Source organism: Chiloscyllium punctatum, chromosome 6, assembly GCF_047496795.1.
Source record: "Chiloscyllium punctatum isolate Juve2018m chromosome 6, sChiPun1.3, whole genome shotgun sequence".
Lineage (NCBI taxonomy): Eukaryota > Metazoa > Chordata > Chondrichthyes > Orectolobiformes > Hemiscylliidae > Chiloscyllium > Chiloscyllium punctatum.
The window spans coordinates 33,939,965-34,012,053 of NC_092744.1; the positions used below are offsets into that span (position 1 = coordinate 33,939,965).

The following is a 72,089-nucleotide window of genomic DNA, read 5'->3' on the forward strand; positions in this document are numbered from 1 at the left end:
ACATAATTTAAACCGATTGACTGAATTTGAATATGTTTTTGTCTCATAGCAACCCAGCCAGTGCTAGCTGTTCTGACCAAGCGTTACATTGTTAGCATGTTCCGGACTCTCTATGCTTCCATAAGTCCTTGCTGGCTTTCAACTTTCTTAAAGGTGCAGTCCTCTTTACACCTTTACAACAAGAATACTGCTGTTGCATTATTGCACAGATATTGGAAAGGCACTATACCTTTAAGACAGCTAGATGCCATCAGGGCATGATGCTCTTTTATAAAAGTTCTCTTTTATAAGATTTCTGCACCTTTCTCTCTGAAAATGCAGTCAACTGACCTTGTTGAAATTCTTTCTTTGTTCTGTTTATATTGTTGTTACTTTCGTGGACAATGATGATGGGAGCCGTATTTCGCACTGAAAAATGCTTTCCAATTCTGAGCACATGTTCTGAACCCTGGCGACATGCAGACAGCACAGCTATCTGGACAGACTGTTTGTGGCAAAGAACAATACCAATCCATCTAACTAATGTCAAGATTAGAGTGGTGCTGGAAAAGCACAGCAGGTCAGGCAGCATCTGAGAAGCAAGAAAATCGACATTTCAGGCAAAAGCCCTTCATCAGGCACATTCGTGAATGTAGGGTTGGGGGGGTGCGGGTTGCTGAGAGATAAATAGAATCGTGGGGGTTGGGACAGGGGTGAAGGTGGGTGGGAAGGCAACAGGTTGATGAAGCTGGGGGTAATTGTGATAGGTTGGTGGTGAGGGTGGAGCAGATAGGTGGGAAGGAAGATGGACAGGTAGGACAGTTGAAGAGGGCAGTGCCAAGTTGGAGGGTTAGATCTGGGATGAGGTATGGGGAGGGGAGGTTTGAAAACTAGCGAAGTCAACATTGATACTGTGTGGTTGAAGGGTCCCTAAGTGGAAGATGGGGAATTCTTCCTCCAGTCATCGGATGGCTTTAATTTCGCAGTGTAGGAAACCCAGGACCCTCCCCACCGACCTATTGCAATCACACTACCTGCATCCCCCCTATTGCCTTCCCATCCATCTGACCCCAGCCCCATCCTTCTATCTATATCTCACCCCCTACCCCCCTCTCGTCCCCATCGCCGCTGCCCCCCACCCAGATTCCTGATGAAGAGCTTATGCCCAAAATGTCAATTCTCCTGTTCCTCGGATGTTGCCTGACATGCTGCGTTTTTCTAGCGCCCACCTTTCGACTCCCATTCCCACTGTTTTCCTGTTTTCTGGCACAAAGCTGAATTTCAGGACCTGTTTTATCGCACTTAAGTCTAGATACGTTTAAATGCCAAGTATATAAATGCATTTTATTTTCAAAAAATTATGTGTAGAAAGTTCTACGAACAACAAACAGCTTTAATCATAAACAAACTGATGCGAGCATATAACAAGAAAGAAACGGATGTCAGTTTCGTAATTAAAACCATTTGCTGGTCTCCATTGCAATACAGATTTAAAATATTTTTAATCACAAGAATTATGCAATCAACTACAAAAGATACTCAAAATTTAAATGTTAGGTAATATTTTAGCTTCTTTCTACAACAACCCGAACTCCTGGTTTCTCCATGCTCAGATTCTTTATTGTCATCTGTCCATTTGTGGTGAACTGGTTCAGCTCTAACCTATAGCAGAGAGAAATATTATGAGATACTGATCAGATACTGTACATATTGGAAATAAGATAACTTCTGTATCTACTCTTTAAGACTACATCCTATATTTCCCTATCTTTTTATTTGACAACATCTTGAACCAGTACAAGTGTTGAGTTGCAACAGAATTATGATATTAACTGGAAAATATCTTTCCGTGTGAATAGGTCTGCTTTGCTTTTCAAACACCTGAAACATTTTTCTTCAAAGGAGCATGACTTAAAATTATCAATGTGAGTAATGATTAGGTGGAATCATGTTTTCCTTCAGAAAAATATTGGGCCGAATTTTAATGACCAAAAACAGGTGAGTGTTGGTGGGTCATATGTTAAACGTTTATCAGAGCTCTAGGCCAATTCTAATCTACCTCAATCCTTCTGGAGATGATACAAGGGCTAAACAGGTTATCGACTTATTTAAATGATTAGGTTGGCAGTCCATGATTTAATACTGTTGTCAGGTTTTTTGGTGCATAACCTTGGGTAGCCTATCAACTGAAGGGTAGCGAAGGGTACTTCAGGGAAAAAGTAAATGTCTACAGCATTGCCCAGTGCCAGAGGGAGCAGAAACACTCCCCCTTCTGCCTTAATTTGACCAGTCACCCAAGCTGGCTCTTGTTGTTGGGAATCACATCACCCTGGATGTGATACCCACCCCACAGCATCAAGGATCATATATTTCTGAAGTCAGACAGCTACACCACCACCTTTCCCACTTCTAGTCATGTGTCAGACACCCCCTTCCCACCCAAGTTTGAACTTCTCCTGCAGAGCTGGGCTCTGCCCTACTAGCTCTTGCAATCTGCTCCTTGCACCACAGAATCCCTACAGTGCAGAAATAGGCATTTGGCCCATCATGTCTGCACCAACCGCCCAAACAGCATCCCACCCAAACCCACTTCCCTGTCTGGCCCTGTAATCCTGCACTTCCCGTGGCAAAACCACCTGGCCTGCACATCCCTGGACTCTGTGAACAATTTAGCACGGTCAGTTTACCTAGCCTGCACATCTTTGGACTGTCAGAAGAAACTGGAACACCGGTGAAAACCCACACAGACACAGGGAGAACATGCAAATTCCACACACAGTCACCCACTTTTTGAATCAAAACCCAGGTCCCTAACAATGTGAGCTAACCACTGAGTTATTGTCTTGTCCATACCAGTGCCTCCCTGCATACAGCTACATGTCCCACCCCATCCTACTAGGAACCAAGTCCATCCATTGTTTTTCAGTTGGCACCCAGTGAATGATAAGTGATTTTAGACACACATAAACCTCTGGCTTCCTGTCTGAAATTCCACAATCGCACAATGTGAATTATATGTTTTCTAGGCATATAGAAAAGGGATTAGGCCATTATGTTCCAAAAAAAAAGTCACTGGATTAGAAATGTAAACTGTGTTTCTCTCTCTAAAGATGTCACTAGACCTGCTGAGTCTCTCCAGCACTTTCTGTTCACATTAAAGACCATTCAGTTCCTCAAACTTTATCTTGCATCATACGCTGATTAATATCTTAACTTCATTTACCCATATTGCTTCCTTAGCTGCAAAGATCTCTACCAAACAAACGTTTAAAAAACTGAATAATGGTAGAAAACTGGAGGACAGCCAATATTATTTGTACATTTAAAAAGAATTCTAGGAAAGTTAATATAACGTCACTGGTAGGGAAGATAGTAGAACATTTCTTCAAAGATGTAATCGAAAACAAATACAGAAATCAAAATATTATAAATAAGAATCAGCATAGAATTTCAAATAGAAGTAATGTTTGATGGACTTTATTGAATTTTGTGATGAAATAACAGGAAGAATAGACAAGGTTCATGTGGAAAATGTAAACTACTTAAATTTCCAAAATATTTTTGAGAATGATATTGTTAATCAGCATAGATTTCAAAACAAAAAGTCATATTTGACAGATCTTGTTGAACTGGGTGAAGAAGTAATATAAAGATAAGATAAGGTTAATGTACTAAGCGTAAACCATATGCATTTTTAAAAGATCTTTGATTAGATCTGCATACTAGGATCATGACCAAAGTTGAGAATGTGGAATTATAGAACAAGGAGTGGAATGGGTAGCAAGGTGGCTACAAATGAGAAAAATGAGGGTAGAGGTCAAGGTCAGCTGAATAGTTAGCAAAAGTTATGAAATGGTCTACTGCTTTAGGCCCACTGTTTACAATTTAAATTCACATTTCTATTAAATTAACATTTCTAAATATGTTCTAAACATTTCTAAATACCAATTTGAAGATATTGATAATACTAAGAAGGTTATGATGAATACCAGAAGGTATTAACAACATTTCAAAATGGATGTTTAAATGATGTGTTAACCTCAGCTTTACCAAATATGAGTTGTCAAGTTTTGGAAGGACAATAAGGAAGTCACCATCGATAATAAGACTTTAAAAGGGAAACAGTTGCAGAGAAATCTAAATGTATAGGTACACAAATCACGAAAAATGGCAACACAGGTTAATAAGGTCATAAAATTTCAAATCATGCACTAGAGTTTGAAATTGAAAAGTAGTTTTTCATATTAAACATCAATAAAACCTTCATTAGACTGCACCTGGAGCATTGGGAACACTTTGGGCTCCATGTTATGAAAATAATACAGAAATATTGATGAAATGCAAATATATTTTACAAATTTGACGCCAGAGATGAATGAACATAATTATCAGGATAAACTGAAGAAGTTGCGCATTTTTCTCCATCAGAGCTCTTTTAAGAAGTGACCTGATGGCAGTGATCTCTACTGATCTGAAACAGTTCAATAGTGTTAACACGGAGAAAATTGACAATCTAGGGGGACAGAAAAATATGAAATCACTCCTGAAATTGGGAATTCAGGAGGAATTTCTTTACTTAAACAGTAGTCGTATATGAAACATACTACAACGTGGAGCAGCTGAAGGAAATGGTATAGATATATGTAAAAGGAATCTAGACAAGCACAAAGGAATCTAGGCAAGAGTATGCTGATAGTGTAATATGAGGAGGAGGCTCCTGTGGAGCAAAAACAGTATTTAGATTAAATGGTCTGTCTAATGGTTGTCAACTTGACAAACAAAATATATAAATTTCAGTTTTGACATTTTGAATTGACTTAGCAAAGCAGCTTTATTTTTGTGGGACGGGAGTTCCAGCTTCCCAAATTACATGAAGAGATGCTTTTTGACATTGACTTTAGTTCTGAGCTCAATCAGGGTTAATGTTTTGTTACTGTTTCTTGATCCTCCTTTTAGAGAAATTAGATTTCCCTTGGCTATCCTACCAAATCCTTTATTTATCTCTCTATGGTAAGGTTGCACCCACACCATCAAAGATAGAAATAATTCGCAGCATTTAATAAAGTCAGATATCATTTGAGCTAAAATATAAATACAAAGCAAAATGTAAGAAAAATTACAAGTCATTTAAACATTATTGATTTGCTGAATTGCTGTTTGTCATTTTTTTCCCACATGACAAATGATCTTCTGTTTAAATTATAAGTAGTTCGCAGCTTTGTAGATCATGAGGATTCAAACAAGTCCAGAACCCGGGGCCACACTCTAAAGATAAGGCGTAGACCATTTAGGACATCATGGCACCTCTGTGACACACTGGCATGCTGCTGGGAAGGCACAGATTGACATAGCAGGGTGCATGGCCAACTAGCATTGAACAGCTACAGCAGAGAAACTTTGCACATAGGGACGTGTATCCAGCTCACATTTGGGACCAACCTGCATCTCAGAGCTAATCATTTGCAGTCTCAGTGATTGTTTTCATAGAGCCTATACTGCATGCTCACGGTACCAATGCCATGCTTTAAATATGGTGTGGGTGGCAACAATCCCTAAAGACACAGAATAGTTAAGTACTTCCACTGCTTGCAATAGCATAAGAACAGCACTCCAAAGGTGTAGTGCATGTGTAGTGGAGAACTGTGTGGGATAACTCTCTAGAGCTCACAAAGAGAAACTCCACGAACTTCTTTGAAATTAAGACTTAGTCAATTATTGATGACATTCAACCCACCATTTCAGAGGTTACAAGAAAATTCCTATTTGTTGCATGGAAGTGAATGCCATGGACCACTGTCATAAACTGCTACTAGCCTACTGTCCCTCCAAAAAGACACTTACTTAAATTATTGATTAGAGGTGGATTTGAGATAAAATTAACCCTTCAAACCTGTTTCCTAGCTTCATCCTCACTCCAGGCCATTTTTCAGGAGGCAAGTAGAGGGTAGCTGATCAAGCTTATTAAGAATCTAACAGAAAGCAATGTAAGTTCCTGTCAGCCTCCAGATTCTCAAAGGTGGCAAAGAAAGTTTACTTACCTGGAAGCAGAGACCTGGTCTCAGTCCAGAGGACCACATTGCTGAAAATGTGTTGTTGGAAAAGCCCAGCAGGTCAGGTAGCATCCAAGGGAATGCCCTCCCCCAAGTCCCTCCTCCCTACCTTTTATCTTAGCCTGCATGGCACACTCTCCTCATTCCTGAAGAAGGGTTCATGCCCGAAATGTCGATTCTCCTGCTCCTTGGATGCTGCCTGACCTGTTGCGCTTTTCCAGCAACACATTTTCAGCTCTGATCTCCCAACATCTGCAGTCCTCACTTTCTCCCAGAGGACCACATTCCAGACTAGACTGAGTTTATTTTCACTGGAATGCGGGAGGTCGAGGGATGACCTAATAAGTGTAAATGGCATGGATAGAGTGGAACGTATGAGGCTTTTTACCAGGGTAGGGGTGTCAGTTACACAGGTTCAAGGTGTGAGGGGGGAAGCGATACACAAGGCAAGTTTTTCCCATAAAGGGTGGTGATTTCCTGGAATGCATTGCCCAAGGAGGTGGTGGAAGCAAATATAATAGCAGCCTTCAAGAAGCTCCTGTACGAATACATGAATAGAAAGGGAATAGAGGGATATAGATGCTGTGACTGAAAATAGTTTGTATGTAAGGGCAAAGTGTGGTGGCACAGGTTTGGAGGGCTGAAGGGCTTGTTCCTGTGTCATATTGTTCTTTGTTGTTTGCTCTTTGTTCAGACATGCCTGTAGGCCTTACCTATCCTGCCTTGGGGGCAAACCTGTGAGAGATAGCACCCTCTCCCCACACCACACAACATTTGGTGCATCCCCAACTCCCACGATGGTATGCAGCAGACAAGATGCCTTCTGGATTTAACAAACCTACTCCCTGCCTTAACCCACATGGAGTCATGGAGTGTTGGTAGTAAGGTATAGGATAATAAAACCTAATCCTACATGTTCAAAAGTCTTTTTATACACTCATTGAAATTTATCAAATAACACAGAATTTTATGTCAATTCTTTATAGGCAAATTGTATTCTGCAAAACAATTGATTCATCATGTTTTCCGAGATGCTAACAAGTAGCAGATTTGTTTGCACTGCAACGGGGCACTGCCGATTTTCATATTTTCTTTTCTTCTCCCACTGTATTTGTAACACATGACAGGATCCCAGCATAGTACTCATACAATTGGATAAATAATAAATGGATGAAAAACACATCCAGCAAAACCAAGGAACCCATTATTGGCTTTTGGCGGGATGTTACTCATGCCCCGCTACATTTTAACAGCACAGAGGTGGAACAAGCAGAGAGTGTCAAGCTCCTGGGAGTGGTTATGCACAACAAGCTTTTTTGGACTCTTCATGTGGATGCACTGGTTAAAAGACCTAACAACGTCTCTTCTTCCTCAGGCAGCTGAGGAAATTTGGCATGATGGCGAGTACCCTTGCCAACTTTTATATGTGCGCCATCGAGAGCATTCTATCTGGATGTATCACTACCTGGTATGGCAACTGTAGCATTCAAGTTCAGAGACAGTTACAGAGAGTGGTGAACTCGGCCCGGACAATCACAAAGACCAACCTCCCATCTATAGAATCCATATACCAGGCCCGCTGTCAAAGAAAGGCTGCCAGCATTCTCAAAGGTCCATCCCACCCTGGCAATGTTTTTCTACAACCTCTAACATCGGGGAGAAGGTACAGAAGCCTGAACACACACCCCAGCCAGTTTCGCAACAGTTTCTACCCTACTGTTGTTAGAATACTGAATGGACTCCCAAACTCTTAACATTCACCTGTGCCTGTGTTTGTGTTTTTGCCGCTGTTTGCCTATTATTTAACTATCCATGCTATTTAACTCTGTGATCTGCCTGCATTGTTTGCAAGACAAAGCTTTTCACTGTGCTTCAGTACGCATGACAATAAATTCAATTCAACTCACCTTAAACATTTCAGGTTACTACAGGTCAAAATGAGACTGCAGAAGATCTTTATGGAACTGTCTGTAAATAAGTTCTCACTTAAGTCAAGAGATGCTATTGTCTGCGATGTGCTGAGTGCAGTTATAAGCTTCTTACAACACGCGTCAGTGAGAGATGTTCTTCTTAATCTACAGAGATTGGAAATAGAGATTGGGGTTATTGTGAAAAAATATCATTGCATTGACTGTTTTTAAAGTGACTATAATGAACTTTGAGAAATTCCTTCTCCTATTTTTGCTTAATCTCTGAATATCTTCACTTCATGTCATTTAACAAAATCTGTGCATCACAAGCACAATTTGAGCCCAGATTTCTGGTAGGTGTGTGTATTCCTGCAAACTTTTCTTGGGTCCCATTCAGTTTTGCAAAATGCATTCAAGTTTATGGCTCTGATTGCAGTCCATTGCCATCACTTCAGTGTGTCAGTATTCCAGGGTTAACTGTTCCTCCCCTTGTCAGAATTGCTAGAAATGGAATATTAGCACAAAGTAGGTGGCCAGCTACATCAGTATCAGCACAACTGTCGGGTAGGGAAGGAGGGAGTTGTGGTAATAATCACCGAATAGCTACTGGGAGTTGCAACCAAATGAAGCTTTCACAGAATCGTTCAACCACACAGTTCCTGTATGATCCAGATCATGAAGTTCATTCAGGCCATCTTACCTATGATAGTGCTATCCAATTAGGTCCTCTCTCTTGGTCTGTCTCCCTAATCATCCAAATGTTTCATCTTCAAACATATCTCCAATTCACTTTTGGGAATTGCGGTTGTATGTTTTCACCACCCTTTCAAGCAATGTCTTCCAGCTAACAAAAAAATGCTGCTTGATAAAAGAAACCTTATCTCTACATTCTACTCCAATTAACATATGAATGAAATGAAATCCATATAGTCAGGTTGCTAAACATCCAGCTAACAGAAAAATGTCTTCTTACTCACTCTATTCATCTCACAATTTTGAATACATCCATTAAATTTTCTCGAAACAGTGCTAACTGTACTAAATTAAACACTTCTGAAACAAGAAGAGTCTCAGTTTCTCTATTCAGTTCAGCTGCAGTTCTTAATATTCAGGACCATTGCAGTAAATCTCTTCTGCACCCTCTCTAACTTATTGACATTCTTTCAGCTGCAGGAAGTAACTATCCTCCAGAAAGAAATTGAATGCAAGTGTAAGGAGCCCTTTTCCTCCCTCCTTTCCTGTGGTGTAAGCTTTTTTCATGTAGTTGTTCAATATATTAGCAACTCACAGGCATTCCACAGAAATAACTAATACCACTGTCTTGAATGAATTTCAATGGTAGAGTCAAAATGTTCATTAAAACCCTTTGCTACTTTAACAAAATAATTAATTTGTTTATTACAAATTCAATAATTCTTCAAAAATAATAATAGAATAGATAAATCTATATAAGTGTACCTGAGTTATTATCCCATAGTTGCATTTCAAGACCCATACATAGGTTTAGAGTTAATTGTAGAACTGGCTTTAGATGTTTATCTCTTAGTATGGCTGACTTTAAGGATACTTGATATGACAAGAGATGAATCTCCATGTGAATTCTTTCCAGACAGGGCTTGGGATACAACAACAATTTGTGTTTATTTAGTCAATTTACTGTAAGTAAAAACCCCAAGTTTCTTTCATGAAGCATTGTAAGTGAAAATATTATACTGAGTCACATTGGAAGATATTAAGGAATATGATCAAAATCCCCTAATCCAAGAAGTCTTAGATTTTAAGAACTATTGCTGGATTGTCATCCAGATGTGCAGGGTAATGGCCTGGAGAAATAGGTGCAAATTACTTTATATGGATCTGAAGGGGTGAATACTTGATTGAATATCGTAAGTATCATCAATTATAATGATCTTTTGAACAAAGTAAGGAAGGAGATGAAAGGAGACAGATCTAAGGCTGGTATGTTCTGAATTGTTTCTGTAGTAAGTGTAATTTGTAAATTTGTTGCAGTAATAAAATAAACATGACATTGTTTACTCAAAAAGACTAGTAGTTTGACCAGAAAGATGACTATTGTCATCCATGCTTCACTACTTCAGGCTTAATGGAACACACACACACACACACATCATGCTTAGCAGGGGTTTGGTTACGACAGGGGGAGTGATTGATACATGAGAAAATTTTACATCTAAGGATATGAAATTTACATCTTAAATGTAAGGGTAATTATAAGGATATAAAAGACAGCTATCTAAAGTGGATTAGGATAATGGGTTTAGAAGTATGATGGTAGAGAAGTGGTAACAGACGGTTAAGGAGGTAGTCTATAACTCTCAACAAAGGAATGTCCATTAAACCAAAAAGATTCAGCCAGAAAGATATGCCATCTGTAGCTGTTTGAGGAAGTTAAAGGTGATATCAAATTGAAAGAAAAAATTTCAATGTTGAAAAGATTAGTGGTGATGTAGAAGATGAGGAAGGTTTCAGAAACCAGCAAAGGATTATTTAAAAAAGGGAAGAATTTGGAGAATTTGAGAAAATTAGCAAGCAAAGACAGTAAAAGCCGTATATAATGTATATAAAAAGAAAGAGAAGGTGAAGTAAGCATTAGTCTCTTAGAGAAGAGACTGGGGAATTAAGAATGGAAACAAAGAATTGGCAGAGACTTTGAACTTTCATTATAGTAAAGTCAAAAAGCATCGCAAAAATGTTGAAAATCAAGAGGTAAAGTGGAGGCAGGAACTTAAAAACAATAAGACTATTGTGAGAGAAAAACTGACAGGAATTAAAATGGGAGATTAGTCGATAAGTCCTTGGGACCTGATGCCTGCAAACCTTTGGTTTTAGTTCCCGGATTTGATCCAGTGATACTGAAGGAATGGTCATAAATTTCCAAGTCTGGATAGTGAGTGGTTTTGAAGAGAATCTGCATGTTCCCATATATCTGCTTTCATTGTACTTCTAGATGGTTGTGGGTTTGGAAAGTGCTGTCTAGGGAGCCTTGATGAATTTGTGCGATACATTTTATGGATAATACACAGTGATGCTGCTAAGTGTTGGTGGTGGTTGGAGAGAATGTTTGTGGATGTGGTGCCAGATAAGTGGTCTGTTTTATTCTGGATTGTGTCAAGTTTCTTAAGTATTGTTGAAACTGCACACATCCAGGCAAGTGGGGAATATTCCATCATACCCCTGACTTCTTCCTCATAGATGTGAGACAGGGTTTGGGGAGTCAGAAGGTGACTTATTTGCTCCAAGTTTACTGGCCTCCAACCTGCTGTTGTGGTCATAGTCCTTATTTGACTAATCTAATTCAGTTAATGTTCAATGGTATCACACAGGATGATATTAGGGGATTCAGTGATTTTGATGTCACTGAATGTCAAGGGTTGATGGCAAGATTCTCTCTTTTTTGGAGATGATCATTGCCTCGTACTTGTGTGACATAAGTGTTACTTGCCACTTTCAGCTCAACCCTGAATGTTGTCTTAGTCTGACTGTATTTTGGCATGGTTGCTTCAGTACCAGAAGAGTCGCAAATGGTGATGAACATTGTGCAATTATTGGCGAACATTCCTAATTCTGACTTTATGATAGAGGGAAGGTCATTGGTGAAGCAGCTGAAGATGTTTGACCAAGCTCATTACCCTGAGGAACTCTGCAGAGATGTTCTGGATTTGGGATGACTGACCTCCAACAACCACGACTGCTTGCCCCCTGATACCCACTGATTTCATTTTACTGGGACTCCTTGAAGCCACATTCAGTTAAATGTAGCTTTGATGTCCAGGGCTATCAGTCTCACCTCATCTCTGGAACTCAGCTCTTTTGGCTATGTTTGAACCAAGGCCATAATGAGACAGGAGCTGAGTGACCCTGGTAGAACGTAAACTGAGCATCACTGAGCAGGTTATTGCTGAACAGGTGCTGCTTGATAGCACTACTGGTATCACCTTCCATCATTTTACTTATAATGAAAAGTAGACTGATGGGACAGTGATTGGCCAGGTTGGATGTATTCTGCTTTTTTATGTTGACGATGTACCTGGGCAATTTCCCACATTGTCAGGTTGGGATGTCAGTGTTATAACTGTACTGGAACAACTCAGCTAGGAGTACAGAAAATTCTGGAGCATAAGTCATCAGTTCTATGGCTGGAATGATCTGTGTGCCAAGGATTGTCTTGTTTAATGGCAGAAATCTATGAAGGAGAGTGAATGTCAACCTTGAATCAAGGAATTTCAAGTATGAGGAATGGCCAGGCGTGGGAAAGATTTGAAAGCAGCATGGGGGTTTTAAGATCTAGGCATTGTTTAAATGAGTTCCAAAGTTAGCAAATTGGATGGTGAATGATAATTAAATGACTGACATAATGTTTACAGAGAGTTGTATGCGTGAGGACATTCAGGAGTACACTAATGGAGTTAAATTTAAAAATATAAAAAAGCCATGGATGAGGCCATCACTAAGAGACAGGGGTTAAGATGAGTAATGTTGCAGAGGTGAAGATGGTTGTTCATGGTGGCAGTGCGGACAGAATGCTTGTCTGGTTGGATGTGTTTTTGAGGTCAAATGTGACATCAAGGTTGTGAACAGTCTGGTTTAGTCACACTCAGCTGCCAGGAGGAGGAAAGGAATCAAAGGAGAGGACGCAGCGTTTTTGGTAGAACCGAAAACAATGATTTCATTCTTCCTCTTATTTAGAACTTGGAATTCAGTGGGTAAGAATGCTGCTATTTTGTGAAAAATCTGGAACTGTTTTTCGAAATTTATCGGCATCCTAGTTATGTTATTAATTCAGCTCCACAACGATTCCTACCCACATTCAACTGTATTTTAAAGCAATATAAAGAAAAATAAAGAGCTAATTGATCCTAGCAATGCAATGCACTTTGTTAGCGGTTTTAAGTGATAATACAAACATTATTTAATCCGTGCTCTTTTTAGAACGGTGGTTAGTAATATTGAGGGTGAAACCTATGCGTTGGACATTATACACCCTGACCTCTCCCTGTGTAATGAGGTCAGCCAGGTGGACCTCATAGAATATGAGTTCCCTGATTGAGGCTATTAGCCTGGTCCAATCAGGCCCCTTGGCTGACATATATAAACAGGAATGTCACCCTGGGCGGGTACCGGGGCGGGCTGTCCTAGAGGTGGTCGAAAGGTGTGCCAGGGCGGACTGAGAACTAGAAGGGGCATGGGGTGGACCGAGAGCTGGAAGGTGCATCGGGGCGGGCTGCCTTAGAGTGGCCGGAAGGTGGGAGGGACAGGGGCATGCTGGGTCTGTATTGTCTGCACTTTCTTATGTAACTGGATTGTTTCATGCACAAATGTCATTGTTGATGTCTTTTCATGTTTGAAACTGGGATTTGAGGCTTGTCCTCATTTCCCTGTAAACTGGTTGAATGGTCGGGTTTGGGGCTTGGCTTTGCTGCTCCTCTCCTTTGTAAAATTGCTGCTGTATACAACTGTAAGTGTTAACTGTTTTTCTGTAAACTCTTTTGTAATTGTTTAATAAAATAAAAAAAATAAACAGGAATGTCAGAGGTTATGCTCGCAATGAGAGCTGGCTGTGACAAGTATTTTATAAATAAAGGGTGACTTGGTGATAGGATACCAAGGCTCTGTCGAGTTATTTCACCACCATTTTTAAAAAGACCATATGATCACAAAATCTGGTTTCAGAAAGAAGCCATTCAGCGCATCACTGATCTCATAATCTTCAAGTGTTCTTTGCTGCCTTTCCCATTACCGTTGATTCCCTTACTGATTAAAAATGTCTATCTCAGCCTTATTTATAATTAATGACTCAACCTCTATAGTTCTCATGGTAAAGAATTTCACAAATTCACTCCCCTCGAAGAGATGAAAATCAATCTCATCTCTATCTTAAATGGTCAACCACTTCCTCTGAAATTATTCCCTCTGGTCTTAGATGCCCCACACAGAGTCATAGAGATGTAAACCACGGAAACAGACTCTTCAGTCCAACTCATCTATGCCAACAAGATATCCTAACCTAATCTAGTCCCATTTGCCAGCACTTGGCCCATATCCCTTTAAACCCTTCATATTCATACACGCAACCAGATGCCTTTTAAATACTGTAATTGTACCAGCTGTACCACTTCTGCTGGAACCTCATTCCATTCATGCACCACTCTCTGCATGAAAAACTTGCCACTTAGGTCCCTTTTATATCTTATCCCTCTCACCCTTAACCTATGCCCTTTAGTTCTGGGCTCCCTTATCCCAGGAAAAATACTTTGTCTGTTTAACCTATCCATGCTCCTCATGATTTTATAAACCTCTATAAGGTCACCCCTCCGCCTCTGCACTCCAGGGAAAACAGTCCCAGCCTATTCAGCCTCTCCCTATAGCTCAAACCCTCCAACCCTAGCAACATCCTTGTAAATCTTTTCTGAACCTTTTCAAGTTTCACAACATCCTTCCAGTAGGAAGGAGACCAGAATTGCACACAATATTCCAACAATGGCCTGACCAATGTCCTGTACATGACCTCCCAACTCCTATATTCAATACTCTGACCAATAAAGGAAAGCATACCAAACACCTTCTTCACTATCATATCTACCTGCAACTCTACTTACAAGGAGCTATGAACCTGCACTCCAAGGTCCCTTTGTTCAGCAACACTCCCAGGACCTTACCATAAAGTGTATACTTCTGCTCTGATTTGTTTTTCCAAAATGCAGCACCTTGTATTCTACCCTGTCAAATCCCTAAGGATCTCTTTCTTTGAAACTCCAGAAATTAAATGGGAAATTAAACTTGTTGACAAATCAATTGCAAATATTACAATCCTTATGCCAAAATGCAATTGGCATGCATAGGTAGGCAGGATTTGAAAGACATTTCTACACCCCTAAGTAAAACCTGAGAAAGAAGGGTGCAATTATCTTTTAAAGGGGTATGCTATGTATTATGAGGGCACACACCTGACCAAGATATTATCCACCCTTCCCTTAGGCACACCTTACCTGGCCCTGTATATCCTAGTCAGTAACAGATGGAATTGTCAGATCACAAACCAAAGCATTTCAGGATCATTTTGTTTTCATAACTAAATTTGGAACAAGATCTTTTGTAGACCAAGGTAGCTCTTTTAACCCAACCTATCTAGTGGAAATTGGGTTGGGTATGCAATTACAATCATACAGATTCACAAATTCACCACTCTGAACTGAAAAAGGAACAGGGAGGCCAGCACAAGGCTGATCGATCCCACTTTACAAACATCATATTGGTGTCCAAAAGTATAACTGGGTTCTCCTGATAATCTTAACTGAATGGCATGAGCAAAGTTTCCATCTGTCATCACTCAGAGTGGATTTGGTACAGATGGGATCCAGAACATGATATAATTCTTCATTAAGGTAGACAGTTAAACAGCTGAATCTGAAATTATGGTACTGTATCTAAATAAAGGTAAACTGTGGGTTGTGAAAAGGAGGTAAGGAGGTTTCATGGTGCTTTAGATAAGTTGAGTGAACAGGTGAATACATGGCAAATTCAGTACAACAAACAGAGGCAACAAGGCTTCAAGAAGGGGAAATCATGCCTGACAAATTTACTAGGACATATTCTGGAAAAATATTATCCCTGGAGGAACAACGGAGTTATAATAAAACTCGCTAAAGCCATAAAATCAAATTTTTTTGTGTAACAAAACAAATCAAACAATATGGACCATTCATTAAAGTTCCAAATTTAAACTGTCATAATAAGAATAAAATATTTTATAAATGATGTTTGACAATCAAACGTTTGAGATGTGCACTTACCCTAGAGTTTCCAGTTTGCAGCATGGTTCCTTCAGTGCAGTAGACAGTGCACACACTCCAGAATCACCCAATTTGTTCATGCTCAGATCCAGCTCTCTCAGTGTCTGGTTTGTGACTAGCACAGAGGCAAGTTTCTCACAACAAGTAGGTGTTAGTTTTGTATCAGTCAGCCTTCAGAAATACATATTAGTGCAGATACAAACATTGGGGGAAATATTCACTTTTTTAACATCAACAATTCATTCATTTTTCAGACAAGTTGTTATTCTTGGGCATTTTCATAAACTCTATCACTTACCCATTAATCTCAGCCCCTTTGTATAGACACTCATTTAGGCAGAACCTAATTGTGTAATTATCATAAGGCCTGTAGGATGAAGGCTTTGTAAATTGAGGATGAAAATGTAAAAACAAGAAACCATTATAAAACGCGAGTTCAACTTTGACTTAAGAATCTTTAGCGAAGTTGTGAAGACTTTAGAATGAGTGGAGAAAAGATTAATAAGAATAGCCACAGGGATGAAGGAGCTCAATTATTCTGAATTGTTTGGATAAGCCGAAGATGTTCAACTTAGAGAGGATAAAGGGGAAAATTGTTGGAGCTGTTCAAAATCATGAGGAATTGAACAGATTGGATAGTAAAATTGTTGACATTGTCAGAACCATAGAATGCCCAATTCATGATGACCAGCAAAAAGTGCAACCACAACAAAAATAAACATTTTCATGTAGCCAGTGTTTAGGATCTGGAATGCTTTCCTGAAGAAGGGCTTATGCCCAAAACATCGATTCTCCTGCTCCTTGGATGCTGCCTGACCTGCTGCGCTTTTCCAACAACACATTTTTCAGCTCTGATCTCCAGCATCTGCAGTCCTCACTTTCTCCTACCTGGAATGCTTTGCCTAAGAGTGTGGTAGAGGCAGGATCAATTGTGGCTTTCAATAAGCACTTGAAGAGAAAGAAAATCTTTCAGTAGTTCAAGGTGAAGGAGTGCAGTTATGTGAGAGGTGACTAGCTAAACTGATTCTAACTCAATGGACAAAATGACCTATTCTGTAACCACAGGCAGATATTTACTGTAGGCAGATAGTTTGGCTATGTCCTAAAACCAGCCTGTCCCATTGCCATAACATGCTGTGGCCAACCTGAGTGGCCAGCAGCTCAAACAGTCCTGGCAGTTCCAGTCCCAGGAGGAAGGCTTCAATGGATTCGGGGCCTAGGTAAGTAAGGGCATCAGGCAGGAAAAATTTGGTAATGAGGGCAAAGGGCGAGTGGGCTAAGAGTGATGGGTTTTAAAGTCCAGGTGAAGAGGAAGGAAAGCTTTTTTGGAGGGGAGGGTTATCCCTGATCTGCACAGGCAACTGCCAAAGATAATTCGTATGATCTTCCCTCCCCTTCCATCCTGCACTTGCAATAACTTGTAAAAATAAAAGGTTTCCATTTTTTACAAGCTCATTGTTACATAATTATTTATTTACAGTGGTGAGTGGGCTGCTGATTTCAGCACCTGACCACCTCCTGTACTATGGGAGTGAGCTCAAAGTCAGCGGGAGGATAGAGGGCTGATCTATTTTACCTAGCCCATCCCAAACCCAACATACCAAGTTGGAGCAAAAATAGAAATTGCTGGAGAAACCCAGCAGGTCTAGCAGCATCTGTGGAGAGAAAACAAAGCTAACATTTCAAGTACAGTGAGTCCTCATCAAAACTGAATACACAAACTAAGAATCTAATACATGATTACTCTAGTTTATATGTATTATTATTCTATTTTAAGCAAAACCTTGGTATTAATTTCACCCAGATCTACGTTGTTCATTAAATATTTTATCTAACACTATGACTTTACTTCCACGAGTGTAATATTGCTAATTCATGATACAACCATAGCCATCTTGTTGTTGAATCCAAATTCAGGTTTCTGTTTCCTCTACACCTGATCGCTCAGGTGAAACCTGCTGGCTTCACATCTCCTAACCCCTCACTCTGTAATTTATTAAATTTAAACTTGTAATCGCCATCTTAAATTCCCAGTTGCCTTCCCCAATGTTATGTTTGATATTTTTTCTCCAGCCTTTAATCTCCTTTTGCATCTCAAACAGTTTTATAACTCTTTTCATGTGTTTCCCTCCATATGCCACACGATCAGTACACGTTTGTCAGTCACCTCAACCACAGATGGTTAAATTTTCCTTCTTTCCAATCCCTTTGTCTCTAAAGTTCTCACCAATCTTCAAGAAAAGAACAGCTCAGAACCAATCTTTATGAGCAAGCACTCAATCTTTTCTGCTGCAAACCATCATTTTCTCTATTTTTCTTTCTCATGAGGTATATTAGGGTATTAAAGGTGTTGACTAAGTCATGTTATGGTCATTGTACCTTCCCTGCTTGAGTGTCTTGACCAGGTGGCCATCCACCATGGTCATCCTCCAATAAAAATTCAGCAGTATGAAACGTAAACATAATGTACAACTATATTATCACACTTATTTCATTAACGCCCTTTCATATGCTATGAAATAAATGTAAAACCACACTAGTACATAATCTACACTTCATGAGTCTTTGCTTACACCAGTGATTGTATTGAGCAGCTTGTGTCCATCAGTGCCACGGATAATACATTTATTCCAGAGTCGTGAATGACATTGGAACTTAGATCCAGATGGGTCAGACTGCAATTGATTGTCATGGCAGAAGCAATTTCTTCATAATTTTTCTGTGTCAAACTATTCTTGGCCAACCTATTGAGCAGAAGAAAATCAAATTTTGCTTTAGATTAGATTACTTACAGTGTGGAAACAGGCCCTTTGGCCCAACACGTCCACACCGACCCGCAACCCACCCCCCTACATTTACCCCTGCCCCTAACACTACAGGCAATTTAGCGTGGCCAATTCACCTAACCTGCACATTTTTGAACTGTGGGAGTAAACTGGAGCAAACCCACGCAGACAAGGAGAGAATGTGCAAACTCCACACAGTCAGTCACCTGAACCCAGGTCTCTGGCGCTGTGAGGCAGCAGTGCTAACCACTGTGCCACCATGCCGCCCAAAGGGTAAGGGTATTTTCAAAGGAAATAAAATGACAGCTCTCCATACTAAGATGGATAGCTCCCCTGACACCTTACCCCAGTTCCAACCTTCCAGCTCAGCACCGTCCTTATGAACCGTCCCATCTGTCCATCTTCCTTCCCACCTATCCACTCCACCCTCTCCTCCAACCTATCACCTACATCCCCACTTCCATCCACCTCCTGCACTCCACCTTCCCCCCAGTCCCACCCTCCTCCCATTTATCTCTCCACCCCCAAGACTCCCAGCCTCATTCCTGATGAAGGGCTTTTGCCCAAAACATTGATTCTCCTGCTCCTCTGATGCTGCCTTTTCCAGCGCCACACACTTGACTCTAATCTCCAGTATCTATGGCACTCACTTTCGCCTAGCTTCAGATTTTGTTGGTGATGGAAATGTTTTATTAGGAATGTACTGGGAACTGTTCAACCTATAATATTTGCTCATATTGATTTGACAATCTTAAACAGCATTCTGTTATTGGCATCCGCACAAAGATCTACAATTATAGCTTTGGAAGGAGAGAGCAGAGATTACAGAATATTGAGCAAAGCTTTTGCATATTGTACCATAAACAAGCTGTTGAAGAATGTTGATCAATACTCACTGGGAGTCAAACTCATGACAGATTAAATGAAAAAGAAGGTCAAACAGAGTGAATTTGGCTGCCTGTTTCTTATCCGCCATTTTGCTTAATTATGCAAAATCAGTTATACTTTTTGAATGGGGAAGGGGAGTGAAATAGGTTGCAGCTGAAGATTCCACCAGGTGGAGAACATTGCATTGGCATTAGTCATCAAAGAAAAGACCAAGAAAAATGGCTTCCTCGAGTAGGTTGCAAGCTCTCCACTCTGATCATGCACCACACCATTACCCAGTTAACAATGTTAAAAATTACAGAAAGTGTGTGAGGTTCATTACCTCAACATAAAAATTAGGTCATTGCCATGAAACCTTCTATTTTCCAAATTTCAGGGAATTGTCCTTCCTGGCATGAAGCTTTCATACTGAAGTGTATTTAGATTTTTGTCACCTTTATTACCATCTTTCTTCCACCTGATTAGAGAGTTCCAACCCAATACACAATCATCTTCTCTTGCTTAGCAATTAATGCAAGGAAATCCTTTTTATTTCCACAACCTCATCTGCAAAATATATTTGCCAAAAATCCAAAATGGTGGCCTGAGAGCATCCCTGAAATCAAAGAAGATCCTTTAACTGGGATTTATGAAGGCTCATTGACAATTCTTTCCACCATGGTTTACTGGGCAGTGGCATTACAAGTGCACATTAACATCCGTTTTGCAAAGAAGTTCTTATGCAGGCACAGGATTGTCACTAATATAATTATACAGTGGCTGCATTTATTGCAAGCAGTCATCAGGGTGAGCTGTAAAGTACCTCAGCTCAAATGGTATTGGGTACACTTCCCAGTTCTTTCATTTTAGGATGTTATATAACAAAATTTGACTTTGGTACTAATTTTTAACATGGATAGTATACAAAACAAAGACCATTTCCACTCCAGCATATTGTCCTGTACAAATGTTTATTGCTTTTGTTTTGTTGAAAGGAAAACAAAATGCAATAAAATGTTCCTTAGAACATTTCACAGATGCATAGTTACAGTCAGGTTTCAGATGAGAGGGGAAAGACTTAAAAGGGACTTGAGGGGTAGCTTTTTCACAGAGAGGGTAGCGAATGTATGGAATGAACTGCCAAAGGAAGTGATAGAGGTGGGTACAATTACAACAGTTAAAGGCATCTGGGTGGGTATATAAATAAGAAAGGCTTAGCAAGGTACGGACCACATGATGGCCAATCTAGACTAGATCAGTTTAAGACATCTAGTCAGCATGGAAAAGTTGGACCGAAGATCTGTTTTCATGCTATATAACTCAATGATTCTAAATTCTGTCATGTCTAGAAATTATAAAATTGTTTCAGTGTGACACGTTAAACAAAAATGCTCTGCCTGGTTATTCTTCCTCATTTAAAGTAAGTACGAGATTGTTGGCATAGGTTTAACAGATTTTAGCACTGTCTAAGCCACTATTTGAGTAGCTTTGTGGGAATTGGCAGGATTATGTAGTGTGAATAAACCATATATATTTCCACTTACTCTAAGCTTTTTAATGTGCATCTCGGATCTTTTAACACATCACTAAGTATTTCCATTCCAGTCTCTTCCTGATAAGAGCCCATCATTCCAAAGTCAAGTGTACAAGTATTATTAAGCCTAAACACAAGAAAAAATTAATATTAATTTTAAATGAAATATTAATGATTAATCGTTATTTCCCTTTGTACTTATGACATAGTTAACATGTCCTTATGTACCAAAGTAGAAATAGTACTTTTTTGAGCAAACAATGCTACGAGAGTTGAGTTTGGGAACATGGGGAATCACAGGAAATAATTCTTGCACATGAAGGGTGAGATTCAAAAGATTTCAGAATAGGCCTCACCTGATGGTAGGCCGCAGGCCTCATTTCTAACAAGTCACCAAGCTATGAACAAGAACAGGCAAAACTAGATTGGAGATCAGGCAACTGTAATCTCGTAATTATGTGGGGATAATTAGGATGGACATTGCCTGTGGCTCCAACTTGACTCCTCACCTACTTCTTCATTAGTGCAATTGTATCATCTAAACTGAACTATTCAAAGACATGACCAGCTGGACTTCCACATTCTCATCTTTGTAAATTTGAGGCCATCCAAAACTTTGTGTCTTGACTTGCAACAAGTCTTATTCCTCAGTCACCTAAGTGTTCACTGACATAGGTTTCTAGTTAAGCAAGGTTTTGACATTAAAATGCTCATCCTTATTTTCAAATAACTCCTTGGCCTTATCCTTCTCTATCTCAGTAATCTCATTCAGCCTCAAAACTTTTCAAATGTTTAATTCTGGCCTTTTGTGCATATCCAATTGTAATTACTCCATCAGTGTTGACTGTACCTTTGGTTGGATTCTATTTCAGAAAGAAAGTTTACTTTGGCATGTTGCGAGTTCTACCCACCCCACTTCCCCACCCCCCACCATGTGTTTCCAAGTTATACTCAACTTATACTATACATAAGGTATTAATCTAATCTCTGAGCTGGTGATTGCTACAATAAGGTTCTGTGATGTTATGTTTTCTTTCAGCTGTCTTTACCAGCCCTCACCATGTCACTTGATGGTAGATGTAAGGGAGAGGCACTTGGAAGCCCTTATCAGGAATCAAAGGCTTGCCACCTGTATAAATGCTACACTCATAGCTTTAGGAAAAACTAATAGTCCCAGTCCTTGAATTTGCAGGAGAAATAACTCCACAATAACAAGGAGTAGAACAGGATTGGTCAAGATGCCCCAAACAATTGAGCTCTGACCCCAACAGAGGAAAACATGGCTCTGGAACTGCTGACCACAGTAACATCAGCATAGGAGAGTAGGTGCATTAGTATAAGAACACAAAGATGCATCTGGACATCACATGAGGATCAGGAGCTCATCGTGTCCACCTCTGGATACATGAAGATCCACATCATGGCTGATTGGAAACATCAAGCCTTTACCCCATAAAATTGTTTTCACATGCAAGTCTCAATGCATAATGTTCCAAATAGATGGTCAATTGCATGGTTTTGAGGCCATCAGTCCATTTGTGAGGAGCAGTTGCTCTTATATACCAGACTCTTGTGACCTACTTTATATACAGACTTTCTATACACATTTGATTTCATAACAAGCAATATTTCAGACTACAGATTAAAAGTATATGATCATTCACGATATTGACATACCCTAACTTTTCTAATTTGCAGCGTGGATCTTTCAGTGCACTAGACAGTGTTCTCAGGCCTGCTTCACCCATTCTATTACTGCTCACATTCAGCTCTCTCAATGTTTGATTTGTGATGAGCACAGAGACAATTTCCTCCCAGCTTCCAATTGAGAGATTGTTGTTGCTCAAGCTAAAGAGATAAAAAAAAGTCAATATGTTTGAACATGGAATTATGCAAACGTTCTTATTTATAGTTGATCAGGTCACATGTAAATAATCATTTGACTCCCAAACAGATACTCAGATAGCCTCAGTCCCATAGACAGATGGCTTATTCCAGCTTAAAATTCCATGATCTAGATTTTGCATTCAATGTCACACAAGTAACATTAACATTTATTTGCAATTGTACCTGCCCATAATCTTCAATGGACTTTTTCACTGGAAATTTGGTTTGTTAGAAATGCAAAACAGTGGATCTGGAAGGTTTGTGCATAGAGCAGGCACTGTGTGTCTCTTTAATCAATCAATTTTGATAATCCTTATTAAGTCACACGGAGTCTTTACAAAGGAGTATAAGCTAGAATAGTAAAATCAATAAAATGTCTCATATTTAGAAACTGAAAAAATGAAAGGGAAAGTTAAAGGTGGGATTAAAAGTAAAAAAAGTTTTGAAAACTCCAAAAATAATTTTATATTTTGATAAGGAAATATCAAAGAAGGTTGTAGCACTGGGAGAGTGCAGTGTATGGAAAGGCCAAGGTCATGTAGAGAATTGAGAATTTTGAAATCAAGACATTCCTTTGCCAGACATCAATATAAATTGGTGAGCATAGAGATGGTTTGGTGACATCTTTTGACTTTGCCCCTATCTCAACTCAAGTGTAGTTGGATAACTAATCATACCTCGAGATCTGATGATTCCAATGCATTCCTGGTGATTGTCCACATTCCATCCTCTGGAAAGGTGAGGACATTAAGAAGCTGTTGCCAATGTCAGCACAAAACTGTCCCAAGTTTCAGTTTTTGAAAGCTTGGCTCGAGCCAAATCTAACACCAATGTTACGAACAGACTGGCTTAATCTCAAATTGCTGCCAGTGTTCATGGTTGGCTGATTATGTTGGTAAAAGTACACAAGTGATGCATATTATTTCAGGACAAAGTTCAAAATCACACAACACCAGGTTCTGGTCCAACAAATTTTTTGGAAACACTAGCTTTTGAAGTGCTGCTTCTTCATCAGAGCCATAAGGCACAAACTTTAAAGTAGAAGATTACAGTACCATGCAACTGAGATTATATAGTAAACAAACCTCGTTTGTTGCTAAGTTTTTCACCTTTTAGAATGAGTTGCAGGTTTTGGGTCTTAAAATGTAAATCCCAAACTTCTTTTAAGTACCGTTCTCGAGATAACTTCAGCTTTTATTTAAAAAAAGTGACATCTCAGCTCAAACAATGCATTAAAGATGTGAGGTTAGAGTCTATCTGTATCCCAAACTTGAGTCAGACTGGTTCTATTTCAAAAGTGGAATTTACAAAATATTACATGGATTGACTGCCTGCAGGTTATGCATTTTTTGAGCAAAATAGAATGTATCTGCAAATATAATTCTGCAAATACAAACTCACTCCATAAACTTATATGTTGTGGTTCTGTTCGCCGAGCTGGGAATTTGTCTTGCAAACGTTTCGTCCCCTGTCTAGGTGACATCCTCAGTGCTTGGGAGCCTCCTGTGAAGCGCTTCTGTGCTGTTTCTTCTGGCATTTATAGTGGCCTGTCTCTGCCGCTTCCGGTTGTCAGTTTGAGCTGTCCGCTGTAGTGGCCGGTATATTGGGTCCAGGTCGATGTGTTTGTTGATAGAGTCTGTGGATGAGTGCCATGCCTCTAGGAATTCCCTGGCTGTTCTCTGTTTGGCTTGCCCTCTAATGGTAGTGTTGTCCCAGTCGAGTTCATGTTGCTTGTCGTCTGTGTGTGTGGCTACTAAGGATAGCTGGTCGTGTCGTTCGTGGCTAGTTGGTGTTCGTGTATACGGATCGTTAACTGTCTTCCTGTTTGTCTGATGTAGTGTTTTGTGCAGTCCTTGCATGGGATTTTGTACACTACATTAGTTTTGCTCATGTTGGGTATCGGGTCCTTTGTTCTGGTGAGTTGTTGTCTGAGCGTGGCTGTTGGTTTATGTGCTGTTATGAGTCCTCGTGGTCGCAGTAGTCTGGCTGTCAGTTCGGAAATGCTCCTGATGTATGGTAGTGTGGCTAGTCCTTTGGGTTGCGGCATGTCCTCGTTCCGTTGTCTCTCCCTTAGGCATCTGTTGATGAAATTGCGAGGGTATCCGTTTTTGGCGAATACTTTGTATAGGTGTTCCTCTTCCTCTTTTTGTAGTTCTGGTGTGCTGCAAGTGTGTTGTGGCCCTTTTGAATAGTGTCCTGATGCAACTTCGTTTGTGTGTGTTGGGGTGGTTGCTTTCATAGTTTAGGACTTGGTCTGTGTGTGTGGCTTTCCTGTATACCTTTGTGGTGAATTCTCCGTTCGGTGTTCTCTGTACCATCACATCTAGGAATGGGAGTTGGTTGTCCTTTTCTTCCTCTCTAGTGAATTGGATTCCTGTGAGTGTGGCTACGAACAGTTGCCTGTTTAAGGTTCGACAGTTGTTTAAAGACAAGAAGTGGAGGCATAGGGAAGGTTTTGGTGAAATGTTCATCCTTATTGATAAGGTGTTGCAGGCTGCAAAGAACATGGCATAGATTTTCAGCTCCTGGGAAGTACTGGACAATGAAGGGTACCTTAACAGTTGCAACCAGTGTCTGTCTCCAGAGGAGGTCATTACGGTTTCTCACTGTGGAATGACAGAACTGGCGATCAATGAGTTGAGCATTGTACCCTATTCTTATGAGGGTATCCTGGAGCACTCTCAGGTGTCCACCATGTTCCTCCTCATCTGAACAGATCCTGTGTATGCGTAGGGCTTGTCATAGGGGATGGCTGTTTTGAAATGTTTCAGGTGGAAGCTGGAGAAGTGTACCATCATGAGGTTATCCATGGGTTTGTAGTAGATGAGATACTGAGGTGCCCATTATTGATGGAGATGTGTCCAAGAATGAGAGATACTAAAGACTAGTCCATGGTGAGTTTGATAGTGGGATGAAACATGTTGATATATAATTGTTTCTGTGACTCCTCGCAATGGGTCCAGAGGAAGCGAATGTCGTCAATATATCTGGTGTTTTGTGTGGGTTGGAGGTCCTGTGCAGCAAAGTACTCTTGTTCGAACTTGACCATGAAAATGTTGCCACATTGCGTACAAACATGCATGAACAGCTGATTGTCAAAGGTGAAGACGTTGTGGTCAAGGATGAAGCGGGTGAGTTGTAGGATGGCGCCTGGTGATTGGCAGTTGTTGGCATTGCATTCTGAGGCTGTTACAGTGATGCCATCATCATGGGGGATGCTGGTGTCGAGTGCTAAGGAATGTCCCCGGTTCGACATGTCCATGCATGCTGTGTTTCTGTAAGCAATCTGTAGTGCCATGACAGAAGCTGGGGGTCTCCTGTACAATGGGTTTCAAGACGTTGACACAGATACCACCCGCCATGTACGCGACAGGTACTCATGTGACTCAGACTACGTTGTCTATCTCATACACTGCACGCAAAGATGCCCCGAGTAGACACTACAACAATGGATGTATGGATACTGCCCAACAATCACCAAACAGGGGTGTTCCCTCCCAGTCGGGAAACTCTTCAGTGGTTAGTGACTTTCGGTCTCAGATCTTCAGGTGACCATCCTCCAAAGCGGACTTTGGGACAGGCAACAACACAAAGTGGCCGAGCAGAGGCTGATTGCCAAGTTCAGTACTCATGAGGATGGCCTCAACCAGTACCTTGGGCTCATGTCACATTACAGGTGATCCCATTACACTATACGCTGTCTCTCTCTCTCTCTCAAACACAAACACACACACCCTCTCTCATACACATGCTGTCTCTTACACACACATGGATATCCCCCACATTCACATTCACACACACACCCCCATCACACTCACACACACTTTACCAGCATGCACACACGCAAACACACACTCTCTCATGTGCTCTCACATACACATGCACACACTCACATGCACACAGTTACTCACTCTGTCTCTCTCTCTCTCTCCCCTGCACGCACACAGACATATAAGTCTATGGGATGAATGTGTATTTGCAGATATATTCTATTTTGTTCAAAAAATGCACAACCTGCAGGCAGTTAATGCAGACAGTCAATCCATGTAATATTTTGTAAATTCCACTTTGGAAATAGAACCAGTCTGATGCAAGATTGGGATATAGACAGACTCTAACCTCACACCTTTAAGGCACTGTCTGAGCTGAGATATAATCACTTTTGTGAAACCTTAATTTATCTCAAGAATGTGACTTATAAGAAGTTCTGGGATTTACATTTTAATGAACCAAAACCTGCAACCCATTCTAAGAGATAAAAAACTGAGCAACAATTGAGGTTTGTTTAATATATAATCTTAGTTGCATGACCCTGTAATCTTTTACTATAAATTCTGTGTCTTATGGTGCTGCTTCACAACTACCTGATGAAGGAAAGGAGATCCGAAAGCTAGTGTTTCCAAATAAACCTGTTGGACTATAACTTGGTGTTGTGTAAGTTTGAATTTTGTACACCGAGTCCAACACTGACTCTTCCACATCATTATTTCAGAGTAAGAGCACAGATAAAGAGAGTCATGTGTTAATTCTGGCAGTCCTATGCATCCTTTCCTGATGAAGGGCTTTTGCCCGAAACATCGATTTTTCTGCTCCTCGGATGCTGCCTGACCTGTTGTGCTTTTCCAGCACCACTCTAATCTAAACTCTGGTCTCCAGCATCTGCAGTCTTCACTGTTGCCTAGTCCTATGCAATGACAGGTTAAGTAGGTGATGGTTTGTATGTTGCCTATATTTTCAGCAACTTTCAAGAGTCCATGTTTCATCTTAGCGTGTCTAAGCATCAAGATATCGAATGTTAAACAAGGCATTGGTAAGTGACCTGGAATAATAGTTGCAAAGCACAAAACTTTGGGACGAAAGATGAGGTTAGGAATAGGGAGCTTAATGGAGTTTGCAAATCAGTTTAGACCAATTTTTTAAGGAGAAGAGCAATAATAATGATTTAGAAAGTCATATGAATAGAGTCAGGACAAGTAAATTTAGCCAGTACTGGTGAGACAGAAAAGAGGAATTCTGCTCTCAGAAGTTTGAACAAAAGACTAGACAGAAGGGCTTAATGGTACAGAGCTCTGTGGGGGCCACTAAGATTCTCATATCTAGATATAAATACATTTGAAATCATAGATGTACAACTATTTCACTTACTTCAATGTTTGTACTCTGCACTGAGCCGCCTTCAGAGCAGTAGACAATATACGTATGCCTCTATCTCCAAGATTATTATTACTCAGGTTTAGATTTGTCAGCATTCTACTGCTGCTCATAATGAAAGCGAGTGTCTCACAGCATTTATGTGTAAGATCATTTTTTTCCAGCCTAAACATTTCAGAAAGAACAAATATTATAAAAGTTACATATCCAAATGTGGTCTCAAAATCATTTTTTAATGCGCCATTTGAGAGTTTACTGAACTCTTAAAAGTTTTAGGAGAATCATTTACTCTTTATTAACGCTTAAACTGGTTGCCTTTTGATGCAAGTGGATTGATAAAAGAAACACACTGTTTTGTATGAGTGCTGTGGCTGACATTTTGAGAAATCCATTTACTTGGTTACTTAACTTGCAAAAATATAACAGATGAACACTGCCTTGAGTAGTTTAGAAACAATTTGGACAAAACAGTGATTCCAACAAAACAAATCTCACCACTTAATGTTAGGCTACTTGAGTGATAAACAAGCATTTCCAAGCAATTTATTTTTTAATTTCATAACTTGATTTCCACTTTCTAAACTCTGTGCCTACGAAATGCAACTGGCATAGTTGAACACCAGTAAGTGACTTATGTAATACACCACAATAAGGAGGAGAATTGATAAGTTGTCTTAGGTATTAAGCACAATGATTTTACAACTTACTCCAGATTTTTCAATTTACAGTCTGGACTTGTCATCACTTGTGACAATATCTTGACTCCAGAATCTCCCAAATTCGATCCAATCATTCTAAATGGAAATAAATTACAAATAAATTTGGAATCAAAATGCCATATTTTGATGCCATAAAAGACATACATTCACAAGCACTATACTTTCCAGTATCTTTGTCACTGTCATAATACTGCAGTATGTTAAAGTTGCAATGATGGAAATGAATATGAATGTTACTCATGAGACTGCTATTGTTGTCCATTCCAAGCTGAGCAAGGAAGACTCTCCACATCACTGTTAGACACAGCCACATATTGGTCAGGTTGTGAATATATTTTTCAGAATAAAGTTCAGTTGTTGGATTTCTAATACCTTGAGCAAGCAGAAAAGCCACTTGCTCAGCACAGAACAAGAAAACTAGCCCACAATTTATTCCCTTCTCTGTCTCTGCTCTCTCTAGTTGCCGGTAATTGATGATATGCTTAAATGCAGGACTGTTTTGTGAAAGTAGGGCTTTCCTACAGAAAGTCAGTGGTCAGATTGCTCTCAAAATGTTGTTGGGAAATCTACCAACAGAGGAGATGCTACAAGAAAAACTTGGTTTTATTGAACTGAGAGTTTTTGCAAACAGTTGAAGTGCCTGAGCCAGGAGCAACACTGTAAGGCTTTCAATGAGGGTGGAAATGTGTATTTTTGAACAAGATGGCATGGTGCTACAAGATCCAAATTCAATTGTCCTTCATCTTTACGGATATGCTGAAATAAGCTATTGAAAGGAATTGGTGACTATTGATATAAAAGGGAGGTCAATATATTACATTTTGAGATGCTTTATTACAAAATGACAGGTGACAGGGATAAGAAAGGCAAGAGACAGGCTGCAGAAGCCAATATGGTGAGATTTCTTGATTCTTTTCCCCACCTGAGGGACAAGTATATTGATTCTAATAGAGACTGTGTATTCTTGAAGATTTTTTTACTTGGAAATGAATTGGAGCATACTGACAGAAACTGAATGCTTCACTTAAATAAAATTGGCATTTGAGAATGTGCACAACAAATTTGCTTTAAGGTACAGTTGAATTGTAAAATCAATTTGAAATTTTTCTTTTTGTTCTGTCAGTGAGTATTTCACTCTTTAATACTTGTGATTTAAAACATTAAACGTACTTTCAAAAATATTTTCATATTTTGTCAAAGTTTTTTGTCTGGCATTCATCAGGACTGTCATAAAAATATCAATATAAAGGGCTACTTATAAGCAATGCAAAAAACTTCGACATAATTTTCTTTCTCAGTGTCATATATGTAAACTTTTTCAAAAGAACTCTTCTGGCAGAAGGTAATGGAGCCATTGGAAATGGATTGGAAGACATCAAGGCATAAAACGGTGAGGATGAGTAGGAGGTGGAGTGGCCATCATTTTCCTGATGTCATGGAGTTTTATTAGCAATGTGAATGTGGATGCCAGTCTCCCCATGTTGAGGGAGCTCATCTAAGTAGGGTTACAGTGCATTAAAACCTGCTGATCTCCTCATTCGGGCAAGCCCAGCTGATAGGACACTGTGTGGCCCACACAGGAAGTCCTTTGCAGCAAGCTCCCACCACCCCCGCACCCCCCGCCTCCATCTTCACCAATCACACCATGTCCCTTCAATGGGCCTACCAGGCCCAGCAACCCCGACCACAGCTTTCTGCTTTCAAAGGTAATGTCTATGTTGTTTTCTTGGCTGGACACAGTTCCAGCAGTGGTCACTGCACCTGATGCTGCTTCTGGGACTGAAGACAACTGACCCAACAAGCTACTGGGGTCAGGAATCCCAGTGGCAGATTATTAACCACCTGATGGATACAAAATCTGGTCTTACCCTCTGATATCTCCAAGGCAATGTTTCATTAGGGCCTTTCAACAATATCTATCCCTTCTTTTGTGAGTCACAGCATACACCATATTGGAAAGTGCATGAACACGCGTTTCTACCAGCAGAATGCAGGGTGGATAAAGTAGTACCAAACCAGAGTTACTGCCAGGTTTCTGCCTTAGGTTGGCACAGTTGAGCATCCCATCCCCCACTCTTTTGACCACAGTGTGACTGGGAGAATAGGCAGAGACAACAGAGAACAGGAGAGGCTGGGAGGGAGAGAAGGGCTATTGGCAAAAGACTGTGATTTCCCAAGATGTTCATGGAGAAATTCTTCTACTTTAATCCATGAGGGACAATTCGTAAGACATGTGCACTTCTCTCAAAACCCTTCTGAAATCTGCTGTCTGCTGCAGTTGCAGTGTCTGTAAAGGTGATTTTTGTATGTCAGATTTCTTATGGCTGGAGATGGAGATGTTAGCAATGTCTTACATTTTGCTGCATGCCCACCTGTTGCATTAAAGAGGTGACTGCAACTCAATATAAAAAGGACTGAATGTAATTAATTCTGTCTTGTCAGACAAGAGGAAGTAGTGTGTTGCAGGTTTCTTCATGTTGCAGGGTGACATTGACTGCAAACACTTTGTTGTGTGGGCATTGTATATCAACTCTGAGATGTATTCCAACCAAAAAGGATTATACTCAGTCAACACCCTGCTGGTGTGGGAACCTACATGTACGTTCTAGCCAATACCTAGTATGCTGCTGGTAGTCAGGATGCCTTTATTTTATGATCGTCTGCCATTCCACCAGAAGTTGGGCTACTTCGACAAATCAAGAGATGAATAGCAGGTTGTAAGCTCTGAGTGATAAGAGATATCCGTTGACCATTAGGCCCATTCACATATGAACAACAGCATATACACAGAAAGTCATAGTGTCACACAAAATGTGATACAGAAGACCACTGGTGAGCTGCAACAACATTCCTCTGTCTGGAGTATGCAGTACTCCATAGAATGTCAAAATCTGTTGTGGTGCTCATGGGAGACAGCTGTTGCCACCAGGAAGAAACCAACCGACAAGGTAAAGAAGGGAGGAGGCAACCGAGACAATTCCCCTTCTGGCAAGACTGAACAAGAATAACTCTGTGATTATGATATTAGTAAATACAACCCTAATCCCCCAATCACGACAAGTCCCACAATTTATACTCATTCAATACTGACCATCAAAGTATTGATTTGGCTACAACACAAAAATTAAACCCACCACAAAATGAATATTTCAATTAAAATTAGTGGGGTCGGTTAGTTCAGTTGACTGATGGCTGGTTTGTGACGCAGAGTGAAGCCAACAGCATGGGTGAGTTTAACATGAAGGGCTCTCCTTCTCAACCTTTCCCCTTGCCTGAGGCAAGGTCACCCTCAGTTTAAACCACTACCCTGTAATGCAAAAGCAGCCCTACAATCTGGTAGGACTATGGTGACTTTACCTTTATGAATCAAAGCTTACCTTCCTGTCAACTAATATTATTTGGGCATACTATTAGTGTCAGACATTTATGTGCTTTTGCCTAACCTGGTGCTCCTATAGCAGCTAGAAGCATGTGCCAGCATGGTTGGTGAAAAGTTGCTGACTCCCAGAGCTGCTGATTGAAAATGACTTGGGAAGACATCCCTGAGCAACTCTGGGCCCAGCAGCAGACTGGTTCATCTCAGCAGGACTTGCAGCAGTCTGAGCTGCTGGCTGACAGCCAAAATAGAAAGGTCTAGCAAAGTAGCAGTAATGACAGGACAACCACTATCATGTGGGAATGGCAAGTTCTGGAGATCAAGTCTCCAGTACTACTGTCAGAATGTTATAAGGTCCCCTTGCTTTTGCAGTATCCTGTGTCTCCAGCTATTTATTGATATCACATGGAGTGAATGGAATTGGCTGAAGACTGGTATCTGTAATACCGGGGACCACTAGAAGAGGCTGAGATGGATCATCCACTTGACAATTCTGGCTGAAGTTTGCTCTGAATGCTTTAGGCTTATGTTTTGCACTGATGTGCTGGGCTTTTCCATCATTGAGGGTGAGGATATTAGTGGAGCCTCCTCCTCCAGTGAGTTATTTAATTGTCCACCAGCACTCATGACTGGATGTGGCAGGACTAAAAAGCTTAGATCTGATCCTTTGGTTGTGGGAACTCTTAGCTCTGTCTTATGACTTGCTGCTTATGCTGTTCTGCATGCAAGTGATCCTGTTTGGTGGCTTCATCAGGTTGACACCACATTTTTAGGTGTGCCTGGTGCTGCTCCTGCCTGCCCTCCTGCACTCTCCGTTGAACCTGGGTTGATCCCCTGGCTTGACGGTAATGGTTGAGAGGGGGCTATGCTGGGCCATGAGGTTGCAGTTTATAACAGAAATTGCTGGAAAAGCCCAGCAAGTCTGGCAGAGCAATCAGAGTTAATGTTTTGGATCGAGTGATTCTTCCTCAAAACTGACAGATTCTCAGCTGTTGACACCTGGATAACCCTCTCCCCTTGCTCTGACTGCTGGTCACTCATGTTCTGTCATTTAACTCTGATCCCACCTCAGTACTGTCAATTTCAGGATCTGAAACAGTGACTGTGAGTGTGAAATCAATTGATAGAGTCTCAACATTATTGTCCTGTGGGATTTCAGTCACTGCTTGGCAAAGTGGTAGTTCTTGGATGTTTAAAGGAGACATGCACAGAGGTAGGATTGTGGTGAGGGGAATGGGGCAAAGCTAGAGTTGCATGCTTAAGCCATCTACAGGTTGTAAATGAGAGTGTGGGATGCATGAAAATGATAAGTGAGAAGAAGGGTTAGGTATGAAGATGCCTTTATTTTCTAGGGTTTCTGTCCCATTTTTGTCTTGGAGTCAACAATGACTTCTCTAATACTAGCGAGAACCATCTCCTCCATTAGTATAAGGAGTCACAGCTGTGTCTGTCCAACAACTGCTAGCTCATGCTATCTCCAGTTGTAGGTCTCTTTGTCTTGATGTAGAGACAAAAGTAGTTAAGTGAGTATGAGACAGTATATTTGGGTCATGTGCTGTCATATTTAAATAGCTGCCAGTGTGGGAAAACCATGTAATGTGTTGTGACACTGGCAGCATCAGTAAGTTTGTGAGGATGAGCTGCAGGTTGAATGTTAGACATGAGTCTTCATTGAAAGAGTCTGTTAGTGGATGAGTGGTGGGATGTAATGCAATGAACACTATCTGAGACCGTTGGTACTGACAGTAGGATATGGCATTTGAAGATGAATTCACAGACTTTCGCCACTTTTGTGAATTCATTCAAATTTTTGTGGCATTGCATCCAGTATTTTGAGGGTCACAGCTTTGATGACCAAAGTTACACAGCCCTTTTTTTTAAACACTTAGAGGGCCTCATGAGTCCTTTTATGAATTGCACTTCCCTCCTCCTTTTCACCTCTTCCAACAAGGCCTGAGAATAGAGCCCACTCTTTCCCTGGTTCCACCAGTGTTCAGTTTTTTTCTCTATGTTACAGTGACTGGTTCCTCCAGCTGCACTACATCCCTCCTTTAGTGCAAGGTAGTTTTAGTCTTTCACAGTTTTGGGTCTCTTGCTGAGGCATGGAATCAGTCAGCAATACAGTTCAAACTAGTCGCACATAACTGTACACTCATGATAATGAAGGGGAAGTATAGAGTAAGCACGCTGCCTACATCATTTTGAACAAGCATAGAAACATTTTATACCACCAACACTACACTTCATTTTGACAATTGTTCAATTGTGCCCTCTACATATAACCAAATCAATTTATACATAAGTTCTAAATTACTGTTTTATAAATGAATTATTGCTTAAACAGAAGTCGAAATCCTTACTTTAAACTTGTAAAATGATGCAGAACTGGCACCAGTCTCTGGAATCCAACTGAAGATATTTTGAGTTGTGAAAGATCTAATGTCTCCATGTCTCCACATGACATTTGCAGAACAAATGCTAGTGCTGAATGTTCTGCTGGTGTAAGTGTCCGAGAAGTAACAGTACCAGCAGCAATGATCTTTCTGGTTTCTTTTACCAGTGAATTATCCTCTAATTCACTTAAACACTGTAGAATAGTAATACATTTTTCTGGAGGAATATCTTCCTGCAATTTCTTTTTGAAAATTTGAACAATCTTTGTTATATCATCACGATTTATTTCACAACTTGTCATCAGTCCTTTTATGAGTTGCTGATTTTTTTGAGTCCCGAATCCACAAAGGAATCTGAGAAACAGGTCAAAGTGACCACAAGAACTTTTCATTGCTTCCTTACAGGCCTGTTTACAGACTTGGGAATAAGAGGGTCTTTCATGTTTTCGTAATGTTTTTGCATTCGCTGCAGTGTTTAAAGGATTATTTTTGTTGTTGTTTAATGACAGGAAAACATACAAAGCGGCAAAATATTCCTGCAGTGACCCATCAACAAAACAGAAGGCCTTCTTTGAAGGATTTGCATTTCCCACAACAATCTCTTTGCAAAATCCACTTTCTGCCAAGGAAGCATCGACATTGTATACTTTTAAATCTTTCTCATAAAATATCCGCATCTGGCCTCTCTGTAGATCGAAAGCCAACTTCCCCAAACAGATAATAGCTTTTTGCTTTGACTTCAACAGGGCATCAATGGTCTGTTTCTTATGAGTTAAATACTCCAATTTTTGCTCTTGGTGGGAGAAGACATGCACTAAGAACTTGGTGAAGACAGATGTAATTGCTACTGGCATATAATCACCAAGCCCACAATGCTGAAATAATTCAAGTGCATCCTCCAACATGATTGATAAAGCGCAGCAGAAAATTGGCATGTTGCATAGAAGGGATAAACTCAGTTCTTTGTTCACAATTGCAATCATTTTTTCTGCCAGGTGCCTATTTTCATATTTCTTGTGAAAAAAATCCTTCTTTTGCTGCTCACAGAATCCTTTTATTTCTGTCAGTCTGTCAACGTAGCAGAGAGGAATTTGCCCTAGGGCTGCTGGCCGGGTAGTTATCCAAACTGAAGCTGAAGAATGAAGGTTGCCTCTGATGAGATTTGTGAGTAAAGATCCAAGGGATATTAATTCATTCTCATCATAGCAGGCTAGTTGTTTTTCAAAATCCAGACTTTGAATGCTTTCATCTAGTCCATCAAATATGTACAAGGATTTGACTGATTTGCTTGTTAGAATCTCTTCGCAATGCTCCAAGTGTGGGTAGTAATGCTGGAGAAGTTGCACCAGGTTCAGTGACCTTTCTGACAGCATATTGAGCTTACAGAAGGAAAACAAAAATATGAAGTCAAATTCTGACAGTGTAGAACCAGCAGCCCAGTCATGGATTAACTTTTCGACATAAACTGTCTTTCCAACCCCAGCTATTCCCTTTGTTACAATGATCCTGTGAGGTTTTCCATCTCCACATGTAGGTGTTAAAATCTCTATGTAGCTGAGGGGATTGGTTGACATAACATTCTGATCCAACCCCACATGTTGTGAGATGTCGTGATTCAAAGGGTATGCATTGCTGTTGACAATCCATAGATTTGCAAACTTTTTGGACGTGGGTTCTGTTACGTAGACACAACTTTCTTTCAAAACCTTGATGTGGGTCTTTTGGAGATCATAGAAAGCATCGTCTGTATTTCAGATAGGAAGCAAAATGTGTAATCATTGTAACTTATGTAGCACAAAGTGGTTTTTTGAAACATCAATCAGTAGCCTCCAGATGTTCATCTTCGATGACTTTATCAAACATCTTATTCATCATTAAAAATCACACAATACCAGGTTATAGTCCAACAGGTTTAATTGGAAGCACTAGCTTTCGGAGCGCCATCCCTTCATCAGGTGGTTAGGAGCAGCGCTCCGAAAGCTAGTGCTTCCAATTGTGATTTTTAACTTTGTACACCCCAGTACAACACCGGCATCTCCAAATCTTATTCCTCAAAAGTCTTACAAAAGGTCTACCATTTGAATTGACGTCTGGGTACAGAATTGGAGTCCATTCTGGTGCTGCCAATACAGGAGATACAGGAGAGAGATACAGGACTCACAAGAGTTGCCATTCTATAAATGGGTACTGGTCATTTGACCTTGCCAACAGCATCACATCAATGAATGTTTGTTATCTGGGCAGCAGCCAGGATACATTCTTTTTGCATTGGTCAACTGACCCACTAACATTGGGCTTCCATAGGTGCTTGGCAGCAACCAAACTGATTTTGACTGCTCAGGGATATGTGGCTGATGAGCCCAATCACGATCTAACTACACAAATGCAGTGGCCACATGAGCTGTTAAACACCAACAATTCTAGCAGAGCAGACAATTGACCTGGTCAAGAAATGGTTCTGCTGCCTTGATAGTTCAGTGGGAGCTCTACAGTACACAACCCAGCCTCTGAAATATGTGCTGGTCTGCTGTGTCCTCCATAACAGGGTTAGCAGGAGAACCACAGCTAGTGCAGCAGGAATCTGCAATCTACCTCAGGATGAGGAGGAGACATGAATCTTTGATCTCTGATATGTTGATGTGCTGTCAAGGAGTGCATTCTCAGGACGTATTTCTCATAAAACTGCCTCCCTGACCACTGTGGTCTCACAACTCCCCCAACACATCCATCCCAAATGTCTCATCGCAGTCCACTTGACCACTATCCAACAATAAAGGCCCCCCACACAAATATTCTCAATAAATATTTTGAGCCTAAAATGCAACCAATTATAGAAATAGAAATGAGCTATTCATCTTGGGTAACCCTTTAGGTCCTGCCTTTGCTTGTGCAGGTGCTCCTTTACAACACTGCCTCAGACTGATAGATGGCTGGAGGAAGACCGTTGGTTCCAAATGATACACACGAGCCAGATTAAGCCTCAAGGCCTGACTTTGGACTGTATCATCTCAGAGTAAGTCTCCAGTCTGGACTCACTGGCTGGCAAATGAAGTAGTGTTGATGAGAACAAAAGTGCTGTCATTCTGAAGCAGGGCAGCAGGATTTTGCCTTATGGAGCTGCTCCACAGGGCTGCACCTCGACAATCCTAACTCCAAGTTCTGTGGGTGCCCTGGGCCACAATACAGCTTGACAGTAACAACAGGCAGACATACTTGGTGTGCAGTTCATTAACATTCTCCTGTATATCACAGTCCTTATCTGAGCCGTCTATACCTGCTGCAACCTCACCCTCTGTTGAACACAAACCACCATTTCCCCCTAGCCTGGCTGTAGCCTGCTCATGCCCAATGACCAACCTTTTGAAGATTCCAGCTGTTCAGGAGTGTCTACGACATGCACAATGCCAATCTCTGAGCTGGCGGATGTGAGTTTCAAATTAAGTGACTGTATCTCCTCAACGCTGGTGTGGAGTTGCTCTCCTTCTTCCTCTTGGATGTGGTCTGCCTGCTCAGGTAGTAGTTCTTGGGAAACTGAAACTATAAAAGTAGAAAGGGAAGGTTAGTGTGATGAACCAAGATTTTTAGTTGTAGTACAACATGAAATGTGAACATACAGGTAACTCAAAGATCATAAAACAGGGATTCTGTAATCTATTGGCATCTGTTCATTATCAAAGGAAAATTAAGGCTAAACAAAGAATTCTGTGTGCGTGGAATGATCATTTGGGTAATATTTGTCTGAAGAATTTCTTTGCCTGCCTGCTTCCCCTGCCATCAATTCCCTGATAGCAAATGACGTCCTTTCTTTCCAACAAGAAAACTTTATGACTCCAGCTGTCCTCTTTCACTACTGCCATCTGCTGGTGGAGATGCTGTAGTACTGCTCAGCACCTTTGTTTTATGTTTTCTCATCAACCTGGTCAGAGATCTTATTGTACACCTCTGGAGTAGAAAAGATTTGAACCCAGGACCTCTGGTCCAGAAGTAGGGAAGTCACTACTGGACCACAACAGTCCTCTCAGTTCCCTTGCTATGTACCCACTATCACTGTGACCAGCTGATGCGGAAGGTTCCATTACAGGAAGAACCCAGGAACATACAAAAGGTGTTCAGCCATTTGGACTCTTGAGCTTAATTCTCAGATTTAGGAATCATGGCTGATCAGAAACTAACTCCAGTTTTGCCACATAATCCTCAATAGCTTTTGATAACATAGATCTGTCAATCTCAGATAGCCATACCATAAGAAATTAACTGTCTTCATGCAGCTAGTCAAGCTCAATGCATGTATCTTCACGTGATATCTTCTCCCACAGCAACCCCTCACTCTGTTCAATATTAAAAATCACACAACACCGAGTTATAGTCCAACAGGTTTATTTAGAAGCACTAGCTTTCAGATTGCTGCTCCTTCATAGAACATAGAACATAGATCATAGAACAGTACAGCACAGAACAGGCTCTTCAGCCCACGATGCTGGCTACATTAGGTAGCTGTGACTCATTCATCACTCCTTCAATACTTTGTCCACCCCAGTCCAACAACAGCTCCTCCACATTATCTGCTCAATCTCCCACGCCAAAATCGATTTCCAGTCTCTGGAACAAAGGATGCACTGCTAGCATCCAGATACTTTACTTCACTCTTACACATTGTCGAATACTTCCAGATTCACACGTTCCATGATGCCTCCACAAATCCTCACTATAAAGCTGTAGCAGGTGCCTCACAATCTCTGACATTCTCCCTGCTCTCTTGCAGATCCAGGTGGCACAAAATCGAAGGAGCAGAACAAAACCAGAGGATGGCACAAATCACTGCATCTCCTGCGGCCTGAAGGTTAAAATGGTTCTCCAAACCAACCTTTGGCATCAAACTTTGGTGGGAACATTAAAGCTGACATCAGGTCACTGCCTTCTGTAACTGCTCAACTCCCAGCATTGGAGAGCCACAGGAGGATGGAAGAACAAAAAAACAGCACAGTCATGATGATGAGTCCTATCTCATGATGTAAAGCTTCCAATCACCAGCTGAGACATTGAGACTGGATTTCCTCATAGGCTGACTGGGGTATGAATCACAGGCAATGAAAACAGAAAGTCCTGAAGAACCTCCAAAGGTCTCTCTTCATTTGTGGAGAGAGAAACCAGACTAATATTTTGAATCCAATATGACTTCGTTGAAATTGAAGAGGGGTGCTCAAAATGTGAACTTCATTTCTTTAACACAGATGTTGCTGAGATTTGTAGCACTTTTTAGTTTTTGTTTCAGATCAGGGTCTTTTGCTTTAGTTTTAAAAGTCACAGACAAGCTTTGCTCCAGATAGCTCGGAGTTTATGAATGGCACATAGAAATGTCATGAAGCTATCATCATAAACCTGTAGTCTAGCTAAAAAAGACACATTTTGATGAGCTTTTTGTCTTTCATTCATCAGGACAAATCACACAAATACCGATTCAATGAGAAAACCAACATTTCCACTGTATGGGAACAATGTGCTGATTGGTTAGCAAGTGCTTGAGAGAGACATTGCTGTGAAGAATGTATCCATTGATGCTGATTGACAGTTAAAGAACAAAGAACAGTACAATACATGAACAGGCCTCTTGACCCACCAAGCCCACACTGACACATGACACTTTTCTGAACTAAAGACCTTTCTCCTCTATATGGCCCAGATCCCTCTATTCCCTGCCTATCAGGTATTTGTCAAGATGCCTCTTAAACATTGCTATTGTACTTGCTTCTACCACCTCCACTGGCAGCACATTCCAGGCACTTAGTGGTGCGGGCTCGAAGGGCAGAATGGCCTACTCCTGCATCTATTGTCTATTGTCTATTACTATCCTCTCTGTAAAAACTTGCCTTTCACATGTCTTTCAAACTTCCCCCTTTTACCTTAAATCTATATTCACTTGTAACTGACATTCCTACCCTGGGGAAAAGACTCCAACTATCTACGCCTCTCATAATTTTGTAAACTTTTATCAGGTTGTCCATTATTCTTCATCGACATTCAAGTGAAAGCAAACTAAGTTTGTCCAATCTCTTCCCATAGCTGATACTGTCCAGACCAGGTAATATCCTTTTCTGTACCCTCTCCAAAGTCTCCACATCTTTCTGGTAGAGTGGCAATCAGTGTTGTATGCAATATTCTAAATGTGGCTGAACTAAAGTTCTATACAGCTGCAACATGTCTTACACATTACACCTTAACCGATGAAAGCAAATATGCCATAAGCATTCTTGACCACCTTATCCATTTGTGTTGCCACTTTCAAGGAACTATGGATCTGTGCACCTTGATTCCACTGCATGGTTAATGCTACTAAGGGTTCCGCTATTTACTTCACTTCTTGCCTTTAAACAACCACCAAAACTCAAACAGATCATTGTTCGCAGCAAACTGCACAGCCTTCAGGACATCGGCCATGACACTTTACAATCCTGTCACAGTAGACATTGCAAGACATGTCAGAGTGGCGACATGGATACCACTATTGCAAGTGGGGACACCTCCCATCATGTGCACGCCAAGTACTCATGTGACTCAGCCAATCTGTCTGTCTCATACTCTGCAGGCAGGAATGCCCTGAGGCTGGGTCCCTTGGCGAGACTGAGCAGACACTACGACAACAGATGAATGGACGCATGCAATGATCACCAGACAGGAGTATTCCCATTTAGTCAGGAACACGTAAGTGGTCCGGGCCAATCAATCTTGGACGTTCAGGTGACCATCCTCCAAGGCGGACTTCGGGACCGGCAACAATGCAAGGTTTGGTACCCATGAGAATGGCCTCAACCAGGTCCTTGGGTTCATGTCACATTACAGGTGATCCCATTACACTATACACTCTGTCTCACACACACACAAGCGCATGCACGCGTGCACACACACACACAAGCGCATGCTTGTGGGCACACACATACACCCACACACACACGCAGACACTCTTACAGACTCACACACACCGTCTCTCATTCACAAGCCCTCTCATACACAAGCACATGCACCCTCCCCCCAGCCCCCTACCCCCCGCACTGACACCCACGCACGCTCCCTCTCACAGGCTTATACCCCAGACATATTTGACTAAGCTTACACACACACATACACAGTCTTTCACATGCACTCACACCCACATTGCACACACTCACATAAACACACTCACTCTATCTCTCCTGCATGCACACACATATAAATTTACAGGATGGATCTGTAGTTGCAGAATTGCATTTTATTTTGCTCAAAACCTGCATAAATTCATGTAGGATTCCGAAAGTCCCACTTTAGAATTAAAACTGACTCAGTATTGGGATAGGCTTTAAGTTCACGCCTTTAATACATTGTCTGAGATAAGATAACACCTACTGATAAATACACTGAAGCCACCTTGAGAATGTAACTTAAAAGCAATTTTTGAATTTATATATTAAAGCACCTAAACCAGCATATCCCATCCTAAAAGATGCAAGACTTCATCTAAGTTTGTTTAATATGGCATTATAACACCGTGACACTGTAACCCTTTTGCTATAAATTCTGTGTCTTCTGGTCCTGTTCCACAACCACCTGATGAAGAGTTAGCACCTCAAAAGCTAGTGCTTCCAAATAAACCTGTTGGGCTCGAGCTTGGTGTTGTGGGATTTTTAACTTCTATGAATAAGCCAGTCTTGTAACATCTTCGCAGCTCGCCACAGAGCCCAGGTGACTTCACCTTCTGTACCAGTCCTCAATAAGGGACCTTGTCAAAGGCCTTGCTAAAGTCCATTTCGATAACATCTACCACCTTACCATCATCAATCATGATTGTCACTTCCTCAAAAAACTCAATCAAATTTGTGAGACATGACCTTCCCTGAACAAAGCCATGCTGCCTATCACTAATAAGTCCATATTTTTCCAAATGTGAGTAAATCCTGTCTCTAAGATTCTTCTCCAATAATTTCCTTACCACTGATGTAAGGCTTACCAGTCTATAACTTCCTGGACTAGACCTATTGCCCTTCTTAAACAAAGGAACAACATTTGCCATTCTCCAGGTCTCCGGGATCTCTCCAGCGACTGAAGAGTCATAAAGTTGTACAAAGAGGATACAAATATTTTGTACAAGGCTCCAGCAAGTTCCGCCATTACCACGCTCAGTATTCTGGGATAGGTCCCATCAGGATTTGTCTATCTTAATGCTTTCAAAGCACACAACTTCTTTTTATCGATATACCTTAGAATATCAACATACTCCACACTTGACTCACCATCCACCATGTTGTTCTCCTTTCTGAATACCAATGCAAACTATTATTTAAGGATCTCACCCACTTTCTTTGGCACCACACATAAATTCCCTCCTTTGTCATTGAGGGGATCTACACTTTTGCTATCCATCCTTTTGCTCTTATATAGGTATAAAATGCTTTGGGATTTTCCTTAATCCTGTTTGCCAAGGACATTTCATGAACCTTTTTAGTCATTCTAAATCCTTGTTTTAAGTTCTTTCCTACTTTCCTTATGTTCTTTGAGGGTCCTGCCTTCATTCTATGCCTCTTTTTCCTTTTCAAATATACTCACAATTTCTTTTGACATGCAAGGTTTCAAAGTTTTTCCATCTTTATCCTTCATTTTCACAGAAACATGATGGTTCTGATCTCTAATCAACAGGCCTTTAAAAGATTCCCACGTGACAGACATGGATTGACTCTGAACTTATTGACCTTATCAACTTAGCAACTCATGCAGTTAAGGTAACTTTCTATGCCCAAATAGATGTTGCTGTGGGATCCCTGCTAGGCCCAGGTCCTGTGAATATTATAAACGGACCTCCAATCGAATGACACTTCTTGCATACTTCAATAACAGGGTGGTACGTTTGCTATATTTCAAACCTAAGATGCATGGAAGAATTTCCTCATGACTTATTGGATTCCATCCTGCACTTAAATCCATATTTGAAATGGGATAGTCAAATATGCTCGCTTTCCTTGATATCCTCATTGAGAAATTGGCCAAGGGATTCTCTACTACTTTCTACTGCAAACCTGCATTCAATGGGAAGTATAAACCTTGGGATTCATATAGTTCCACGAGCTATAAGATGCCTTTCTCAGCAAACTTGCAAATGAGGCCTTAGTCATTTATTCACTGTGCACACTAGATGTTAAAATTGGGTGCATCAAAACTATCCTGCAGGATAATGGCTACTCTGATCAGATTATTTCTCACTGTATATCATGCAAATTCATGGAAGTAAACATTCTTGGCCCTGAAAAGTGTCCCGTCTGTCTCATAATTCCCTGGTAATGTATCTCAAAAGTTTGAACAACAGGTGAAGCTAGCTGTTTCACACTGTTATTGGGTAGTAGCAATATGAGTGGTGCTCACCACTGACAGGATGCTGCCAGCAAGAAAAAAAGACGTTCTACCAATCACACAAATGAACAATGTACTGTATGAATTGCAACATGGTAAATGAATGTGTATTACAAATTGTATATATTAATACATAGGACCCTGTTAATTGCAGACAGAAAGAACATATGCATATATTGCACCTGTTTCAATTTAATAAAATAGGTTACAGCCATTTGCTGGTCCATTCCTCATGGCCTTACCCTACCCAATTTGAATCAATAAAATTGAAACAAAGTCTAGCAGTTATCTGTCAATCAGCGTTAATGTGTGCATCCTCCACAGCAATGTCCCTATCAATCACAATGCTCATACCAACCAATTGGCTCCCTCTTCTCATGCAGTTCTCCATGAATTGTTTTTTTTAAATTGTAAAAATATACTTTATTCATAAAAGGAAATTCTGGTGATTGCAAGATTAAAACCTTTGACAAAATTTTCAGCAATACTTGGTGTGACCAAACAACTATTTATAGTATTATATTGTAAAGAACTCACATATTTCCAACTATATTCTGATCTCTCATTATTGCAAATATTTTTGAGACATAGTTACAGCCTAACACACCGTTGTGGTATAGTATTCTTACCTCCATTCATTACATTGGCTGCAATAATATTCAAATCCTGGTTGTCATGTGGAAGACTGCTTTTAAGCTCTTCATTTAAAGTTACTAAACCACTTTCAACCTCTTCAAAAGGTGCCAAACACTGCTGAACATTACCTTAATAATAAGAACAAAGGTGCAATATGTAAAACATACAATTTATTATGAAGACAAAATCAAAACATTTCCATGGATTAATGCAAAAAGAACAATTCCCAGGATGCTGCAAATTTAAAATAAGAACAGAAAATGCTGGAAAATTGTCAGCAGATTGGACAGCATCTATGAAGCAAGAGATAGTTAACAGGCTGAATTTTAACAGGAGGGTGACATTTGGTTAAAAAGCAAGTCCTGAGCCCACACTTGCCAGCAGTAAGCAGCACTGCTGCCTCACAGCGCCAGAGACCCGGGTTCAATTCCCGCCTCAGGCGACTGACTGTGTGGAGTTTGCACATTCTCCCCGTGTCTGCGTGGGTTTCCTCCGGGTGCTCCGGTTTCCTCCCACAGTCCAAAAATGTGCAGGTCAGGTGAATTGGCCATGCTAAATTGCCCGTAGTGTTAGGTAAGGGGTAGATGTAGGGGTATGGGTGGGTTGCGCTTCGGCGGGTCAGTGTGGACTTGTTGGGCCGAAGGGCCTGTTTCCACACTGTAAGTAATCTAATCTAAAAAGTAATCTAATCTAATCTAAAACTTTATTGCAGTCTGTCCACGAACTACAATTGCAAGGTACTGCAGATGGCTACCCTTCTGAACATCCTAGATGATAGATAATGAAAGTTGAGCCCATTCTGTCTAGGCACTGGGATGATTTCTTCTGCATCTTCTGCATCCAAATTATTTATAAAATACAACTCTAGTGCTTAAAGGGCTCTGCTTGTATCTTTCCTGGGCATTAGGTTTCAGGATACACTTTGTCTTCAAGGAGCCAGCTTCCTTCTCTGTTTTGAGTGTGAATCTTTAATTCATGGAACTACCTTTCATGGAGGTTTCCCGCATGTTATAGCTCACAACAAAGGATGGCAGGGTAGTTGCTGATGGTGCCAGGCCATCAATTCCAGCACATCAGCAGCACTACTAGAAGAGGTAGTCACTGTTGAGGTCTACATGACAACATGGACCTCAAGCAGGTAAGTGAGAAAAATAAATCCCAAGCCCTAGCTAACTCAAGGGTGGAGTGAAAACTCCTCTGATTGGGGTATTGGGCCACTGTCTGTTGCCCATACTTTGGCTCATGTGGCCTTACCCCTAACTTGGGCAAGGAGGCTGATAGCACCACACAAACAGAGGGAGGGCTTGCCTCACCTTCAGCAAAATTCCATCAACACCATAACAGGGTCTTATTTGTGCTTTTAATAATCTCTGCCTCCAATTCTCTCTGCATCTGGTTTCTCTTTTGGTAAAATGACCCAGTGTGCTGAACCAGCCTGGCTGTCTAGGAAACAAAAGCTGCCTGAGCATAGAGCTATAATTAGGAAAGCAGTTGTAACATTGAAAGTGTGATTTTTTTTGTGGGATGTGGGTGTCGCTGGCTGGCAAGCATTTATTGACCATTCCTGGTTGCCTTCGAGAAGGTGGTGGTGAGCTGCCTTCTTGAACCGCTACAGTTCACCTGCAGTGGGTTGACCTTAAGGAGGGAATTCCAGGATTTTGACCCAACGACAATGAAGAAATGGCAACATATTTTCAATTCAGGATGATGTGTGACCTGCAAGGGAACTTGAAGATGGTGGGTGTTCCCATATATCTGCTGTCCTTGTCCTTCTAGATAGAAGTGGTCATGGGATCTTTAGTGAACTTCTGCAGTACATCTTGTAGATAGCACACACTGCTGCTACTGAACATCGATGGTGAAGGGAATGGATGCAGTGCCAATCAAGTGGCTTGCTTTGTCCTGGATGGTGTCAAGCTTCTTGAGTGCTGTTGGAGCTGCACCCAACAGACAAGTTGGGTGGGCTTCATCACACTTCTGACTTGTGCCTTGTAGATGGTGGGGAGTCATGAGGTGTGTTACTCACCACAATCTTCCTATTCTCTGATCTGCTCATGAACCTCTGGGTTCATGATGTGGAGTCCAGTTGAGTTTCTGGTCAATGGTAACCCCTCAAGGATGTTGATAGTGAGGAATTTGGTGATGGTAACACCACTGAATGTCAAGGATGGTGAGTTAGATTATGATGGTTATAGTCTGGCATTTGTATTGTGTGATATTACTTGGCACTTGTTCATCCAAGCCTGGATATTGTCCAGACCTTGCTGCATATGAACATGAGCTGCTACTGTATCTGAGAAGTCATGAATAGTGCATAACACTATGCAATCATCAGCAGACATCCCTACTTCTGACCTTATGATGGAGGGAAGATCATTGATGTAGCAGCTCAAAATGCTTGGGCCAAGGACACTACCTGAGGAACTCCTGCAGAGGTATCCTTTAACTGAGTCTCCTTTGCTTGGTCTCTTTGATGCCACACTCAGTCAAATGCAGCCTCAATGTCAAGGCCTGTCACTCTCACCTCACCTCTGGAATTCAGTTTATCCATGTTTGAACCAAGGCTGTAATGAGGTCAGGAGCTGAGTGGCTCTGGAAGAACCCAAACTGGGCATCTCTGAGCAGGTTATTGCTGTGGCAGGATTCGAAGCTGGGTCCCCAGAACATTAGACAATAGACAATAGACAATAGACAATAGATGCAGGAGTAGGCCATTCAGCCCTTCGAGCCTGCACCGCCATTCAATATGATCATGGCTGATCATTCCCAATCAGTATCCTGTTCCAGCCTTATCTCCATAACCCTGAGTTTCTAGATTAATAGCTTATTGATATTACCACTAGGCTATTGCCTCCCTTTGTGATTAAGGTGTCTGGACAGAACAGCATCCACCCTTCACTCTGCACTAGTCAGAGTATCCAGAATTGTCTGTAATTGTCTATTGCTGTAACTTGAACAGCATTCAGCAGCAATAAGGACTGGAAATGCAAGAGGAGGATGGTGATGATCACTCTTCCTTCTTGTGGAGGAAGAGGAGAGAAAGGAGGATAAAGATCATATGATGAGGGTACCAATAAATGCACATATAGCCAAGGGTGCTGAGGACAGACTGACTCAAGCTCTACTTTCAACAATCCATTCTTTACAAAGACATCCATTACCTGTCATTAACTCTTATCATGCTATTCTTCATCATTTGACATTAAAAAAGGTAAGGTTAAAGAGTAAAAAAGTAAATGTTGCAGTTTCATAAATGTTCTGGTACATAAATGTAAAACAGAAACTATGTCAAGTGAACGCCCTCACGTAACCGTTCATGTAACTTCCAGCACACAGGTGCCCCAGGGAGAGAGGAGTAAATAACAGCACAATCCTTTTTGGTAGTACAGACTCAATAGCTGAAGGACCTCTTCTGTACAGTATAACACTATGATTCTATGAGAGGCCCCTTTATTTCACCTGAGACTCAGGACCACTAGCTCAGATACTGGCATGACATTTACCTTGGAAGCTTATATAGGGTAGGCACATGGTGATCCATTTAGGCACAATGGCTTGGAACCAGACCCAGTGACAGGATTGATCTGTTCATAGGAAGGCAAGGTCATAGACAAGTACTGATGCAGAGAACTCCGATGAGGACTTTTATGGGGTGACAGAGAAGAGAATGTATGTAGATATTATCATCAATGTTTCCTATTTCAAATGGTGTTATACGTTTCCAAATATGTTCTGAAATGTCATATTAATACTTATTTTCTAGATGATACTTATAGCACAATATACAATTTTGCAAAATATTCTTTGTTTGATTTATTGCATTGGCCATATTGCTGTTCAAAAACAAAAACAGATATTTCTGGAAAAGCTCAGCAGGTCTGGCAGCATCTGTGGAGAGAAGTCAGAGTTAATGTTTCGGATCGAATGAACCTTCTTCAGACCCTTCCTGTTCAAACCTTGGTTTTCATTCAGGAGATTGTTTACAGACTCTCCATCATCTTTAATAGGTTCCACAGTGTGCTGGATAACCTCAAAACCTTCTTCATTTAAATAAGGGCAAATAATCCAACAATTGTACCTTGTCAGTGAAGACAAAATAAAACATTTCAATTGATGAATACAGAAATAAAATCATTGCAGGTGCTGAAGTTCTGAAATAAAAACACCAAAATGCTGCAAATATCAGCAAATCTGACCATACCTGCATAAAGATAAAAAGAAAGAGGTGGAGGACTCAGACAGGCTGGACAATGGAATTTAATCCTAAAAAAGTGTGAGATCATGCATTGTGGATTAACAAGGCAATGGAGTACATATTGAATGGTAGAACCCTAGAAAGTACACAGGATCAGAGGGACCATGGTATGTATGTCCACAGACCCTTAAAGATACCAGGACAGATATTAAAATGGTTAAGAAGGAAAATGAGATATTTGCCTTTATTAGTTAAGGCATTGAATACAATACCAGGGAGGTTATGATGGGACTGTATAAAATGTTAGCTAAGCCACAGCTGCAGTACTCTGTGCAGTTTTGGTAGCCACACTATAGGAAGTATTCAATTCCCCTCGGAAAGGCACAAAGGAGATTCACCAGGATGCTCCTTGCACAACAGAAGAAATTTGAAGAAAATGCTTTTCATTCTGAGGATGAAGGTATTTGGACCCCACTGAAAGAGTGGTAAAGGCTGGAACCCTCAAAACATTTAAGAACTATTTGAATGAACAAATGCCTCAGCAAACCAAGCTCAGGGCTAAGTGCTGGGAAATGGCATTAGAGTAGATAGCTGCTGGTAACTGGGCATGATGGGAAGAAGAAACTTTATGTCTCTATGGTTCCATGACATTGTTAATGGGCTGGATTTACACTACGAAGACAGATAGCTCAAGTCAGAAATTCCCAACTTAGCAAACCTGTTTCAGTAGAAAATAGCATGTAAGACTCAACCGTCTCTTTAGTGATGGGGGTTGAGAGGAGGGGCACAGGTGGGATACAGTCAGCCCTGCTTACACCAGAAGCATCTTAGAGGTGGCCACTGAGTGGCTTGGTGCTATTTTGGGCAAATTAAAAACACCCCTCTATACTATAGGACTCCATCTCAGTTCTTTGTTTAACTGTTAGGCCCTCTAGCCCTTACTCATCATATCTATTAATACCTTACCCACTCCCAATGCCAACTCCATATTCACACATACCTTCGCTCACCCACAATGACTTCTTCCATTTTGGCATGTTGCCACCCCACTCCACCAGACCTTCATGTTAAATATGCATATTGATAAAACTATTTGCTTGGTGTGCAATTCTTAAGACCAATGAATCCTATCGTAATAATGGCTTCTGTGGGACTGCTTATAAAAAGTATCCATTCATAATATTCCTTTAACAAGAGTTGCTGTTGCTATAACCCAATAAAAATTTTGATTAGTAAGACATTTAAAATATCAACAAGAGGTGATGTACACATTTGACACTTCTTTCATTGAGCCATTGAGAAAAAAGATCACATTAAAAAATAACTTATCCTACCATCATAAAGCTGCCAATTTTCTCTGCACTATGTTACCAAACTCACTTCCATAATCTTTTTTATGAGCATCTGTGGGTCTGATTTGAATTCCTGCAGTTTAAAGGAAAGATTTTGCATGTTCCTGTGCCCCTCTTTGCTACATTTTTATAGGCAATTAATTCAACATTGACCATGTTGGTGATACCTTCCAGACTTCATCTTCTGTACAATCAAGCTAAATATTGTCACCTTCTCCAAGTTCCTTGAACACCTTCATGATGGTGAAAGGGCATTTTAAACTCGCCTCATCCTGAATCTTGAATCATATTCTCCTATATACAAATATGTCTGCAGTGAGCAATTCATATTTCATGAGTCAAATAATTACCTGAAAATGGAACCTTCATATTAGAGCTAAAGGATGCTGTTAGCCACCCCACTCTGTGTTCGTCTCCCCTGTCCTGTCCCTCTGTCTGATCAGGACATCACATTCTCCCCATGCCAATCGGTCACTCACCATACAATGGCTGTCCCCCCACAACTTACACAAATTTCAACTCAGTGCTGAAGTTAGCAATTTCTCAAAGTTGTAGACAACTGCTCACATTGAGATGAGTGATTAAGCTCCACAGCTCACTGATTTTATGGAGTTGACTTCCAAAGCCTACCTTCCAGTAAGCCTTAAGCTGTTGCATGTGGAAGATGCTCTGGACCCAACAATGATATTGTGTCGGTTTCCAGAGCTACACAGGTCTATCCCACACAAAACCTTCAGAAGAAGATTTGAACCGAGGGTCTTCTTGAAACTTCATCAGAAACATTTGCAGATATTAAATACAGAAGCTATTGTAAAAATTAATTCACTGTATTGCATCACAGTTCTACTTATAGTTCAGTCGCCCTTAACATGACGAAGCTTTTACACCTACCTTTCTCCATAATGTTGCAAAACTAGATCTCCAGGCCAAAGACAGTAATTTACTGCAAAAGTCTTGTTCACTGGTGTAATCCTTGTTGTCTGGAACATAAGAAATACTGTTAAATCTCATTGGGGTAGTATGTTGGAAATCAAGCACTGATGTTCCTGGAGTCATCATGAAAGTTAAAGATTTTATAAAAGTAAGCAAAATGCTCTTATCTTTTACCTGTCATTTATATCCAGGTTGATAGAAAGCACAAACCAGGTTTCTGTACTTAATAATAAATATTATTTATTCCAAGTAAGTAGATTCTACTACAGGGAAGCAATTATGAAGCATTGACATATAACTTTGTTAGTCAAAGCACCAATCTCTTTATAAAACCATCCTACACAAATATAGATCAATTGGCACAAAACAACATCAGCGCCATGGGCAAAGGAAAAGACGAAGGTATATCAATGGCCCTTGTCCAGTGGATTCGCTTAGATGATCCTTTCAGCTTGTTACAACCTGTTATTAATCACTCCTCCTTTCCAGGTACTCTCACTTGCCTGCAGAAGAAAGAGGGTGGCTGGTTCATGCTTATAAAGTCTCTAATTTATTTGTGCACAGCCACCGCTTATAGCAACTGATTGGAGAAATAAACTGACTTTCTTCAAGTCTGAAATTTTTTTGTTGCTGCAGAAAGTCAGTTCCTTTCTTTCCAGCAAAACGAATAACTCACCCCCAGACATCATGCCCATAAGCTATTCACCTAGAGAGTTGTTGACAGACAGAATACCATTGTATTAACAAATGGTGAGCATTCCCCAGACTAATCAGCTCCATATTGCCAGCTGAATCTCCATTTGTACACACTGTTGGTTCCACTCCATCTCCAATTAGTCTTTCCCTGCTACTTAAACAAAAAAAAAGTCTAAACAGCACTGTCAGGTCACCTGATTTCTAAAAGTACAGTGATCCCATTCTACAATCTTTGTTTTAAAACAGTCCTGTTTTCATTTCAGTCAGCAATCAAAAATACGCAAAAATAAAAACATAGAGTCTTTACAACACCTAGATGTATTTTCAAAATATTCATAGAGTTGCTTTAGAGGGATATGGGCCAAGTGCTGGCAAATGGGATTAGATTAGATTGGGATATCTGGCTGGCATGGACGAGTTGGACCGAAGGGTCTGTTTCCATGCTGAACTTTTCTATGACTCTATGACCGCAGTCAGCATTTTACGAGAGAGGTAATATCAAAACTGCAATGTCCACTGTTGAAGTTCTCACTCACAGCACCTACAGCAAGGTTCTCTTCACAGATCATACTAAACATTCACGTAATATTCATGCCACATATGTGCCAGGAAATGACCATCACCAATAAGAGACAACCTAACCATTGCCCCTTGATATTCACTGTAATTACTATCACTGAATCCCCCATTATCACACATCCATGACTAGAAACTCAGTTGATATAAATTCATTGGCTACAAGAATAGATCAGAGGATAGGATTACTCATCCCCTGACTCCCTAAGCATGTCTACTATTTACAAGACACAAGTCAGAAGTGTGATGGAATACTTCCAATGTACCTGGATGGGTGCAGCTCCATCAAGACTCAAGAAGCTTAACATCATCCACAACAAAGCAGCTGGCTTGATTGACAACATATCCACAACCATCCACTCCCTCCACCACCAATGCTCAGTAGCACTGGTGAGTACTGTCTACAAGATGCACTGCAGAAATTCACTAAAGATCCTTAGACAACACCTTCCAAACTTAGGACGACTTCCATCTAGAACTTTCATAGAATTGAATCCGTAGATTGCGGAAAGAGGCCATTCAGTCCATCAAGTTCATACCGATCCTCCAAAGAATATTCCACCCTATCACCGTAACTCCACATTTTACCATGGCTAACCCATCTAGCTTACACATCCCTGGATACTATAGCATGGTGTTAAGACACAGGGTAAACCCTCCTGCTTAATTTAAAATCAGCAACACAGAAAAGATTTATATCATGCAGTACTCTATAAAGATGTGAGTGGCCAAGAACTAAAGAAAAAATTAACAACTTTATTTCTTAAAGTATAACAGAGAATAATTAACTAACAACTATGTATAAGTCCTTACTCTAACCTATCTTTTACCTTCCCTTCTATAATACTAGTCTGATAAAACTCCCAATTAAGATTTATAAAACAACACTTCTTATCTCAAAACCAGATTCTTATATTTGGATCTTCCTATGTCGTCTTTTCTTCTTCTTACAAATTTCTGTGACACAAATTACTGATCGAAAAGGTACCTTTTAAGAGAGCTATTTTTCAAGCAGGCTGTTACATGCTGGGACTTAGCAGTTCTCCTCTTAACTGTTCAACATTCTCCAGTCTTATAGCCTAGACCACTGGATTGTATCATTGGTCTTTAAGATTGTCAATATACCCATTTCAAACTTGATTGGAATTTAGTATATTTCAGGGTATAATTTAAACTGGTTGGCTTGATTTGAATTTTTATTTGTCATTTCCAGACAACCAGCTACTCCAGTCGCTAGAGCACATGTTACATTGTGTCTATTGAGAGCACTTGGTGCTGTCACTGCTAGCTTTTAACTCTCTTAAAAGGTATCGTTCACCCACATCCTCATAGCAATGACTAAACCACCTAATCTGCACATCTTTAATCTGTGGGAGGAAACTGGAGCATCCAGCAGAAACCCATGCAGGCACAAAGAAAACATGCAAATTCCATGCAATCGCTCAACGCTGGAATCCAACCTGGGTCCCTGGTGCTGTGAGTCAGCAGTGCTAACCATTGAGTTACCATGTTCCACCACTGCACCATTTAGAAAGACAAGTGCAACTAATATCGGCAAGTTCCCCTCCAAGTCACTCACCATCCTGACTTAGACTTATATCACTGTTGTTGTACAGGTGCCATGTCAAATTCTGGAACTCCCTCTCTAAGGGCATTGCAGTTGAACTGAGAGCATAAAGTGCTTGGGAGCCTCCTGTGAAGCGCTTCTGAGGATGTCACCTAGACGGGGGACGAAACGTTTGCAAGACAAATTCCCAGCTCGGCGAACAGAACCACAACAACGAGCACCCGAGCTACAAATCTTCTCCCAAACTTTGAGAGCACAAAGCCTGCAGCAGTTCAAGAAGGCAGCTCATCATCACCTCCTCAAGGGCAACTAGGGATGGGCAGTAAACACCTGCCATCCAGAGACACCCACGTCCCACAAGTGAATAAATAAATTTCAAAGATATTGGAAATAGTTTTTAATTACATAAAAATAGAAGGATTGAACTGGTTGCCCAATCTATACCTTTCCTAACCTTACTTCCCATCAAATTCAACCAGGATTATTCTTGTAGATTGGAAAGGCTTTTCCATCCATCTTAATAAATCAAAACCAAAAGACCCTAAAGTTACCAACAAGACACTTTTTTAAAAAAAAATCCAGATTTATTAATTGAATTCAGTTTCCATCATCTGTCACAGGGAAATTTGAACCTTGACTCAAGATCATTTGCTGGTTCTCTGGATTATTAGTTCAATGACAATCCCGCCACCTCTCAAAAAGTTCAAGATACATGTACATGTACTTGTCCATCCATCGATATTATAAGTTAATATTTTAGATAACATGTAAATCATAAGTAGGAATGATTTAAGTGGAAAGAGATGGCAGAACCAATAGGGAGAAAGGGAGGCCAGATTTGTATCCAGTTGCAGCAGGTGGGTAACTAGAGTCATAGAGTCATAGAGATGTACTGCACCGAAACAGATCCTTCTATCCAACTCGCCCATGCTGACCAGATATCCTAAATTAATCTAGCCCCATTTGCCAGCACTTGGCCCATATCCCTCTAAACCCCTCCTATTCATATACCCATCCAGATGCCTTTTAAATGTTGTAATTATACTGGCTTCCATCGTTTCTTCTGGCAGCCTCATTCCATATACATACCATCCTCTACGTGAAAAGGTTGCCCCTAAGATCCCTTTTAAATTTTTCTCCTCTTAACCTAAACATATGCCGTCTAGTTCAGGATTCCCTCACCCTAGGGAAAATATCGTGTCTATTTACCCTATCCATGCCCCTCATGATTTTGTAAACCTCTATAAGATCAACCCTCAGCCTCCGACGCTCCAGGGAAAACAGCCTTATTCTATTCAGCCTCTCCCTGTAGCTCAAATCCTCCAAGACTGGCAACATTCTTGTAAATCTTTCAAGTTTCACAACATCCTCCCTATAGCAGGGAGGCCAGAATGGCACACAGTATTTCAATAGTGGCCTCACCAATGTCCTGTACAGCCGGCACATAACCTCCCCATTCTTATACTCAATCCACTGATGAATAAAGGAAAGGATACCAAATGCTTTCTTCACTATCATGTCCACCTCTGACTCCACTTTCAAGGAACTATGAACCTGCACTCCAAGGTCCCTTAGTTCAGCAATGCTTCCCAGGGCCTTACCATTCAGTGTATAAGTCCTGTTTGATTTGCTTTTCCACAACGTAGCACCTCACATTTATGTAAATTAAGCTCCATCTGCCAGTTCTCAGCCCATTCGTCAATGGGATCAAGATCCCGTTGTACTCTGAGGTAACCTTCTTCGCTGTCCACTACACCTTCAATTTTGGTGTCATCTGCAAACTTACTAATAAATCTCTTATGATTTAGAGTTGCCGGTGTTGGACTGGGGTGTACAAAGTTAAAAATCACACAAGCTGAAAAATGTGTTGCTGGAAAAGCGCAGCAGGTCAGACAGCATCAAAGGAGCAGGAGAATCGACGTTTCGGGCATAAGCCAAAATCGCACAAAACCAGGTTATAGTCCAACAGGTTTAATTGGAAGCACACTAGCTTTCAGAGCAATGCTCTTTCATCAGGTGATAGATTTATATCTCTTATGTTCACATCCAAATCAATTAACATGCTTCATCTATTACAAAGGGCATGGAGTATAAAAGTTGAGATATTTTGTGACAATTAATTCCAAGATGAGTACTATATTTTATGAGGAACGTTTGGATAAGTTGGTCTGTGTCAGTTGAAGTTTCAAAGAATGAGGGTAATCTCATTGAAACTTATAAACAATGGGAAGACTTGACAGGGTGAATGCTAGAAGCTTGTTTAATCTTATGGAAAAGACCACAGGAGACGCCATTTAAAAATGAAGGAGTTTCCATTTAAGACAGAGATAGGGAGATCTTTCACTCAGAAAGTTAGGAGTCTCTATAATCCTCTTCCTTTGAAAGAGGGAAATGCAGGGTCACAGAATCTTTTAAGGCTGAGTTACATCGATTCTTAATGAACAAGTGCAGGTGCAAGCAGGGAACTGAAGCCACGATCAAATCAGCTTCTGTTAAGACACCAGCAGATCCCAAAGAGAAATTATTTTGTTTTTATTCATTAACAGGAATGTGGGTGTGGTACCTATGCTAGCATTTATTACGGATCCCTAAATGCAATCCAGAAAGCTGTAAAATTTGTTTTCCTGAACAACTGCAGTCCTTGAGATATTGAAATATCCACTATATTGCTAGGGAGGAAATTTTAGGATTTTGACACAGCAGCTCTGAAGGAATGCCAATATTCCAAATCATGATGATGTGTTGGCAAAAAGAATTTCCACATATATTGCATCTATTTCAAACGAAGGGATCATGGAGACAGCCAAACTCTCCTGTCTCCCTATGGCAATGCCTTAACCAATCAGAGCCTACCAGTCTGGTCTGAGAGTTTAAATTGTTGCAGCTCCAGGCCAATGAATGCCCAACTATTCAGCATCCTCTTCTTATTCTGTGTAAAATGCTGTCCCTTTTCTCAACTCTGTTTCTTGCAACACAGACTATAAGATGAAAGCTTGAATTCCTAGTTGCTTTTCAGCAATACCTAAGTGTGCAACCTATTTTTCCTCCATTTTAAAACCTAAATTTTCAAATATTAATATTTATATAGTCTGATCCTACATCATACCATTACCTTATCAAATGGTAAATAGGTTTAAAGGTTGACTTCTGTTCCTTACTTGTCTGTCACTATATTCATAAAAAGGAAAGATTATTTTCTCTGGTTAGAGTCAGTAATAAGTACCCATTAATTGAAAGTTATCATGAAATGTGAGGAGAGTGATCTGGAAGAATTGTTTTACTGTGAAAGTTGTTAGAGCAAGCAGGGCTATGCACAGGGTTCAAGAGGAGGCAATTGTAACTTCTAAGAAAAAGTAGACAATAATTTTGTGCAGGCAAAGATCCAGGCAGAAATCCTTTATGCATTTTAGTATTCTGTGGTTCACCAAACAACATCATTGAGACACTTTCCCAATCTCAGGCTCCATTAGTGGGCAGTGAAGTCCAGACAACGTTGGTCTGACCAGTACAACATTACCTCCCATAATCCATGGCTAATTATGAAGAAAGGGTGCACCCACCAAATTACAGCCTCTATTATTCACAGCCCTAGGTAAAGATTTGAGAGTATTGGAGACAGGGTTCTGAGCCTTCTATCCCCACAGTCAAGGCCTATCAGTCCTTAGCCCAATCTGGCACAATGGAAAACTCCAAAAGCCATTTGTCACAGATGAATTTCACATATCTCATTTTAAAGAAAGAGAAGATCTTCAGTCCACAAGATCAAATCCACAATACTCCCTTGACGCAATTTGAATAAGTCAAGATTCTAAGCATTTCGGGAAACAGAGTAGTTTCTTCTTAAAAACCATGGAACGTTTTGAACTATCAGCTCTTCTGGAAACATGGGATGATGCCAGAGGCAGGTATGAACTATATTGAGGGGACAGCATTGAGGAGCCATATCAGTTTTTGTAAAATTCTATCCAAGTTTTTGCTAGTTTTCTAAAGTTTTAGAAATTGTTTGAACACTTTCACCTCAAATTCTTAATGGAGTTCCACTGATCTCTCAGCATAACTACAGCAGAAGACTGAAGTAATGTTGTTCTGTGGCATTTCCCTGGAAATTCTGTCAAATGCTTGTCAGACATGAAAACAGTAGAAGCCCTGTGCAATTTTAGGAGCATTGGGCAGCATTTTGTAGGGGAGTAGACTAATCAGCTCTTTACACTAAAATGTCAATTTCTAACTAAAGGGAAAAATACCTGCAGTGATAAAATGCTGTGGCTAGAGTTAATAAGGGCAAAGTGAGAGAAAGTCCCACCCTTCAGGGCTGCTGGAGATCGGCGGTGGGCACTACTTACATTGCAAGCAGGCCCAGGATGAAGGTTCCAATGCATTTCGAGAGTGAGGTGAGTCAGAGATAGTAGGTAGTAGTGAGGGAGGGGCAGTTCATAGAGGCGGTAAGTGAAATCAGGATGGATTTTGCAGTTCAGGCAGAGAAGAAGGAAGCAGAATGCTAGCTTCTGGGAGGATGCCCGATGTGTTAAGTGCACCCCAAAAGATACCAACTCCCTCCTTCAAGCCATTTTCGAAAAACCTTTTTTCAAAAATGGATTACCTATTTCTACCATCCATGTGAAGGTAATATTACTTATTATTATTAAGTTATTCACTAGCATATGGTGAGAGAGCAGTCAATTTTGGTGCCACCCAACCCTCTGTTAATAGGATGAATTCACGAATGGATGTGAGTATGGTAAGCTGGTCATCTGACATATTTTACCTTTTCACCCACTAAAAGTAAATCAGCAGAAACACACAAAGCCCAACCCATTAACTATTTACCTACGTAACTTCACACAGTTTCATTTCAAACCGAAGTAATGACTTTAAGAGCAGGTCAGAGACTGGGACTGCCACAATGAGTAGTTCATCTCCTAATTCTCCTAAGCCTGTCAATCATCGAGAAGATGGAATACTCTCCATTTGTGCAAATAAGTGCTGCTGCAAGCTCATGAAACTTGACACAATCCAAAAGAAGCAGCAATCTTGATTAGCAATCCAATCACCACTTTCCATTTCAATTCCTCCATCAAACCAATGAACAATGGTAGAAGTATGCACAACCTGCAGTAACTTGCTAAGCTTCCTTCAAGAGATCTCCCAAAATTTTGATCTCTACCATTGAGAAGGATAAAGGCAGCAGATACATTGGAGCACCACCTTCCAAGTTGCACATCATCCTACACATTTTCCAACTTTTTCACTGTTTCTAGATCAAACATCCTGGAATTTCCACCCTCATAACAGAGGATACCTACACTTTATGGACTGCATAGTTCCAGAAGACTAGAACCATCACCAGAGGTCAGTTAGCTCAGCTGGCAAGACAGCTGGTTTGTAATAAACAATGACGCCCAACAGCAAAAGCTCAATTTCTGAACTGGCTAAAGTCACTATTAAGGCCCCACTTCTCAACGTTGGTTGAGATGTGGGTTGCTCAGGTTAAACGCTGTTGTTGATTTCTAACTAGTGAACAAACCAAGGTCACTGTCTCAAGGTCAATTAGGGAGGTGCAATAAGTGCTGGTGTAGCTATGATTCTCACATGTAAAGAAAAAGGTCTGTTTGGAATCTCTAATCTTTAACTCATACATTTCGACTGATTATATTTGCACACATTAAAAAGCATGGCTCATTCACTGCCTTAATCTGTGAATTTGTTCGTTTTAAATTAAAGCAAGTTTGACATACACCATAAGAAAACAAAAAGAAAATTACCTTATCCTAAGTAGCTCGGGAAATAATTTGAAATAAAATGTCTTCAAAGAAGCAAAGCCCGTCGAATTCTAAAGTATTTCCTTAAGCTTTTGATACTTTTGAAATATGCAAGGCTTGACTTTGATTTGATCTGTGGTGTTGACTCTTTATAATTGTTCATGCTGTAAAGATTATATATTAACTGCCAAATTATATGCGTGGGCTCAGTGTATTTGTGTCATAAGCAAATTACATTTCCTTTTCAATAACAAAGCTTCATCAATTATTTCAAGTAGAAATTCTCCCTGAATAATTTTATTTTTTGAAACAGTTTTACCTTCTCAATGCAATAATAAGTCAACTCGTCTGTGACTTCTTCTAGTTTATATGTCTTTTCCAGTTTTTAACATCTTATGATTTCAATGTTGTCATAGCATTGTCTTATAATTCAGCGACAAATTTATTCATAAAGTCAGTACAGGTACACAATCCTTCATCTGAAATTCCGAAGTCCAAAATGCTCCCAAATCCAAAATGTTTTTCAAGGAGTGTGGAGCATCATTTTGGAGTGCGAACAGGTGACCCACTCCACACCCACTCGAACCACATCACTCAGATGTGATGTGGCAGTGTGGCCCAGCACTGGCAGGTGTCAATTATGTCTCCACGCTCATACCATTCACATGTGTGTCTGCTGTTAGGTAACTTGTTAAAACTTCACTGTGAAAATGTCATTTATTCCAAAATCCAAAAAATTCCGAATTCCGAAAAACGACTGGCCCCAAGGATTTTGGATAAAGGATTGTGTACCTGTAGAGACTTTTGGCAATCAGTAAATATATTTTCAATCTAAATATTACTTGGTGAAAATTCATCATGTTATTTAGACACATAATCAATTTCAGAAGTTATGAAGGCTTTCTTAACTGTAATGCATTAATTATCAGAAAGAACTGACCTGTAATAATGGGCTTAATTATAATGCTTGATCAGAAGGCACATTGAGGATGTTACCTGGCAGGGTGATGAAACGTCTGCATTCAAGCGTAAAAGTTCATTAAGCAAGCCAACAATCGCATTGTTTTCTCATGAGTAATTAGTAATTTGAAGAAGAAATGACTTGTCCATGTTTAATGCTGGATTAAGAACTCCTAGCAATTTGAAGAATAAAAATGGTATTAATGGGTACAAGAGCAGGAATTTCATTGGGAGACATATTGTGACTGATATTGAGGGAGAGGAGGCAAGTGTCAAAGGAAGCTTCAGATTTGTCTATGATTCCTGCTGCTTCTCCATTTTATGGTGGATGTGTAGACATAAGAGGTTAGATTTTATATGCTCCACTGGGCACGGTTAAGGCAGGAGTGGCACATTAAATATGTCAGTTGGTTAACCAACCACATTCCCATTCGCCCTCAAACTGATTCTCACAACACATTAAGTGTCGGGCCCACCAGGTGCAAATGAATAGTGAAAAGTTAGTAAGCCTATTGACCTGGATAATAGGCAGCTGATGTAGCGCACAGCTTGTGTGGTGATGCAGACTGGAGTGGCAAAGTTATATTTTATGGCCTAGCTGAGAAAGGGTTGGAAGTTCAAGGGGCTAGAGCTAGTTCAGGCTGTACCTTGTGTACATCAGTCACAAACACCCCATGATGTCATCTCCCTGCTTTATGTGCCTTTCACCCAAAAATCACTGCCTCGCTGTTAGAAATCAGCATCTCCTTTAAAACCCTTCTTTCGCCTTCCATATTTATTATTTCCTGTGTAGCAGGAAACCACATGCAAGTGTGTTACAATAGTAACTAGCTTTGTACAAGTGTAAACACAAGATCTATCACACACTATATTATCCAATCATGATTGTAGTGTTTTGGAAAATGAGAAGTTCTTAGAAGGAATGAAAGGTAAAGCACAGTGGTCATCCAGCATCACCATAGCTGCCCCATGGTCATTGGCCAAAAGGATTTCAACAATTGATTGACACAATGTAAGCTTCCAGCCCATAGAATTAGGATATATCAAAAGGTTGTCAGGCTCAGAACAGTCTTGTAGTTGACAGACTTTGTCAGAGAATTATCTCCTCCAGATGGAAGATGGACCAGAAGAAAAGTTGTCAAAGACAGGGAAGAATTCCTTACTTTTTCAGATAATGAGCAGAATGTTACTTTACAGAAGGAAAAGATTGCAATTAGACTAATATGCTGATTACTGATTGACAGATGAATCATAAAGTGGACTTCTCCCTAATTTAGCTAAAATCAAAACATGTCAAGCAGAATTCTGTGAACAACCAGTAGCTGATATCTCAGGAAAAAAAAGAGGCAGGTGACTTTGGGAATGTGGTTGTGAGCATTTCCTATACTTCTTATGACATGGGCATAGAATGATAGGGCAGATATAGCAGGTGGAGGACTCTCCAGCACAGCTAGAGAGAAGATCACAACACTGCAAAAGTCCCTTTCCCCCAGTGAAGTTAAAGAGGACCCAGTAAAAACTGAATAATACTCACAGAGATTCCATGGCTGTTAAAATTACAGCATCCCTTTCATGTCCAATCACTGGTAAACCAGTGTGTTGTTCACGAACATGAAAACTTCAAAATTGCATTGGCAAAGGGGCTCAAAGATTTGGACAAATGTTTGGAAATTATGTCCACTTTAATTTTCAATGTTAATTTAAAATACAATTTCTGTACTGTGACAAGCTTAGTTTGTTCGATAAACATACAGATTAGCTGAAGATAAAACAATGTACTTCAAATTACAACATGAAGTCAGCCAGCAACTTCTATCCCTGCCCGACTAAGCCCACTACCTCCCCATCCACCCACAGGCTTCCTTTGTTTGTGACTTGTTTACTTTACTTTCAGCAGAAACAACCCATTATTCCCCCTTCCACACCTTAATTTAAACCCATTGTACATTTCCATTTCTCTTTCATCCCAGTTATCAAGCCATTTGACTTTTGCACTAGGCCTTCACACCATCTGACCCGCTTTCTCCTCCTCCACCTCCGTCAGGCCCAAAGTGTTAACTCTGCTTCTCTCTCCACTGATGCGGCCAGACGTGCTGAGTTTCTCCAGCATTTTGTGTTTATTTCAGATTTCCAGAATCCACAATATTTTGCTTTTATATAACATAGAAAGTGACTTTTGAGAAAATTGTATTATTCGTTGTAAAGAAGAACAAGCAAGCAGAATTTGCAATACTTGGAACCACACAATAATGTTCAATGTCTGTTTTAAAGATATTATGAATATGTGGTTTTTTTTAATTGGACAGTAAGGTTTCTCCAATGCATGTGAATGAGATAGAATGGTAATTGATAGAATGGTCCACCTGAAATAAAAGATAATGATAAGAAAATGAAACAATATCAAATGGGAGTAAATTACCTTAGGTGCAATTAAATGTAATAAATCAAGTGAAAGAAAAATGCAGATGAAATTAGTTATGAACAGTTTTCTCTTGAAGATATGTGTGTGCTTGCCTATGAGTCCATTGTTAAGAGAACTAATCTGAAAGATTTGGCTAACATCCAGAACACTATCCATGTCCCCCAACTTTTGATAAGATCGTCTGAAAGTTAAGGATGTATCTCATGATCTTGGGACATTGGTGTAAAGAAGCAGAAGTGATTTATTATATCTGAAGTAACTAACATGAAGGATTGCATGGCTAAAATGCACTGAAGTGCAGATCTCAGAAATATCGTTATTGTGGCCTGAAGAGAAAGAAAACATGTTTTAAAATATAAGTCACTGACATGTAATCCACAGAGAAACTGAATTTAAAACATTAAAGTAGTACTGGTGGGGGGCTAGAATTGAAGAAAAATAATTTTGGGTTGGGACAACTAAAGTCCAAGAGGAGAAGGTATTTAATGAGAAATATCCACAAGGTGGGTCTAGGTGAACAGAAAATTGGAGCAACTTTTAAATTCATGCATAATGTGTTGCTGTCATTGTTAGCTAAGGATGAACTAAAATCTTCAAAGGTTGTTTCAATGCAGACTGAGGAAGTGGAGAAGAAGACAGGGAGAAATCCAACAAATTGATGTCAAGAAAAAGGAAAGGAAGAATTAGGGAAATCAAGGGGAGAAGTGTTTGCCCCAAATGGAATTCAATCTTCCGTTTCTAACCCACTGAGACAACTATGATAAGAAGTTACTTCTTGGTCTAAATTTCCATACATGACATCAAAGTGCTGAGAGTAAGTCTCCACAGAGTAAGAGTCACTTAAGGTCATCTGACAATTTTCCCAACTGAGAACCAGCTCCCCCCTCCTCACCAAGCATGCCCCCCCCACCCCAACACCAACCTGTCTTTAAACCTCAATCTTAAATAGGACCAGGATCTCAGTAAAAGCATCTGATTAAAATAGTCCAGCAGAACAAGCAAGTAGAAGAAGAAATTCAAATGCTAAGCTACTCTTCTAGTAGCTTTAATATGACATCTACAAAATATAACCAAGAAATTAGGGAACAAAAATCTTAGTACTTCAGAAATAGATAATTTAGTTAAGAATTAGTTGTGAGAGATCAGTAACAATATTTTGTTCTCAAAGGGGCACTGCTAGAAATTGGGGGTGCCCTTTAAAACTGTGTTCTTTTCGTATTCCATATTTGCTATTTTCTGTGTAGAATAAAACATCATTTAACTGTGTTACAGTAGTAACTAGCTTTCCATGTGCATAAGCAGAAACTTTATTGGGTGTCTGTTATGAGTGCAGTTTTTTGGAAGATGGAAAGCTTTTGTTCTTAGAAAGAATGAAAAGTACTTTTCAAATGGAGGTAGGCAAGAAGGCAATAGTCATCCAATATCATGAGCAGTTGTCCCATGGTCAGTGGGCAAAGGTTTTCAGACAAGTGGTTAATACTATGTGAGCTACCATCCCCTAGAAATACGGTACATAAATAAATGCTCAAGAGCAGAGCGCCTTCCTCATCAGGTAGTCTTTGTAGGTGACAGTCCTCATCAGAGAGCTGTCTTCTCCAGTTGGAAGATGGACCAGAAAAGGAGGAGGAGAATGAAGAGTGAAATAGTTTCTGAACACTTTGGCTGGACAGCAGAATGCTGCCTTCACATCTTCAATGAGATTGGCACATTCCATGCCAAAAGTCTGTTTGTCTTATGTTACCAGTGAGTCGTCCCCAGTTATCAGATTGTAAACTTTCTTTATATAAAGAGTTATCACAGCTAAACCTGCTATCCTTTAACAAATTCAAGAAACTATCTGAAACTTGATTATGAATTGTTGCACATTAGGTCACTGTGATCATGAACCCCAAAATCAATATAACCAACCCAATCACTGACCTCCCTGCGCTTTAGGATTCTAATCTGCCCTCAGTGCGTACCTTTCTCAGGCAGCTATGACCTCCCCAGTCTGCTTCTTGCAGTCCAGCAGCTTCCACCACTCAGCTTTGGCACTGCCAGTGGTACTGATGTTGCCAGCATATTGACCAGCACTGCATGTGGGTGGGACTTCTCCATCTGAGGGAGAGGTGTTTCGAACATCACCAAGTTAGCACACTTGCAGTGATATGTTCCTGTGGGTCACACCATCCCCATATAGTGCTGCCCTTGCCAGCATCATTTTTCTAGATTAGGTTAGATAAGATTCCCTACAGTGTGGAAACAGGCCGTTCAGCCCAACAAGTCCGCACTGACTCTCCAAAGAGTAACCCACCCAGACCCATTTCCCTCTGACTAATGCACCTAACACTATGAGCAATTTATCTGACCTGCACAACTTTGGACTGTGGGAGGAAACCGGAGCACCCGGAGGAAACTGGCGCAGACCCAGGGAGATTGTGCAAACTTCACACAGAGAGTCGCCCAAGGCTGGAATTGAACCTGGGACCCTGGTGCTGTGAGGTAGCAGTGCTAACCACTAAGCCACTGTGCCACCCCATTCTTTCTTTAAATATAGCATACAGTACCTCAGTCACCTAATCTACCAACCTTACTATTCATTTCTCTATCTCACTATCAAGGACAGCAAAACACCACTGACAAGGAGAAGCAAGATCTGCCTCAGCCCTGGTCAGTTCATCTGGAGCCATAGTGACATCTACACTTTCTCTCAGTCACTTGTGTGTGATAATGGCATTATCTGAATTGCAGAGGTTAATGTAGACAGATACAAATAGCACCAAAAAAAAGTTCTCATCACCTTAGAGATAGAGATTCTGCCTTTGCATGCTGATGGAATGTACTAAGATCAAAATGAATTGAATGGAAGATTTTGACACCTAAATCCATTTCATTTTTCAAATTTGTGTCAGAGACTTGGAATATTCGACATTGGAGAACTGAAGCTCTCACTAGCTAGAGAATGAGCCAGATTGGTTCACATTGGTTCATTTCTTGAAGGCACAGGTTGAAGCCCAAACCCTACATTGGCAGCCTTTAAATAATTACCAATGCTTCCACTTGAAGTACTGCAGGAATGTAGTGATAGGTACTTCCACACTGCTGATAGGAAGGGAATTCCAGGATATTGACCCAACAACAACACTGAAAAGCAAGATATGTTCATCTGATAATGTGGGATTTAGAGGAAAATTGGAGCTGATGGTGTTTTCATATAGTAGCTGCCCTTGCTCCTTTGGATGGTGAATGTCACAAATATATGAAATGCTGTCGAAGAACCATTAGTGAGCTGTTATAGTTCATGTAATGGGTAATACACACTTTAGTATGATATGTCAATGGCAATTGGAATGAATGTAGTGAATGGACTAAGTGGCCCGATTTTTTTTCTGAATGATGTTAAGCTGTCCTTATCTGAGAAGGCAGAGCATATTCCTTCACGTTCAGAGATGTGTTTTATAGATAGTGGAAATGCTTTGGGCACTGGCGGACAGATTGCTCTCCACAAGGTTCCTGCTGCACCAGATTTAATCTATTGTAACAGCCATGGCACTCAAATTACTGCTCCAGCTAATTTCCAGGTCACTGGTGACCTCCAGGTGGAGAATTAGCAAAAGTGGAAATGTACACCATTAAATATCAAGGGAGATGGTTAGATTCTCATGATTATTGCCTGAACCTTGTTTGGCACAACTGTTATTTGCTAATTACCACAACTGCAGTTGGCTGATACAACCAAATTTCACTTTCTGTACTATTAAGAGATTACAGAAACCTAATCATTGTAATATGTTTCAGCGATAAAGATAAAATACGTGATCTTGAAAGCAGATGATGAACGAAAGCACTTGTCACATTGAAGCTTTTGTTTACCAAGCAAGTAATAAAAACTCATATGATAGATTGGATTGATAAGTAAAGACTGAGGAGATAAAAAGTGGAGTGACCTATAACTGGGTTTGGTGTGAAGTTCTATTGTGGTAGCTGAATCGAGTTTATTCGCGAACATTCTGATGGCTTTGGGGACTGTTAACATGTCTGTTCGTCAAGTAATAACACCTCTCTGTTTTGATCTGGTTGCTTCTAGATCAGGTACTTTGAGGATTTGATTCTTAGTTGATATTGCACTGAACTTCCATTAAAGGAATTGATACAAGTTTAAATGTTGGGCAGGTCTTGCAACATGTGTGTTGAGACTAGAATCCCTACAGTGAAGATATTTGGCCCATTGAGTCTGCAATGCCCCTCCGAAGAGCATCTCATCCAAATGGACTCCCTCACCCTATTCCCGTAATACGGCTAATCCACCTAACCCGCACACTCCTGAACAATACCGACTACTTACCATGGGAAAGTGAGGACTGCAGAGGCTGGACAGTCAGAGTCAAAAAATGTGGCACTGGAAAAAAGCACAGCAGGCCAGGCAGCATCCAAGGGGCAGGAGAAGTGACATTTCAGGCATAAGCACTTCATCAGGATTGTATGGGGGGATGGGGATGAGAGATAAATAAGGGGATGGGGCGGGGGAAGATGATAGGTGGATAAAGTGGGAGCTGATTGTGATAGATTGGTGGGAAGATCCTCAAAGTGACTGACATTGAAACAACCAAGTTGAAAGCATTGAGTATAGGAAATGGGAGGGTCATGTTGTGGCTATACAGGACATTGGTTAGGCCACTTTTGAAATATTGTGTGCAATTCTGGTCTCCCTCTTAAAGGAAGGATGTTGCGAAACTTGAAAAGGTTCAGAAATGATTTACAAAAATATTGCCAAGATTGGAGGGTTTGAGCTATAGGGAGAGGCTGAACAGGCTTGGGGCTGTTTTCCCTGGAGAGTCAAAGGTTGAGGGGTGACCTTATAAAGGTTTATGAGATCATGAGGGGTATGGATAGGGTAAACAGACAAGGTCTTTTCACTGGTGTGGGGAGTCCACAACTAGAGGGCATAGGTTTAGGGTGAGAGGAGAAAAATTTAAAGGGGCCTAAGGGGCAACTTTCTCACCAAAGGGTGGTGCGTGTATGGAATGAGGTGTCAGAGGAAGTGGTGAAGGCTGATACAATTACAACATTTAAAAGGCATCTGGATGGGTATTGAATAGGAAGGGTTTAGAGGGATATGGGCCAAGTGTTGGCAAATGGGACTAGATTAGGTTAGGATATTTGGTCGGCATGGACGAGTTGGACCAAAGTTTCCATGCTGTACATCTCTATGACTCTCTGACTCTAAGTGCCAAACAGTTTACAAATAGACATGTTCGCAGCTCCCAAAATCTATCAGAAAGCTAGCAAATAAATTCAACTCAGCTACCACGATAAAACTTCATACCAAACCCAGTTTTAGGTCACCATGGTTTTTAGAGTCTCAGTTTTTATTTCTCCCAATTATCATATGCGTTTTATTATTTGGTTGTCAAACAAAAGCTTCAATTTAACGATTGTTTTCATTCATCATTTGCTTTCAAGATCACTTATTTAATCTTTATCACTGAAACATTTTACAATGATTAGGTTTCTGTAAGCTCTTCATTGTATGGAAAGTGAAATTTGGTTGCATGAGCCGACCACAATTGTAAAATATTACAGTGGGGATAATAACAGGAGGAGGAGTGGCAGCATATCTAAAAGTATGGCTTAACATCTATATTTCTGGTCATTGACTATTGCACTCCAAATTGCTGGTTGTATGAGATCCTTTATAGACACTAAAGAATGTATTTGGATTCTACCTCATTAGTCAGGCTAAGTTGAACAGAAAAGAAAGGAACAATCCATATTACTAACTTTATCATTGCACATCCTTTACTTGAGCATTGGAAACTGAAAGGCATTAGTTGTTTGTATTTGAATCAACCATGTTTCATAGAATGTGACTTTTTTCTAGAGTAGATTAGATTGCCTACAGGGTGGAAACAAGGCCTTTGGCCTATCAAGTCCATACGAAGAGCAACCCACCCAGACCCATTCCCCTATATTCACCCCTGACTAATGCACCTAACACTATGGGCAATTTAGCATGGCCAATTCACTTAACCTGCACATCATTGGACTGTTGGAGGAAACCGGAGCACCTGGAGGAAACCCACGCAGACACGGGGAGAATATGCAAATTCCACACAGTTGCCTGAATTGAACCCAGGTCCCTGGCGCTGTGAGGTACCAGTGATAACCACTGAGCCACCCCAGCAAACTTTGAGCAAAGCCGCTAGCCATTTGTTAAGGGAGTTAGGTGAGGCTGAAAAGGAGGTGTTCCTTTGCTTGCTTCATCTACGTTTTAATCCCGTAGGAATTGGTTCTTACACAACTAATAAGTTCGCTGTTTGGTAAGCAGCTGCTAAGTGGTTAAGCTCTATTCTATTCCTAAGGTTTAAGTTTGTATAGAAATTGGCAATAGGATTATTAGAATACTTTAAAAAAGAAACAAATAACAGAATAAATTATTTGAATAGTTAATTAAAAAAACAAATAAAGAATAGTGGTACAGAATCTACTGATGACCATGAAACCATTGTCAATTGTAAAAACCCATCTGGCTCACTAATGCCCTTCATGAAAGGAAATCTGCCATCTTCACCTGGTCTGGTCTGCATGTGACTCCAGACCTACAGCAATGTGGTTGACTATCAACTGCCTTTTGAAATGGTCCATCAAGCCATTAATGTCAAGGGCATTTAGGGATAGGCAAGAAATGCTGGCCACCCAGGGACACCTACCTCCCATAAGTGAGTTAGATAAAAGATGTGTTATAGGCTGTGACATATGGAAGCTTGTGTCATCCAGAGTAAACATATCTGTGTATGTGTTTGAAGCTCAAGCAGCTTCAGATCATCACAGATGCATCACAATGGAAAATTACAGGAATATTTTGTACAAGGAGGAAATCACGGCTCATAGGACAGAATTTTCTGATGTGGTTAGTGGTCAGGAAATGTAGGATGTGACTAAAGCAGATAAGGGTACCCAGGGGGTAGGAGTACAGGAGCTGGAAAACATTGCAACTACCTAACAAGTTTGAGGTATTCTCAGCTTTTTGGGATGACAGTAAGAGATGCAGGGTAAACGAGCTCACTAACTAGGTAACTGTGGCATAGGAAGCTATTCAAGTAAGTGGAACAAAAATGAAATGTAGTGGGTAGTGGGGAAAGTATAATGAGAAGGATAGGCACTGTTTTGTGCAGTTAAGTACACGAGTTCAGAAAGTTGTAGGGCTACCTCATGGGCTGAACAGGAATTTGAAGTGGGAGAGGGAGGATCAGTTTCATGGTTCCTGTACAAAATTAAAAATCCCACAACACCAGGTTACAATGCAACAGGTTTAATTGGAAGCACTAGCTTTCAGAGTGCTGCTCCTTCATCAGGTGGTTGTGGAGGACACTATTGTAAGACACAGAATTTATAGCAAAAGTCTACAGTGTGATGTAACTGAAATTATACATTGAAAAATACCTTGATTGTTGGTTGAGTCTTTCATCTGTTCGAATACCATGATAGTTTCACTTCTTGCATGTGTAAATCACAAAACTTTTTTTAAAAAGTTACATTCTCAGGTTAGCTGTAACAATTGGTGTTAGTCAGACAATATGTTGAAGGTGTCAGCCCCCTGTGTTCTCTGTCTGTGCCATAATGTTTAGACTGATTCTAATCTAAAAAGTGAGATAACAGAGTCATAGAGTCTTACATGAATTCATGCAATTTTTGAGCAAAGTACAGTGTAACGCTGCAAGTACAAATTCACCCCACAAACGTATGTCTATATGTGTGTGTGTGTGTGTGCTTGGGGTGGGGGATTGTGAATGTGAGAGAGAGTGTATATGTGTGTGTATGTGAGTGTAGAGTGTCTAAGTCTTTGAGGGGGTGCATGTGTGAGTGTGGGAGTGTGTGTGTGTGTGTGTGTGTGTGTGTAGGAGTGTCTGTGTGTGTGTATAGTGCAATGGTGGTCATCTGTAGGTGACTTGAACCCAAGGTCCCGGCTGAGGCCCTCCCTTTGGGTACAGAACTTAGCTATCAATCTCTGCTCGGCCACTTTTCACTGCTGCCTGTTCCAAAGTCCGCCTTAGAGGATGGCCACCCGAAGATCCAAGGTCGAATGTCCTGGACCGCTGAAGTGTTCTCCAACATGGAGGGAACACTCCTGTCTGTTGATTGTTGTGTGGTGCCCATTCATCTGTTGCCGTAGCCTTTGCTCGGTTTCCCCAATGTACCATGCCTCAGGGCATCCTTGCCTGCAATGTATAAGATAGACAATTTCGGCTGAGTCCCATGAGTACCTGCCACGTACACTGTGGGAGGTGTCCCCACGCGTAATGGTGGTATCTATGTTCACACTCTGACACGTCTTGCAGCGCCTACCGTGACAGGGTTGTATGGAGTTGTCCTGAAAGCCGGGTAGCTTGCTATGAACAATGATCTGTTTGAGGTTTGCAGTTGTTTAAAGGAAAGCAGTGGAGGTGTGGGGAAGGTCTTGGCGAGGTGCTCATCCTCATTGATAATATATTGCAGGTCACGACGAACATGATGTAGTGCTGAAGTGTAGAGTGCTGGAATGTCCATTGTGACAAGGAATGTTCCCAGATGTTTCAGCACTCTACACCAGCATCCCCCACAATGATGGCATCATGGCAACAGCCTCAATACTCAAGACCAACAACTGCCAATCTCCAAACACCGTCCTGCAACTCATTCGCTTTATCCTCAATCACAACGTCTTCACCTTTGACAACCAGTTCTTCATCCAGACACATGGAACAGCTATGGGGACCAAATTTGCACCCCAATATGCCAACATCTTCATGCACAGGTTCGAACAAGACTTCTTCTCTACGCAGGACCTCCAACCAACATTATACACCATAAAAAGTTTTGTGATTTACACATGCAAGAAGTGAAACTATCATGGTATTCTAACAGATGAAAGACTCAACAAACAATCAAGGTATTTTTCAATGTATAATTTCAGTTACATCACACTGTAGACTTTTGCTCTAAAATTTTGTGTCTTACATCCACCTGATGAAGGAGCAGTGCTCCGAAAGCTAGTACCTCCAATTAAACCTGTTGGACCATAATCTGTTGTTGAGTGATTTTTAACTTTGAACACCCCAGTCCAACACCAGCTTCTCCAAATCATGGTTCCTGTAGGCACCAATGGCATAGACAAGACAGGGAAAGAGATTCAGCTCAGA

At 40.6% G+C, this 72,089-nt stretch overlaps 1 protein-coding gene across 1 annotated transcript; it reads right to left on the reverse strand.

The window, feature by feature from the left end:
• Positions 1-1,324: 1,324 nt before the first annotated feature.
• LOC140478852 (NACHT, LRR and PYD domains-containing protein 14-like) lies at positions 1,325-59,624 on the reverse strand. Its single transcript, XM_072572370.1, has 13 exons — positions 59,553-59,624; positions 50,910-50,998; positions 44,465-44,599; positions 37,821-38,000; positions 34,431-36,207; positions 28,683-28,769; positions 27,970-28,140; positions 22,615-22,785; positions 20,948-21,064; positions 18,324-18,494; positions 15,751-15,921; positions 7,937-8,104; positions 1,325-1,641 (listed from the first exon to the last, which is right to left on the reverse strand). The coding sequence occupies exons 2-13, from the start codon at positions 50,917-50,919 to the stop codon at positions 1,545-1,547; spliced, it is 3,255 nt and encodes a 1,084-aa protein (XP_072428471.1). The 5' UTR covers positions 50,920-50,998; positions 59,553-59,624; the 3' UTR covers positions 1,325-1,544.
• Between the last annotated feature and the right edge of the window lie 12,465 nt (positions 59,625-72,089).

Excerpts from the sequence above, each read along its gene's own strand:
- LOC140478852 (XM_072572370.1), bottom strand. Across the intron at positions 18,495-20,947 it reads TGCACATTAAAAAGCTTAGA|GTTGGCCAAGAATAGTTTGA; the intron begins GTAAGTGGAAAT and ends TCTGCTCAATAG. Across the intron at positions 1,642-7,936 it reads AGTAACCTGAAATGTTTAAG|GTTAGAGCTGAACCAGTTCA; the intron begins GTGAGTTGAATT and ends TCTCTGCTATAG.